The 72,089-nt window shown below is 45.8% G+C and overlaps 10 non-coding genes across 10 annotated transcripts; all 10 read right to left on the reverse strand.

Annotated features, from left to right (window-relative positions):
- Positions 1-33,127: 33,127 nt before the first annotated feature.
- trnad-guc lies at positions 33,128-33,199 on the reverse strand. The gene has a single exon. It is a non-coding gene; the product is annotated as a tRNA-Asp (tRNA).
- Positions 33,200-34,130: 931 nt separating this feature from the next.
- On the reverse strand, positions 34,131-34,202 carry trnad-guc. The gene has a single exon. It is a non-coding gene; the product is annotated as a tRNA-Asp (tRNA).
- Positions 34,203-36,079: 1,877 nt separating this feature from the next.
- trnan-guu lies at positions 36,080-36,151 on the reverse strand. Its single transcript has one exon. It is a non-coding gene; the product is annotated as a tRNA-Asn (tRNA).
- Positions 36,152-37,084: 933 nt separating this feature from the next.
- trnad-guc lies at positions 37,085-37,156 on the reverse strand. The gene has a single exon. It is a non-coding gene; the product is annotated as a tRNA-Asp (tRNA).
- Positions 37,157-38,084: 928 nt separating this feature from the next.
- trnad-guc lies at positions 38,085-38,156 on the reverse strand. The gene has a single exon. It is a non-coding gene; the product is annotated as a tRNA-Asp (tRNA).
- Positions 38,157-39,082: 926 nt separating this feature from the next.
- On the reverse strand, positions 39,083-39,154 carry trnad-guc. Its single transcript has one exon. It is a non-coding gene; the product is annotated as a tRNA-Asp (tRNA).
- Positions 39,155-41,031: 1,877 nt separating this feature from the next.
- trnad-auc lies at positions 41,032-41,103 on the reverse strand. The gene has a single exon. It is a non-coding gene; the product is annotated as a tRNA-Asp (tRNA).
- Positions 41,104-42,036: 933 nt separating this feature from the next.
- Positions 42,037-42,108, reverse strand: trnad-guc. The gene has a single exon. It is a non-coding gene; the product is annotated as a tRNA-Asp (tRNA).
- Positions 42,109-43,036: 928 nt separating this feature from the next.
- On the reverse strand, positions 43,037-43,108 carry trnad-guc. Its single transcript has one exon. It is a non-coding gene; the product is annotated as a tRNA-Asp (tRNA).
- A 930-nt stretch (positions 43,109-44,038) lies between these two features.
- On the reverse strand, positions 44,039-44,110 carry trnad-guc. Its single transcript has one exon. It is a non-coding gene; the product is annotated as a tRNA-Asp (tRNA).
- Between the last annotated feature and the right edge of the window lie 27,979 nt (positions 44,111-72,089).

Here is a 72,089-nt window from a genome sequence, read left to right on the forward strand (position 1 = left end):
ATGCTCTGCTCTTTGTCTTGTGTTTATTGGAAGATTGCGGATAACTGTTCAATTCATAGACTCGAAACACAGGGAGCCGTCTCTGGGCACTTCTCAGTTGTTTTGTTTATTCACTAATTTAATCATTAATGCAAACGGATATGTCACCGCCTTCTTGACCTGCTCTCTGAATTTGCATTGAGTGACCCCATAAATAAATGTGTTTGTGCAGCAATTTAAATCTGCCAGCACAAATCCCACTTGTTGTAATGTAAATTCTGAATACGTGAAGTAAACTAATCCTCTAATGGTGTAATATAAGAAATTTACCACATACAAAAACCACAGAAGTATAAAGCTGCCAGATATGGCGAAGAGCAAATCATAGACTTCCTTCTGCTCTGCATCTCTGGGTCACTGTGATTCCCTCCATTATTCTGACCCCTCAGCCCCTTCCGGACTCGATTGGCCACTAAAATGTGTCTGACCGTCAAAGCATTAAACAAGAGAATTAAAATGAATGGGAGGAATGGCATCAAAACCTTATGGAACCAATTATATCCCATCCATCTGAGATCAGTAAAAGTACTTGGCTTTTGTTTGCAGCCCCAAGGTACATTTTTGATGATCACTGCAGGCTCTTTTGTAAAGTAGTAGGGTAAGTTAATTGAGCACAGCAAAATGCTTGTTGTTGCTAGTACCAAAATTGCCGTTTTCTTGGTGCAATATTGTGTTTTCAACTTCTGGCAACATATAGCCACAAATCGATCGAAAGAAAAAGTGACGGTGAACCAAACGGAACACTCTATGGATGCAGTAACCATGGCAGCTTTAATACCACAAACAGGGGTGATGTCCAAGAAAGTCACTGGGAAATAATAATAACTGATTTTATTCAGTATGACCTGACTGATAATGACCAGTAGATCCGCCGTTGCCATAGCTACCAAGTAGCAAGTGGTGCAGGTTGAAAGGCCGCACTTCCCACGGGACAGGATCACAATTCCTAGTAAATCAACTGTAAGAGAGAAAATGGAGAAAAGACGAGAAATTATTGAACATTCTCTGTATCTGACCCTAACATTAGGGACATTAATTTCCATGATAAACTGTTATAATTGCATTTCAGAGCTCACCATTAAAAAATCTCATCCATAATCCTAACTCAACTCCACGGTGACCCTTCGAGGTTCAAAGGAGTCAATGCACGGATTGTTTCGACAACTACTCGAAGGAGGTTGACTGGTAATGTGAATATTTTAATGAGGATAGGCGTGTCTGATTTAATCTGTGTTACAGGTTTAATTCTGACTGGCTATGAATCACCATCAGACCTTCCGCCCCACACAAAGGGACACAAGATCGACAGCGGAATCATCAACCCAACCATCCCCCCACTACACCAAATATTGCCACCCACCTGAGATTGTACTCTCATCTGGACTGCACACTTACGATTGAACCCAATTCCATGATCACTGGCATCCCCAGTGGCAACATCGTGTGATGTTCCCAGATTCGGAACATTCCCAGGTGCAATATTCCCAAGAGTATAGCCTATCTTGTTTCGGAGGCACCCCAGGATTGGATCTGGATGGCACTTGCTCCAAATCCTCCAGACCGAAGGTCAGACTCAGTGTAACTTTGGCTGTTCACCATGATAGGTCCCGTTGCATTCAATTTTTTTAAAAATTAGAGTGCCCAATTCATTTTTTTTCCAATTAAGTGGCAATTTAGCGTATTAGATCACCCCATCGTGCACATCTTTGTGTTCTGGGGGTGAACCCACCCAAACACTGGGAGAATGTGCAAACTCCACACGGATAGGGTAAACCTACCTGAGGAACATAACCCCCATATCATTAACATCCCCTTCCCAGATTCTCTGGAATGGGATCCTGTCTCTCTCCGAATAGGGAATCTGATTTTCTGTACGGGGGTCAGACAACTTTGGGATCTGATCGGCAAGCTGTTCTTGAAGCAGTCAGCCGCCCAGCCCTTCTTATGATTGCGAAATTCCTGGCTCGGAATAAGGCTCCGTCTGCAGTCGAAATGCAAAGGTTTATGCCAGAATAACAGAGCTGGAAATGTGAGGATACATGGAAATGAGGAGGAAGCGCCAATTGCCAAGAAAGATGGCGGCGAATGGCTGATAAACCCGCGGAGTAGAGAGAGAAGAGGAGGAGACACGTCTGTTAATTGTGGGTCAATTACTGACGTCATCATACAAAACGTCAGCCCACATTCTATCCACTCCCAGCGATTAAGCGAACCATCTCCTATTACAAGCAGGCTGTCACAAAACATAAGAACTGTGGCTATAATCTCTATCTTTTAATCACAGTGTTGAATGGGACAGGCGGGGAATAAATCGTTTAATTGCAAAATAAAGTGGCATTAATAATTGAACCTCGGTGGAAGAGCGTGGTCGGTTGACGATAGATAGGGGAGAGTAGGATTGGTGATTCAGAATTCAAGTGAGAAGTGATTAGAAGCTCAGCATTCCGTCTGCATACTGAATAGATTCTGTGTGTGGCCCTCTCTCAGTGTGCAGGAGATGCGATGAGCTCACACAATACCGATGTAGAATTATAGTTCATTCAAACAAATCACTGTTTCACCTGGAATGACCCCGAAATGTGAAAAGGGGGGAAGTGAAGTGACCGGAGTTCTACTTCTTCTACTTGCACAGAAAGACAAAAATGAGCTGAAATTGTGTTAAATTGAAGAGTTAAAGCAAAACTAGGCAATAAGCGTTCATTCAGTGCAATTAGTAGAATGTAATACAACAGTTCCAGGGACATTTCTCTTGTGATGATATTATCAGTTGTTAGGCAAGAATGTAACATTGTAATTCTGTCTTGATAGTTTGAGAGTACACCATTTGGTCATGCAAAAGAGCCTTAGTTATTCTAAATTAGTCCGCAGACGAGAAGAGATGACTGAGTTAATTGAGTTGACCGACGCATATGCAATAGTTGACGAATGGATAATTAATCAAATATTTCAAATGAATGACGATCAGCCAATCGTTCTTCAGTTTGGAAATATGTAGAAAAACGCCATCTTGAAATATCTTGCCAACTCAATTAGTTACATCTATGTCATAATTTAACACATGTTCAAAACTGATATACATGACATCCCTTTAGGATCACACCTTCCGATACCTCAACCCTCGCTCCAACGCCCGTCATTAATTCCCGTCTAGATCAGAACACCTCAGAATCAGACTTATTTCAACATCATACCCCACTCAAGGTACTAGAACGGGCGGCAGGACGGGCGTCGGAGAGAAATAAACTGTTGATGGTGAACTTCGATGCATCTGGCAATAAAGATGGACCATGATGCGTTGAAGGAGGCTGATGAACTAAAAGTAAGCTAAGAATTCTCCCCAAGGGGTGAAACGTGTGCCAAGGGAATTGGGCTGCAAAAGTCCAGCATCCAGTAACCATCATGGAGCGGGAACTGCGATGAGAACGAATGATGAACTTTCGGAAGCATATGTTTGCAAGATAACATCCCTGGAACACATGGAATGGAGGTGGAGTAACTGGGAGATATCAGAAAATAAACTTTCCAGTGTTGCTCGTTCTGGGTGAGTGTGCTTAACACTCGATTTGGCTCTGTTTCGTACTTAGTTCTGGAGTCGCCAGGTATCGTTAAGATACCACCACAAGTTTCAAGGTCAAGTTCAAAGCAATAAAACCATACACCAATTAGTAAGTTCAAACAAATGAGTTTATTTTAATACAATTATAATCTACTCATGCACACGCTAAGATGACTAAACTATTCCTACCACTAAATAAACCAATACTTATCTTAAAGGGAACTGCCGGATATGGGGACAAGGCCTGTTGCTATGCACTGGTCCGCAGGCTTCAGGTTGGTACGGGTTAAAAAGGGGTCAGGAGTGTCTATCTCTGGTAGCGATCGTTGTGAGACACTTACTTGCTGGTGGCTACTGTCCCAAACCTCTCCTCTCTCTCGGTCAAAGTCTTCTTCGGTAAAAGCTGGTCGAGGTGGCTGGTCAAGAGAGGAGGGCTGGTCAAGAAGAACGAACAAAGTTTGGGACCTGTCTTTTATAGGCCCTAGGGCTTCGCGCCCTTTTAGGCGGACCCTCTATCGGCTGGGGATCGATTGGGTCTCTTCCCAATCGATTTGTTTGAATCCCCCCAATACTGAGGCTGTCCCTCGGCTACTGGGAGGGCCTCCAGGTGCTTTGTCTTCGAACCCCGCTGGTGCCGGGGTGTCTGGTATCCTATACAATGTTGCAATCACTTCCATATTTGTGTCCATTGTCCCTGGGATCGTTCCATTACCATGTTAACTGTCCCGGAGATTGCCTCGTTGGTATGTGGAATGTTCGTTTCGGTGCTGTCTGCTCTCTTAGCAGACAGAATACTCATTGGCTTGGTGCAGCCTGCTTGTGCTGTAAACTTTGTCCATTTTAACCTGCAAGCTTTGCGTTCCACCATTTTGTATTGAGGGAATGGCCAACTTCGGTGGCTACACTCCCTCCTTGTGATCCTCATGATAAATCATGAAGGATCACCCAAGTACGGTGTCTTTGGGTCCCCTGACCTCAGCTAGTTCCGCGGATTCTATCCTTTCCTCAATTATGGAAAAAATGTTTAACTAATAATTTCTGATTAGTGCTTGTCAAAGGGGACATGCATTACCAATTGGAATCGGGAACCTTTAGCTATCCTCAATAAACTACTCTCATCTCATATATAAACATTCTACAACATTATAAGTCCTTAAGCATTCACACAACAGCATCATTACATTTCATTCTCTGACTCGGCAGTCGAGTGCAGAGGTACATCATTGATAGAAAGAATCTCTTTATTTTACAAAGGCATCGAGTGTAAAAATAAATACTTCATTACATTTCCTGGGGTTCGAGCGACTGGTGGAATCCAAAAATAGGAGATCTCACTCTATACACTGTTGAGGCACGAGAGCGGAAGGCTCTGTTTCTCCATTTCCTCATCCTGAGGGTTTGGACTATAATACAGAGAACTGCAATCACCAAAAGTGATTCAATGACGTATGACAAGGAGTACCATGTCAGAAATCTGGTATACCAGGTCAGGGTACTGTTACCGTTGACTGGGCTGGGGGTAGTCTGGGTTTGGGAGAAGTTAGCAAACGTTGTACTGGGGGAAAGGGGGTTCACGTCCATGCGTAACCACACAGATGCCACAATAGCTAAAAACATAGCCATTGGAGTGCTCTTCATCTTCTCTGTCTCTTCTCTTCTCTTCTCTTTCCCTCCTGGGATCTTGCTGTGCTGTTGCTTCGGTTCCTCTCTCAAACGTCCAAAAGCTATGGAATCAAGCATATTATCTGTTAGTGTTCAGCTTATTATCTTGACTTTAAGTATATCTGTCCTCTTGTTCCAAATTTCCCTTTATGATGGTCACCTCCATGTGACTCCCTCGTTTTTAATTTCAAAAGTGGATTTAGGACCAGACATATACTTAACTACTAAACCAGTGCGAGCCGTCCCGCAGAGTGTTGCAATTTACCATCCCAAAATGTTCCTGGATGTCAATAGCATATGGAGTGGCGGCCGAAGGGCTACCTGAAACAAAAATGAAACCAAGCTTTAGAAATGAAAAAGTCGAATGAGTTGCGTGTGGGCCGTGACGGGTAAGATTTGAATGGGATCCCCGGGTAGGGCGTGCTGTGCTGTACCCGAGCTTTGCTGACCAAAGGGGTGGTCCTCAGACAGGGCGGGTCCTCAATGTCGTTTCTCCACTGCCTGAGCAACCTGAAACGAACTGGCAAAAATGTAGTCATTGTTGAATTGCAGCCTCTATTCCCAGAATAGAGGGGCACCTAAAAAAAAAAGTGGGAGCCAAGATGCTCCTAGTGGGGTGAAGGGTGAAGCGTTGAGCTGGGCTTCAGACATTTCAGCTGAGTCATGTTCTCAGAAATATCTGCGGACAAACTAACGTGCATGTGAGGTGGTCACAAGCTTTTCAGCTGAAAACCGAGTGGCCAATCTCCATATCAAACATTTAACAAACAAACATACAAGCATGCGTGCAGGTTCCATCAGAAAGGATAGCGCTTCTCTCAAGCGGTTCCTCTTTTTACATAATCTGGAGACCTCACTTCTCATCATTCTCTGCGAACAGGGTCGCAAAGGGGTTGCCGTGTCGGGAGTCAGACATCAAGTCATCCTCTTCTCCCGGATCCCATACCCTTGTTTGGATCAGGCATGCAATTTTGGCATTGTGTGACCGGGGGTCACTCTCATCATTGCGGACAAGTCTCCATGAATTGTCCCTGTGCCAAATCGTGGGGCCTAAATGTGAAGGAGCGTTGTCGGGGTCGTCAGTGTTGGGCGGTGGGTTTGGATGTGGGTCTGGATTTTTAATGTAAGTAATCTCCATGGGGTCACTGGAGTCGGGGTTGAAGTCGCTGAAGTGGGGGCTGTAGGGTGGAGTGCTGTGGCTGTCCTCAGTCTCACAGTCACTGTCTGCTGTGGCAGCTTGTGGGCGTTCCGGGGCGTGTACTAAAGTCGGTGGGTGGAGTCGAGGTCGAGTCCGATGAGGAACTGGTCTGTGAGGGAGAGAGTTGAAATGTGTCTCCTGTGGGCGGGGCGAGGTGTTCTGCTGTGTCTAGCAGGACATGGTGTGAGTGGTTTGACTGTGTTCCATAAGGCTTTAGCTGATTAATATGGAACCATGCAGTCTTACCGTTGGGGTACTTTATCCTATATACCGAGGCCGGAAAATTTTGGTGCCAAAAACGTGCTGGAGTTATATACAGATAACATCACTTGTTGCCCAACATGAAATTCTGTGGGGTGGACATTTTTGTTGGAACAGGCCTTGCTCTGTTTCCGCCTTTTACCCAATTTTACTGCGGCTGCTAGCTGAGCAGACCTAATTGTTTAACTGCTTTTTTGTGTGTGAGAGCCGTCACTTCTGGGCTGGTCATGTCGAGTCCTAAAAGGAATTCTGATCCTTTCATAGGGCGTCCGGTCATGGGTGTGTGTAGGGTGAAACCTGTAGATGATGAAACAGTACTTCTTATGAACGTAAGAGCGAATGGGAGCACTGAATCCCAAGTCGAATTGTTCTCCTGTGCCATTTTTCTGAGGGTCGATTTTAGAGTCCGAATCATGCGTTCCACTATCCCGCTTGACTGGGGGTGATACGCAATGTGAAAGTTCTGTTTGATTCCGAATATGGTCAGGACGTTCTTCATGACCCGTCCTGTAAAATGAGATCCCTGATCTGATTCTATACTTCTGGGGAGTCCCCATCTCGTATAGATGTGGTGGGTCAGGATCTTTGCAGTTGTCTTTGCTGTGTTGGTGCGGGAAGGGAATGCCTCTACCCATTTGGTAAAGGTATCTATGGCCAGCAGAACATATTTATAGCCATTCCTGCAAGGGGGCAATGGACCTATAAAATCGATCTGGAAGTTTGTCCAGGGGCCATTAACGGTGCGTGTGTGGCTGAGTTGTGCCTTCTTTGACTTCCTCTCCGGGTTATTCTGTGCACAAATTAAACAATTCTCTATATAGTGGGTAACATCTTGTCTTAAGTTGGGCCACCAACAGAGTTGTCTAAGGTGTGCTGTGGTAGGGTCGATCCCTTGGTGTCCATGACCATCATGGAATAAGGCAATCATTTGATTCCTGCCCTTTTCAGGAACCACATACAATTTGTCTTTTATAATCACACCCTCATGTGTGGTCAAAGCGTATTTGAATTTATCGTACTGGGCCACAAAGTTTCCTTTTAAAATCTCCCGTAGATTTTCGTCCTGATTCTGTGCCTGTACTAAATCCTCTATTTCTATCTGTGAGACCGGAACTGCACTCACAGGGACGCTAGCTGGTGCGCTAGCTGGGGGTGTCCAAAATGACCTCGCCTGGAACCTGCTTTAGCCAGTGCGTCGGCTTTCACATTTCCAGGGGGAGGGGGAGCGATCGATGGTGGCTTCTAACCTTAATGATGCCATACGTCCTATCCTTTGCCTTCTCTAGGATATGGCGGAGTAATGGGGCTGATGGAAGGGCTTCCCGTCCGCGGAGACAAAACCTCTTGACCTCCACAGGGGTAGAATATCTGTTCGGCTGTTACATACATATAAACTGTCCAAATAAATGTCTGCTGGGCTGGCGAATGTATCTGGGTGGTCCACTATGTATGCTCTGGCCGCGAGCTCAGCTGCCTGCGCGCCTAAGTGACCTGGGAGTTTTAGAGATATCCCCTATAAAGCGCGTCCCTGTGCATCCTCAACATAAATTCTGCATCCTGTAATGCCTTCGCGATCTAAAACTGTGGATGAACCTCCACATATATCTTTAAGGGGGCACACGTGTCTGTGTGCTGGGGGCTCTGGCTTGAATTCCCTATCTTCCTTAGCAATGAAGGGTTCTGTGTTGTGTAGGGGTGCTGCTATCTCGCATTCATGGGGTTGTCCTGGATACTGTAGGATGTCCGCTAAAAATGTGTGTGTCTTGGTTCGTTTAACTGTAATGTCCCGTCCTTGTAACAGAAGTGTCCACCTAAATGCTCTTATCTCACTGAACCGTCCTTGAGTCGACCGTCTAAAAGTAACTGTGTGGGGGGTGTTCGGTAAAAATGGTGATGCGATTGAGTCAAGTAATGTACAAAAAATACTGAACTGCCCAAAATACTGCTGGTAGCTGCCTCTCACAGACTGAAAATCCTTTTTCTACGGGGTCTAAATGTATGGAGGCATAAGCCGCTGGTCGTAGCTGCTCATGCTGTTCCTGAAGGAGTACGGCTGAGAGGGTCAGATCGGTGCTAGCTGCCACTATTGCATAGGGGGAGAGCGGGTCTGGAACTCCTAGCGCGGGTGCTGCGCTGAGGGTTTTCTTTAACTCTTCCACAGCCTCTGTATGCTGCGGAAGCCATTCCCATGGGGCTCCTTTCTTAAGGAGGTCTGAGAGTGGGGCTGCCTTGGTCGCAAAACCATCGATATTGTTCCGACAATACCCAACCAGTCTTGAAAATGACCAGAGGGCTGAAACATCTTGGGGAAGGGGAAATTTGACGATCGAGTCAATTCTTTTGAACTCGACCTCGCTTTTGCCGTGCGTGATGACTGTACCCAAATACATCACTTGATTCTCCAATATTTGGGCCTTTCTGGGGTTAACTTTACATCCAATACTTTGCAATAGTTCCAGGAGTTCGGACAGAAGCGTGATGTGTTCTGCCTTGGTGTCCGTCTGCAGTAATAGGTTGTCCACATACCGTAACAGACATTCGGGTCGGGAAAATTTTGCTAGTCCATTTGCCAGCTGGCGGTGGAAAATGGAGGGGGAGTTGTGGAACCTTGTGGGAGTCATGTCCACGTATACTGCTGTCCTTTAAATGTGAAGGCAAACTTGATTGACCAACAGCCGTTGCTAATGTCCAATACCATGAAATATTTGGAGTGGAGTCCCTGCTTGAGCATGGTCTCGGGACTTGTTTCTACCGTGGGGGCTACTGCTGGGGTAACTTTGTTGAGTTCCCGATAATCTATGGTCAGACTGCATGATCCGTCGGGCTTCCTCACTGGCCAAATAGAGGTATTTTTAGTTGAGGCTACTGTCCTAAGTACATCCTGCTCTAATAAGCTCTCTGTAACCTTTCCAATTTCTCCCTCTGCTCCTAGGAGAATTCGGTACTCTATCTGTGGTCTCGGGTCAGGTCCAGTACCTTGAACTTGTCCAGTCATCCTGCCACAGTCGTGCCGGTGACTGGCAAATGCTGCCCTGTGTCTATTCAAAACGGCACTAACCTGTTTGTCCGTGCTAGGTGTGGTCGGGTTAAAACAATAGTCGCCTACTGCGCTAATCCTCTTTGCATACTCTCCTACTGTGCGAGTTGCGGGTGCTCTGTCTGATTTTACCATTCGCCAGACACACTGATTTACTGGATAGAACGACAGGCTGTGGGCATTCATGAATTCAATGCCCAGTATGTGTTCTGCTGTGCAGGGCAGATTAACTAATACAACGGGGTGTCTGGTGGAGATATTCCCTAGTCGGATTGATACAGGGGCTGTAATGTGTCCTTGCTGCGAGTGACCTGTAAAGCCGCTGAGTGTAATTGAAGCTGTAGTGGGCCACGTGTCTGCCTGTGGTGTAGTGGAGGAATTAATGGTAGTGCGGGACCCTCCTGTGTCCCAAAGTAATTCTATGGGCTTCCCTCTAATTTTCACTGTGACCACCGGTCTTCCGGATTGGTCCCAGAGGGTGTCACAGACCCAAGTGGGGGGGCCCGAACACCGTCAGTCCGTTCCGTCCACATTGGTCTGTCCTGACTGCGTCCCTATACTATGGATTGGCTTTGCTTTGTTCCTGGTCAGAGTGCCTGTCTGCGGGCAGTTGCATTCCCTACCAAAATGCCCTAACTGTCCGAAGTTGTAACATTCCTGCGACTTCTGTTAGGGGTCGTTCTTTCCTTCATTTACCCATGCGGGGTTTTGGTGTGCCCTCACCGCCTGAATATTTGCTGCAACCTGAGCTTCTTCTGGAGTCTTTACTTTTACCTTGCCTTGGACAGATTGCTCCCAAGCGCGGGACAATCTTTTCAATACCCATTTTTCATTATTGGTCTCTTCTGAGGGGTCGTAATTGGAGCAGACATTCTGTCTTGCATCTGTGGCGTGGGAGATGACGGTGCTGGTCCATTTAACCATATTGTCTTGGGTTAAATGTGTGCGGTCTAAATCACCAAAAACGGCTGTGAAATGAAACCACAGACTTCCTGCGAATGCTGTGGGGTGCTCTGTCCTTTTCTGCCTACACTTATTTAGGCCTTCAACTGGGTCTCCTCTGTTGTACCCTTTCGTGTCTAAAATAGCTGTATGCATCTCTTCGAGGGTGCCTCCTCCAACGTTCTGTGGGTCGGGGAGGGCTGCAACAACTGATGAGTCTAAACTCAAAACTGTGAGCTTCACCTGCTATCGCTCATCCAGGCGTACATGGTCGCCTGCTGTAAAACTCTTGCGTAAATTGGTGGGGGTCTGCAGTGGGGAAGAATGGGGTGCTTTTCTCACACGCGTCCCTAAGTTGTGTTACGGTTAAGGGGGTGGCGTATGTGACCTCGGGTGCGCCTTCTGCGGTTGCTTTTCTTTGGGTGGTGACTGGGTTCATTGGTGAGAGTGCTATCTGATCTGTGGGGGTTGGGGCGCTTTCATTTTCTGTTGCGCTGCTAGCGCACATGTTCCCTGAACATAGCACTGCGCGGTTTCGCTTAATTCCTGCCAATCTGGGGAATTTTCTTTAACTGGGTTCCAAATGTCTCTTGGAACCCATTCTGCACAGAAAGCAGAGATTGCAACTGTGCAATCTGCTTCCTACATTTAGCATGATCCACTGTGCTTTGCCTTTGCTCAGTGGTGGCAGCATGGAGTGCTCTTAAAGCTGCCTTTAGGTCAGAGCATTGCCTTTGCAGTGCCTCTACCTGCTTCTCTGAATCTTCTCTTATTAGAACTGCACACTGCATATCCTGATAGGCTTTCTCATACTGGGCTTGGGAACTGCTCAGATGGGCTAGACAAGACTGATGTGCCCTCTTGGCATCATTGACCTCTCTATCCTTCTCTGCCAGTCGTTGCCTTAAACATAGATTCTCCTTTTCGATGTCCCTGACATCCACGTTGCTCATTCTATTCCTCTCTTCTTATTCTTTGCGGAGCATCCGAACAACCTCCTCTGTGCCTCGCAATTGTGCCAAGAAGGACACAATTGCCATCGGCTTGCATGCTTTTCCTAAAATCTTTTTATGAGTTTGAGACAGGTTCTCCCACCAAGTATGTCCTATACTCCCGGGACCTGTCTCCTCATTCACACAAAATTCACTCCAAAGGGGCCATCCTTTCCCTTTCAGGTACTTCCTGAGTTCCAGCTCCCACACTGACCTACTCTGCTACTGTTGGTCGCTGCGACCACAAACTGCTCTGGGTTCATGGGGCGTTCCATTGGCTGCTTAGCCATTTCTTTTTCTCTATGCTCTCTTTTTAATTTGGAACGAGGGATAATAAGGCAATGCTTATAAATACGGGTACGGCTTTCCCTATGTTCCGACTTATAAAACTCCCGACAGTTTGTTGCAACAAAAATCTCTCGGTTTAACCTTACAGCCCTGTTAGTTACGCATGCAAAAAAACACTTCCGAATTCTGAGTATTGATTTGAACTCCTTGAACACTTGTGGTTTTCCCTTTTCCCAATTGGATTTCAGATTCAAATTTCTGGGTTATCTCGGAGTCGGGGGGAGGGGGGCACTTCTAATCGAGTCCCGGCGGATTTCGCCACTAAATGTTGCTCGTTCTGGGTGAGTGTGCTTAACACTCGATTTGGCTCTGTTTCATTACTTAGCTCTGGAGTCGCCAGGTATCGTTAAGATACCGGCACAAGTTTCAAGGTCAAGTTCAAAGCAGTAAAACCATACACCAATTAGTAAGTTCAAACAAAAGAGTTTATTATAATAAAATTATAATATACTCATGCACACGCTAAGATGACTAAACTATTCCTACTACTAAATAAACCAATACTTATCTTAAAGGGAACTGCCGGATCAGGGGACAAGGCCTGTTGCTCTGCACTGGTCCGCAGACTTCAGGTTGGTACGGGTTAAAAAGGGGTCAGGAGTGTCCATCTCTGGTAGCGATCGTTGTGAGACACTTACTTGCTGGTGGCTGCTGTCCCAAACCTCTCCTGTCTCTCGGTCAAGGTCTTCTTCGGTAAAAGCTGGTCGAGGGGGCTGGTCAAGAGAGGAAGGCTGGTCAAGAAGAACGAACTAAGCTTGGGACCTGTATTTTATAGGTCCTAGGGCTTCACGCCCTTTTAGGCGGACCCTCTATCTGCTGGGGATCGATTGCGTCTCTTCCCAATTGATTTGTTTGAATCCCCCCAATACTGAGGCTGCCCCTAGGCTACTGGGCGGGCCTTCAGGTGCTTTGTCTTCGAACCCTGCTGGTGCCGGGTTGTCTGGTATCCTATACAATGTCGCAATCACTTTCCTATTTGTGTCCATTGTCCCTGGGATCGTTCCATTGCTTTGCTAACTATCCTGGAGATTGCCTCATTAGTATGCAGAATGTTCGTTTCGGTGCTGTCTGCTCTCTTAGCAGACAGAATACACAGTGGCTTGTTGCAGTCTGCTTGTGCTGCAAACGTTGTCCATTTTAACCTGCAAGGTTTGCGTTCCTCCATTTTGTATTGAGGAAATGCCCAACTTCGGTGGCTACACCAGCTAGTGGGAAACAATTAAATATATTGAAGGAAGCTTCGGAGTCAGTTAAGGTGTAGTCGGTCTGGGTGGAAAACTAATTCTATGAAATTGAAGTTGATAGGCCGAGAAAGGGATGCAAAGTGTCAGAGGAGAACCATGTAAAAGGGTCGTGTAAATTAGGAACAGTTGAATGGATTCTCCAGGTGCCCAGCATGGTGGCGCACCATTCGCTGGTGGCAAGAGTCTATCTTCCCAGTGCTTGTCGATGGAATTTACCATTGAACCCAACCAAAGCCGCTGGTAAACCCACAGACTGGGGAGTGTTGGCGGCGTGAAAAGCAAAGCCCAAAGGAATTCCGGCTAGTGTTGCTGAAATGTTTAGTACAAAGCATAATAAGGAACAGGCACGAACACATCCAGAAACAATCAAAAGATAGCAGAGTTGGCACAAATAAAGGCTCTCTCAGCTGGGTAGCTTGTGTGTATGATATACGTCCGCTTACACCCGAACTCCACAAATGTATAATTTTTAACCTTGTCCCCGTGAAGAAATCGGGATGCGGAAACTGGGAAGGTTAAAATTCCCAGACTCGAGCTGCTAAGGAAGGGACAATATCCACCAGAAATCAACCGGAAGTTAAATTAAACAATTTCTACTCAGATTGACTCGGTGGGAGACTGTGGGGGGAAAACGGCTTCATATTGCCTATCAGTCAAGACAGCATCAATTTCCACTAAAAGTTGGGGTTTAATGGACTCCAGCGCAGAGAGCAAGACGGACATGGGCAATAATGAAATTAGCTTTCTGGGATAGAGCTCCTCAGTCAGAAGGAAGGAAACCTTCCATGTTACGTGACAGTCGGGAGAGGATGAATCAGTGAATGGGCATTTAGAGATTGAAGAAGGGGAAGGGAATTCTGAGTGGAGAAACTTAAGTCTCAAATAATAGTAAACAAATCCAAACCAGAAACTCAATATATTTAAAGCAGATATTTGACACAGTAATCAAAGACAATATTGAATAAGTGCAAAGAAAGAGAGCTCAGTTAGCACAATGTCAGAGTTCGGCAAGATAACTGATTCAAAAATATAACAGAACACAACTAGAAACTCTCAATGTGATAAAGAGCAATCAACAAAATGTCTGAAATAAAGTTTATACCTGGCTAACGGCATTGAATTATTTGAATAAATATCAGAAACTGCAAATAACATTAGTAAGGTCTTTTATATTAGTGGAAACACTGATTTTCTAAAGGTTTGCGCTCGCTCCAGCATCGTGGCTAATGTCGGAGCAAGTGAAGGTATGGGACAAGGGGCAGAATGGCCAGCAAGCTAGCTAAATAAATGAAACAGAAAGCAGGAAGGTCTTAATGAGATTTACTCAGATTGGTGGAAAGCGCAAAGTGGCTGTCCACAAGAATCAGTGCAGGATTATTGGTTTTTACAATTTACATGATTAATGGAGAACCTGAATAAGAAAACAAGTTAAAATGCATCGACGAGTCCATATTTGCGGTAAAGTGGAAAGAGAGGAAGAAGAAAACAAACCCGGATAATTTATTCACAACAGAGAGTTAACTAACAAAGTGAACAATTCATTAATAAATGTATTTCTCTAAGCTAAGCTTCCAGGGTTGAGATTTGATCGCAACAATCAATTTCGCAAATACTCCTTGGAAAATAAGTGTCTGAATGGGATTGTGGAGTTTATTTAGGGGTCCAGTAGATGATCATTTACAACAGTAGGTTACACAGGATAACAAGGCGCACAACATCCAAACAAAGCATTGGAGACCATCTCTAGAGGGATATAAGTGAAAGGAAGACCACAAAAAGAATTGGAATGGTGCAACAGACTTGCCGGGCTATTCACAAGTCAGGAGCAAGATTATATTTGTTTGTCTTGAAGCGCTTTAATAGAAATAAGAGAAATATCGAATCTACTGCCTTTTGCAATCCTTATGAAAGAAAACTTGAACAAACATCAAATATATTCCTCTATTCACTCAGCGAATTCGTAAAACATAGAGGCAGCTCCAAGGAACTGAGGGCTCACTCACCAAATATTTTAATTTAAGAATTGATTCAACTTATCCCACTTTCGTTGACCCACGGCTAGTTGAATTTAACGTTGACAGTCACTCAGAGTTCTACGTGCATTTATAGGATTCAGATATTCCAGTCTGCTGAGTAACATTCACTCCGTACAATTTTACATTCACAGAGACTCACAGTAATACATAATTACTCTGATTAGCCATTCAACTCTACATAGGGTGCTACAACAAATATAATACCACACTGACAGATACTCCGAGTAATATATGGTCACTGAGGCCAATTCGTAGTTAAGCATACTCATTTAAATTATCTTGGCCATAAACGTTTCTAGCACTAATTTGGATGACAGATTGCGGTGCTGTAATGGATTGTTTAAATTAATTATTTACATTGACCATAAGACTTCAACTGAGTCGTTTATTTAGATCAACACATGCAGGAAAATCGGTGAATGCCCTACTTAACAAAATGTTATGATTGATCCAGTGTCTGTATATCTGAGAGACCGAGATCAGTACGTAACGTTATGAGTTCGAAAATAACAACAGAAAATATCTTACACGCAGAATTATACAACTTCAATGGTTATACTATCTTACCAGGAACACCTATCAGAGCAACGATCAAGTAGAATATTTTCTCTGTCATATGAATTGGAGGAAGCATCTTCAGTATGAAGTGTTGTGTCCTTTCCTTCTGTAAGCAATCGCTGCATTACACTCTGAAGTGATACATCCCCAAAGCCTTTCATAGAGAGCCTGTGGGACTACGTCAGTCATAATGAGATTGCAACATTTTCCACTTAAATAAAATGTTATGAACAAGTATACTCCCACAGTGTATGAAATCCCTGCTGTGAAAAATAACATTTGCTGCTGCCATAGATTGAGCAAGCTACAAAGGCAGACAATTACTTTCACAATAACTAACAGATATATTTAGCAGCTGTATTCTCTCAGATATGGCGCTGTCCAGAAAACCACCATCATTCCCGACTTTAAACCTCATTTTATTCCAATGATGACCTTCGCTAGTCAATGACCAATCGTGAAGTGAATGATCATTAATATACTCTTTCGCAGGTCTGTTCGACAACACTCTCGGACATATTGGCTCTCATAAATGTGAGAACCCAGTTAATGATAAAGTGGGATGATTTTCACTGTAGATTGCAGCATTCAGATAATAAGGTTTCTAAAACCCACTCAATTATATACAGATTCCACGAATGAAACGGTTAAAATGTATTACCTGAGCAGAGGGACCTGCAGAAATTATTAACAATTAAACGTGTATTCTTCAAGCATAATTTCAATCAAGTATATAAATCCATGTCAGCAATTAAATGTTCTCAAGACATAATGGTCTTAGCCAGGTAACTTGGCCACGTTCTTTAGAAGGTCAGATTCACACAGGATTACACAGAAACAGTTTGTTAGGCAGAACCATTTCTTCTCAGAAACCTCCAGGCAACTTTTTTGAATATGGACGATGGTTACAGCCATGAACAAGGTTATGATAATGGAGATTGTACATCAAAAAAACATGGACAGGCGATAAGAGGGTCTGGAAGACATCAGGAGTCCATGCGTGAGCCCCAAACTCTCCTTGAGCTGACCATGCAGTCACATGTTTCCTAATAGCCAATTTCATTGGATCCAATACTCAATGTATGAAATTGATAATTATAATGATTGGATAATATCCAGCCGAGGTGGGTTGTTAACTATTTGTAAAATGTATAAAGAATGATGTTTTATTTTGTTCTGCGGAGAGATGGTTGGTTTTGACCAAAGGTTTACTCCCCACCACCTTAATCAATAAATCTTTTAACCTTTGGAGTAGACCGAATGTGGAGTAATTCTTCCAAGATTCGTTCCCGCTATCAAAACTAATAAGCATATCAAATTGATACAATTGTTCAAATTAATACAACAGATAACAGAATGTTTATCTGATATACACATTCCACCCAAAATGATTAAGCCAACAATTATTGCTCCTGAAACGCACATGGACCTTTCAATCAATGCAAGTTTTCCAATTTATATACATTATCTAATACATTAAGCACCTCAAACCGATACAGATCATTGAATCAATGCGGACAGTTCTACCATTGCAGGCTCTCCAACTGACACCGACCTGCCAACAGATTCAACCCCTCTAACTGACATCGAACCTCCAACTAATAGTCCATAAATACCAAAACTAACTCTTGCACATGCATAGTTTCTGATGTCCGAGTAGATGACTATCTGAAACTACTGAAACAATCCAAAATAGTATATCAGCTGATGCTAACAATGGCCTCAGATTAGTCTTGAAATCAATGTAAGGCCTACAACTCATAGATACGTTCAAACTTTATAGATGGAGGGACTAATTTAGGCTTTGGAACAATGCTGGATTACTTAATCCTCAACGTGTGTTTCCCTATCTTCTCTGTGGCGCCGAGGAAACTCAGTTGAATCAAATAATCTCGGTAGCTGAGTGTGGCAAAGCAGCAGCGTGACCGACGCAAACAGGGCCCAGTCTCCATTCTTATGCCGCACATTGTTTCCAAACTGCAAAGTTTTATATCGAAAAGTATAAACGGTCCAGAACCTCCTTCCGTGTTCTATAATGACCAGAGTGACGGACCATTGTATTTATCTCTGTTTACAGACTTGCTGGGTATTTTCTGTTTGCTGAAAATATTCAGAACTTCGACATCTATTGCGTACCGGATTTATTTTTTTGGTGTTTTTAAGTAGACGTTAACTCTGAGGGGAATAAGCACTGACCTACTTGTACCATGTTTATTCAATAAAATACAGATAAGCTTTATTATCTAAGGAAACGCCACGGGACTTTGCTTGTCGACAGTTCCTCAGTCCTTAGATTTAAAGACACCCTCCCAGAGGCTGATCCACGCCATCCCACCCAGCCCAATTACCTGGGGCAAGGATCCAGTATCTGCCTACTTTCTTCCTCACCTCAACAAATTTTTCTTTCACTGCCAAACTTTCTCGGTTTTTGGTTACTTCCCCCGTACCCAAAACGACAATGCTTCTTCATCAGTCTCAACATCATTCCCGATATGTTTCCTTCCCAGTTACATTCCTCTCCCACACCACATTCTTTCTATTCACCCTTTCATGCCCCATTCTCCTTCTCCCCTCTTCCCCAGAAGCAACGTTAATAACATCTGATTCAATCAACAGAACTAAAGTTACATTAGAGACACTATTGGGCTGACAGTATTATCAGGTACAGTCAACACAACTAAAATTATATCATCTTCTATTGCGATGACAGTAATGCCAGATACAGTCAACGCAATTAAAGTTGTATTGGAGAGGCTGCTGTGAATAGAATAATGTCAGGTACAGTCCACATACATAAAACTATATTAGGGACACTATTGTGACGAGAGAGCACCGTTAATGCAATAATGCTGGACAAGCTTCATTATCAATAGTGCTGAATGTGATCATAGTCAGCAATGTTGCTTTCGGGTCCGTGCAATTATAGTACGTTCCGCTGCAGCAATCTTCAAACGATTTAATAATTGAAACGGCATAATAGTGTTGCCAACAGTAATATTCGGAACGGATCATCGGGATGAAACGGGTAAGTAAGCTTATTCTGGTCACCCACCTTCGCGCTGGTTCATCATATGATATTTGATCATGGCGGCAATATTTGCAAACTTACTGCCAAACCATAAGCATGAACGTTATGTTGTAGTCACCGTCAACCATTATCACAATACAAATCGAATTTAAAAATTAGGTGATAAATAAGTTGAAGTTTTCATCGGTGCACCTAAGGTCCCAAAAGCAACTATGCTGCAGGGAAAAGAACCCCCCACAAGACGTGCAGAGAATTCATCGCCTTTGGAATCACAACCGCTCCTTGCCTTAATGATAATTATTTCGCAGATATAGACAATTTCCCCATTATGTTTGTTCCGATGTTGTTAGCTATTCGGATGCAGCGTCGTCGAGGAGCAGTACAGTTTGCAAGATGTTTCGAGAATAATTGTTATTTAGGAGCTGTTGGCCTCTACTCACGTGTTCTACCATGACCGACAATGATATCGAAAATAAAACAAAGAGAAAAGCACATCGTGGCAGAAGTTTAAAAAATATAAAGTCGTATGGGATTCGGGTGTGCTAGCTAGATGGATGAATAATTGGCTTGGGAACAGGAAACAGAGCGTAGCAGTGGAAGGACTTTTTCAGAATGGAGACCTGTAACTGGTGGTGTTCCACAAGGATCAGTAATCGGGCCACTGGTGTCTGGAATATATATAAATGATCTGGAGGAAAAATTAGAAAGTCTGATCAGCAAGTTTGCAGATGATACTAAGATAGGTGAGGTTGCAGATAGTAAAGGGGACTTTCGGAGAATAAAGAAGACTATAGATTGATTGGCGAGTTGGGCAGAAGGAGTTCAATCCGGGCAAATGTGAGGTGATGCATTTGGAAGATAAAATTCAGGTGTGAATTATGCAGTAAATGACAGAACCCTTAGGAGCATTGACATACAAAGGAATCTGAGCATTCATAGTTCCATGAAAGTAGCAATGGAGCTGGATAAGGTGGCCAAGAATGCAAACCTTCATCGGCTGGGGCATCGAGTACAATAGTTGGCAGGTCATGTTACAGACGTCTAAAACTTTAGTTCAGCCACATTTGGAATAATGCCTGCAGTTCTAGTCGCCACTACCAGAATGACGTGGATGCTTTGGAGAGAATGCAAAGAATGCTGACCAGGTTGTTGCCTCGTCTGGAGTGTGAAGTTCTGGAGTTGAATAAACACGGATTGATTTCGTTGGAAACACAGAGGCTGAAGGGAGACCTGATTGAGGTCTACAGAATTGCGAGAGGTGCAGACTGGGTGAATAGTCAGAAGCTTATTCCAAGGGTGTAAGACTCAATTACTAGGGGGCACAGGTTCAAAGTTAGAGCGGTAGATTTAGAGGAAATGTGCAGGGAATGATTTTCACGCAGTGGCTGGTGGGTTCATGGAATGTGTTGTCAGTGAGTGTGGTGTAGGCAACGTTTAAGATGCATTGTGGTAGACCCATGAACGGGTGGGGAATTGTGGGATACAAATCATTTGGGCAATATATAGTAGGTCTAAATCAGAAATCTGGATAGGTGCAGGCGTGTTAGCCCGAAAGGCCTATTCCTTTGCTGTGATGCGCATTGTTCTTCGTTCACAAGGCTGAACACGACCTTGACGAGTCTGCTTTATCAAGTGTGGAGCAGTGAGGCCGAACCTCGGTTAAAAAAAAAACTGCATTACAGTGTCGACAGTAGAATGTATAGCAAGAATGTGATGGCACAAGAAAGGGTACAGAGGAGATTCACCGGTCTGTTGCCTGAGCCGGTTAGGCTACTGTTGTACTCCTTAACGTAAAGACCCCGTTTTTGTTTTGCTTGGTTTGTGTAAAAAAATAGGGTTGGGGTGGAGAGAAAGCCCCCCCCCCCCGACTGCGATGTGTTATGAAAAAATATATCATGTATAATATCCAATAAAAACATTTAAAAAAAAATAATCTCCAGATAAAGAATTTTGAGAGCCAACCAATTCCGAATTGCTCATGATTAATTTCCAACCAGTGGTCATTAGTTTCAACTAATGGAAGCAATCTGTTCTGATTCTTCCTTTTCCCGCTCAACTTAACTCCCTGGTAAAACTGGGTAAATACACTATACTGGTGTCATTGCGCAATCTAGAAGAGTTCAAGAATGTGCAGTTTAAACTGGAGTTCCAGAATTTTCTTTAGAAGTACAAAAAAAATCACATAATCATATCATAACTACATACCTTCTACTTGTACACAACAGTTGTCTCCTTACTCATATGTCGGGATGTGAAACATCGATTTATATATCAGTCATCATGTGGTGCATTGTAAAATTCAGCGGGAAGTGCGATACAGACATTTCCACGATGAACGTTAGGTCTTGGAATACTATAGTGTGAGGAAGTGTGATATGTTGCCCGCCATGGAACTAAATGTGAGATGAATAATGATCAAAACCATCGTAACCGCTAAAGAAATGTCAATTAGGTGTTCCTTTGTTAAAGCTGATTTTTAAGCTCTGTAGAGCCTAAAATTCCTCTGTAGGGCGGAATTGAACCAGTGTCACAGACTTTGTGGCGCAGCATTGCTTACCACTGTGCCACCGTACCGCCCCTTTTTGATCGACTTTACGTTTAATTTCCTAAATTCTCTCTTACTTTTTCCTGAACATTCTTCCTTTATAAATAGATACCGGTTTTTTAAAAAATATATTAAATGTTTCATTTAATCTTTGCTGATTCTTCGCTTTTGTCTTCATTTGTAACTCATTTCTACATTTCAATTTTGGCAACTCTGTCTTCTTAGCTTTGTGTCTGTATTTTTGTTTGCATTTAAGTCAATGGTTTCCCAGACAGTGACATTCCATCACTGGCGCCGAGAGGATACTTTATTGTGAGATCATTAGATGTCCTCCTCATTGTATCTTACCAGCTTCAAATAGTCTTTTCTCTGAAGTTTTTAGAATGGGGATTCAGAGGCGTAGTCGTATTCTCGCTGGGTCTTTGGAGACCGGGGTTCGAATTTCGATGGTGAAATCTGATTGCAATGAAATATATGGAATTTAAAGTCGATTGATAACTTTGAAGCTGGTCCACTTATATAGCCTGTAGTTTATGCTGTCCTGAATGCGATTCCAGATCCACACCAGTGCTGCAAATAACTTATAAATGGCCGAACAAGGGCCTTGGGGTTGGTCAATTAATGCTGGCTCAGTCAGCGGCGCCAATATCCCCGCAATGAATTTTTAAAAAGCAACCTCTGAACGGATTCGAAAGGCAAACTTTGGCACTGATCTTCTAAAAACTTTGATTCAAATCGCCCAAAATAACTGCAGTAATTTTTGAAGACTCCATTTTGTTTAATTTAACCTACATTCCATGAAGCAGTTATTGTAGTGGGATTGAAAGCCAGTGACTTTCTTTCCTTGTTATTTGTTATCTCCACACAAACTGAGTTGAATTCGAGATATCCCAATGTCGCTTCTACATTGTGGAACTAGTCGCTTATCAGCAGAGCTATCATATTTTCCTTTCCGTTCCTTCCATATTTCGGAAATATTTAAGAATATTTAATCCCCAATCGTGATCTTTGTGAAATTGCATTTATATAGTGAAGATCATATCGTACCTGTTCATTTTTATCAGCAATGGTAATTGTAAATGAGGAAAATGGCCAACATTGAGCCGAAAGGCATGGTAGGAAAGATGGTCAACACTCTCTATAATGCGTCATGGGAGAAGAAATCAATGACTAACTTTAAAGAAGCTACAAGAAAAATGCAGTTCTTTGCCAAATGGATTTGGAACACAGAGGACAGGCTCAGATGACATTTAGTATAACGTCCTTGTTTTTGGATAAGCTCGAATGAAGGATAAGCTCGAATGACGTCTGGAGGTGGAAGGATTGTTTAACTTAACCAGTATAAAATACGGTACCACAGAGATTTTACCAAAGATTTTTTTTTTAATAAATGTTTTTATTGAGTTTTCATGTTTTATATATGACAAGTTACAAATTGTTAGAGAGAAAAAAAAGACACAAAAATTTAACATGTATATTTACAGGTAAGCATCTTTATAACAACAATTGTGGCCGCACCCTTTAGCCAGCATACATATTCTACATTCCCCAATATGGCTGAGGCACATGTTTATAGGCATTTATTTATAGTTTGGTTTTGGGCCTTAGCTTGCCATCAAACCCACATAACGAACTCGTAACCGCCCCCCCCCCCTACCTTCCCCAGATTCCCGTCCATTTTCCCCCGATTCTTGGCCACCCGGCTATTCTTCCTTTTGTACTTTGGCCACAAACAGGTTCCGGAGCAGTTACATGAATGGCTCCCACGTTCTATGGAAGCCGTCGTCTGACCCTCGGATGGCAAATTTGATATTCTCCATTTGGAGAGATTCCGAGAGGTCGGACAGCCAGTCTGCAGCTCTGGGCGGTGCTGCTGACCGCCAGCCAAACAGGATTCTATGGCGGGCGATCAGGGAGGCAAAGGCAAGGGCGTCCGCCCTCCTCCCCAGGAATAGATCTGGCTGGTCTGAAACCCCGAAGACCGCCACTATCGGGCATGGCTCCACCCTCACTCCCAAGATTTTACCAAAGATAACCTGGGATCACCACCGTATGTGCAGACCTGACTTTCAAAGTTCACCAGTTCGTGCCCCTCCAAGAAACTGGCCAAGCTTTTTCTAATGGTAAGTATCATTCAGGCTGTGCGGCTTGAAGCTTATATAACTGCTTGCAGAAACACATATCTGTAGTCTTGGTAAAGTCTTAGAGAAATGATAAAGCTGTGTTTAAAGTTAAATCACCCTAACCGTGATTGTTTAATGGTGTCTGCATTCGTCAGTTGCAGCCAGCAGAGATTGGCACCTCAGATTGGATACGTCTAACTTTAGATGTAGTTGGTGATCCGCTTCTGAGTCAAAAATCTCAACTATCCAGACTGTGCCAGAATTAAGAACGCAGTTGCCCCACGTGACGGCCAAGATCAGGTGGGTGAAGAGGGCATAAGAAAAGGTGCTGGGTAGGCGATTAGTTCTGAGGGCGTGCTCGAATGACAGATGTTGAAGTCAAAATTATTAGAGTTAAAAGGTTAAAGTGACTAACGATTAACAGACAAAGAAAGCTCCAATAATCAACCGTAGGGGGTCTTCTGCAAATTGCAAATGCGTCGGCGAGATGAGATCAAACGGACAGTTAGTGACAAGATTATGTGGAAAGAAGTTTCAAAGGATGAAAGATAGATACTTATTCTCTTCCTCTCTGTCAGAAACCGGTGTTGGACCACCAAAATGTCAATTACTGTGTTGTTTAACTCACCTGAGAAATGTCTGGATCTCGCCCGGAATGGGAAAAACACACGGAATTTACACTTTTATCTAGATAGACATCTATCCAGATAGATAGTTTTTGGGGGAAAGAAGAGGAGGCGGTGACATAGTGGCTTGTCGCTGGAAGAGTAATCCAGAGCACTCGGATAATGATCTGGGTATCCGGGTACGATCCCACCACGGCAGTTAATGGAATTTAGACTCAAGAAAATATCTGGAATTAACAGTTTAATGATGATAATGAAACCATTGTCGATTGTCTTTAAAACATATCTGGTTCGCTAATGTACTTTAGCAAAGTAAATCTGCCGTGATAATCTGTTCTAACCTACATGTGACTCCGGACCCACAGCAATGTGGTTGACTCTGAAATAGCCGAGCCACTCCTACGACACTCCTCCTTACTAATTTCTGGCGTCTTGTGCCAAAGTTGAGAGAGTTGTGTCACAGAATTCAAGTCTGACGTAGTCATACTCACAGAATCATACCTGAGAGACAATATCCCAGGCACCACTGTCACCATTCCTGGGTATGTCCTGTCTCACCGGCAGAACAGATCCAGCAGAGATGGCGGCACAATGGTTTACAGTCGGGAGGGAGTAGCCCTGGGAGTCGTCGACGTCGACTCTGGACCCCATGATGCCTGATGGCTTCAGGTTAAACATGGGCAACGAAACCTCCTGCTAATTACCACGTACCGGCCACCATCGGCTGATGAATCAGTGTTGAACACAACTTGGAGGAAGCACTGAGGGTGGCAGAGAGCAGAATATGCTCTGTGTAGGGGACTTCAATATCCATCACCAAGAGTGACTCGGTAGAACCACCACAGACTGAGCTGGCCTCATTCTAACGGATATATCTGCTAGACTAGGACTGCAGCAACTGCTGAGGGAACCAACAAGAGGGAAAATCATACTTGTCCTCATCAATCTGTCTTTTGCAGATGCATCTGTCCATGACAGTATCGGTAGAAGTGACCACCGCACAGTCCTTCTTGGTTACATATTCCCGTCTTCACACTGTGGATACCACAATGTCATAAGCTCCATCTCCAGCTCATTCAACTTGAAGAGAATTTTCCTGTGTCCCAACCTCTTTCTACAGATGTAGTTGCGGAGGATCACATTGGTTTCTACCAGCAGCTTATTGCTGCAGCGACGACACATTATGTTCACTTCAATTCTTGTTTCATTAACTAAATGAGGTGACAAGTTTAAACATATCACCCAATGTTACTTTGTAATAGTAACACGGGGCTGACGGGGCAGAGAAACCCACCCCACACATATATATATATATATATGCACACAACTGTGATCGCTTTCTTTAGTCAATCCAGACTTTTCCAAACTATCATTTTGTTTTGTTGAATTACCACTTTCAAAGTGTTGTCTGTAATTTATCAGACACTTCGACCAGATTATTGGTAAAGTGTACCAGGCGCCCTTATTTGTGAGATGTGCAAAGGACTGGCACAGGTTCATATTTTAACCAAATTGTTTTTCAAACCCAAAAAACAGTTACCCCCCCTTCCCCACTCCACCCCCGCCCAAAATTATCCAAACGATAATATGCCCAGGATTCTATCGAGTCTTCTCTTCTGTCTCTGCATCCAATCTTCGCTCGGGAGGGTCTTTGTGTGTGTTGTCCTTCGCCCACTCTTTGCACCTTTCTGTAGGTTTCTCTGGCTCTCAGCCAAAGAGGTCACTGGGCGGTGCCGGAACACCCAATAGAGATGCTGATTGCAAACATGCAGGACACCAGAAACTCCCCCAGAGGTCCACCTTGTAGTATATTATCTGCACGTAACCTCGACGCGTATATCCTGACCTAGGTGCAAAAAAGTGTGGGTTCATCTGGGTAATCCACAACAAGAAATCGATTTGAAAGAGACCGAAAACCGTCCGCTATTGCCCCGGATGTCTGTCTCTGCCCAGTGTACTCGTGTTTATCTGTTTGACTTCACATCAGGCCTGCCTGTGGTTCCGATCGTGGCTTTACTTTGAAGTGTTCAATACTGTATCGGCCTAAGACTCAGGTTGTTGGTCATTGCACTACCGTCCTTCCTATTGATCTAGTGATATCAGCGAATGGGATCGCACAAGTCTGGACCAGTCCCCAGACGAGCAAGTACCATAATCTCAGGCAAACAATCCTTATCCCTAAGCCAACAAATATACATTATGCAGAAATAAAAAATAATACAAAATTAGACTGCTCAGATATCAGAATGAACTGTAGTAATACAGATTCATACAAAAACAGATCAATGCAAAAAATCTTTTGGAAGAGAGTCCTTAATGTGTCCATTCATCCTGGCGCTGGATCATGGTTTCCACATCCAGGCGCCATATTTCCTTCACCAGGGCATGGTAATTCGATCTTCCGCTTGTGAGTACTTTCTTCTGTAGGCCTCCGTCCACGTGACCAATCCAGGCTGAAGAATTCCAATCAGCACACCAAGCGTTCGTAATAACTTCTGAAAAGAGATCATGGTAGCGTCTGTTATTATTCCCGATATCTGATTCCACCTTCCCCTACACCCTCCCACCGGATGCTGGTTCAAGCTCTTTACTGACCCCCCTTTTCTATAATATACAACGGTATTTTCTCATATCTTTATTCAAGAATCTGAGTTTGCCAGAAATATGTGGACGATGCAAAATACTGCTAATACCACAATGTAGAGTTGCATAAGCGGAAGTCGCGTGTGCGAGAAGAGAAGAAGGCAGAGGTTCACAGACCTCGGAAGAGTGAAGAGTGGTATGTTTATCTGAGGTCATGTTGGTTGCTCATGGTTTGCAAATCTACAATATTGTAATGCGACGTGCCGGTCATTGATACTAATCACATTTGGATGATGGTACTACAAGCAGAAGCTCGTGGAGGGTTATACCGACCTCCCAAAGTCATAGTGAAAGGCAGTGAACCTATATAAAAAATCAAGAGAAACCTGCCCCCAGGGGAAGATGTTCTTTAACTGAGCAGAACCAGTGGCTGCTGCCCTCTCACAAGATTTCGCAAAGCGAGATAAATGTAGGGGGGGGGGGGAGGTGTGTATCAAGGGAAAGAAAACAAGGGACCTGATCAGGGGTAAACGAATACTCGACATTTTATTTACAATAAGGGATGGTAAAGTACCTATATTCTTCCAGAGGTGGTCATTTTAAAGTGGGTGGGCTCTGGCCACCTGGGACCTCCTCTTCCACTGTCTCCCGATCTGAGAGCCGTACCCCTGTGCCAAACGTCATTGAGCGTACGTGGCTTGATCATAACTCATTACTTTTTAGTTGGGGACATTAGATGGGGTTTTGTGTCTGGGATCTGTGGGGATCAAACTTGTAGCAAGAAGCCGGAGGCAGGGGTTGGGGGCCACAGCTTCAATGCTCTCCAGCGATGCATGGTATTAGTGGCAGTTGTTTTGGGAGCCAAATGCGGTTCACATGGTGCCATACAGCTTTCCAGGAGTCCATCCGTACCCGCTAAACAGATGGGCTCGCCTTATCTACCAGAATAGACATCTCGGGGATCGGAATGTTTGTAGCTGGAAACGTTGAAGCATTAACTTCTGCCTGAGCACATAGGCAATGGGGTTCAACTTGTCACATGGTTATTTTTTCCCCCATTTTGACATCCGCTGTCAGTTGAGCAGCCTCAACGTTGCTCAGCGTGTGCTTTGACTCTGATCTCATGGCTTAGGCAAGCGAGCTCGCGATCGGAGAATTCCAGCCCGACCAGGTGGTCGATCCCTCTGGCAGACTGCCCTGACATGAGTATATGGAGAGTGAACCTGGTGAAACCGGAAACTGAGTTCCGTATGTGACGAGGACAAATGGTTGGACTTTGTTCCAAGTATGTCTTTTCTGCTGGACTGTTTTATGGATCACGTTTTTGAAGCTGCAGTTTACGCTTTCCACCATCCGACTAACATGAAGATATTACTCTATGTGGAACTTTCGGTTGATTCCAAATAATCTCATTACCCGTTACCTCACATGGGCCGTGAAATGAGGGCCTTGGTCCGAATCTATACAAAGAGCGAGTCACCCAACGAGTGAAGAGTTGCTGAAATAGGATATCTGCCATGGCTTTGGCCGTATTGGCTCAAGTGGGGAAGTCTTCTATCCACTGAGTAAAAGTGTCGATGACAACCGGGATTTGTTTGTAACCTCCCGTGCCGGGCGGCAGGAAACCGATATAATCAATCCGCAGATTTGTCCATGGGCCTTCTGCGGGCCGGGTGTGCCTCAGTTCTCCCTGACGGGCACATCTGTTGGAATTGCTGTGGGTGCAGACAATGCAGTTTTCGACACAATATCACATGTCTTTATCTATGTCTGGTCACCAGCATAGTCGTTTAATTTTGTACATCCGTGACTCCTGACCCTTGATAGTCCTGGACATTATAGTATAGTAAGCAATTTGTTTGCTCTCTCTGGTTGGTACCAAGTACGAGCCGTCCATTAAATAGAAGCCCGTAATTTATCGTAATGCTATCACGCCACTTGTCTTAGGAGGCGGACCGTGCTCCTTCCTGAATCAGTTTCAGGTCCTGGTCGCTGTTCTGAGGCTGTTTAATGTCTTAAACCTTAGTCTGACTCATAGTCACGGCTTTGACCCGTTCAGTAATTGGAGGTTATGATGTTTCCCCCTCCGTGCGTCCCGCTTGGCCAATTAATCTGCCTTTACATTCTCAATTGCAGAAGTTAAATGGTGGGCCTTAACTTTAATGATACCGTGCTCACGACCTTGGGCAGTCTGAAAAATAAATTTAAGCAGGAGTGCAGACCGTAATGGTTTCCTGTTTGTCAGACGAATCTCCTAGCTTCCCACAGTGGAAGGAAGTGAATTAATCTGTTGCAGGCATGCATGTTCTCCCAGTGTATGTCTGCTGGTGTGTGGAGCAGGTCAAGGTTACTGACCACATGGGCTGCGGCCGCCAGCTGTGCAGACTGGGCACTCATCTGGAGCAATCTTTACAACCTTTTTTGAACAAGGACCTAACATAAGACCATAAGACCATAAGACATAGGAGTGGAAGTAAGGCCATTCGGCCCATCGAGTCCACTCCGCCATTCAATCATGGCTGATGGGCATTTCAACTCCACCGACCAGCATTCTCCCCGTAGCCCTTAATTCCTCGTGACATCAAGAATTTATCTATCTCTGCCTTGAAGCCATTTAGCGTCCCGGCCTCCACTGCACTCCGCGGCAATGAATTCCACAGGCCCACCACTCTCTGGCTGAAGAAATGTCTCCGCATTTCTGTTCTGAATTTACCCCCTCTAATTCTAAGGCTGTGCCCACGGGTCCTCGTCTCCTCGCCTAACGGAAATAGTTTCTTTGCGTCCACCCTTTCTAAGCCATGTATTATCTTGTAAGTTTCTATTAGATCTCCCCATAACCTTCTAAATTCCAATGAATACAATCCCAGGATCCTCAGCCGTTCATCATATGTTAGACCCGCCATTCCAGGGATCATCCGTGTGAATCTCCGCTGGACACGCTCCAGTGCCAGTATGTCCTTCCTGAGATGTGGGACCCAAAACCGGACACAGTACTCCAAATGGGGCCTAACCAGAGCCTTATAAAGGCTCAGTAGCACATCGCTGCTTTTATATTCCAACCCTGTTGAGATAAATGACAATATTGCATTCGCTTTCTTAATCACAGATTCAACCTGCATGTTTACCTTTAGAGGAACTGGCAAAAATCGACTGGAAGCAGACCCTAGTGGGGAAGACAGCAGAGCAAAAATGGCAGGAGTTTGTATGCATAATTGAGAACACTGTACAGAGGTTCCGTACCTAAGAAAAGAAAGATTATCCGGGGAGGGATTAGACAGCCATGGCTGACAAAGAAGGTCAGGAAATGTATCAAAGAAAAAGAGAGATCCTATAAAGTGGCCAAAAGCACTAGGAAATCAGAAGATTGGGAAGGCTACAAAAACAAACAGAGGTTAACAAAGAGACAAATAAGGAAGGAGAGGATCAAATATGAAGGCAGGCTAGCCAGTAATATAAGAAATGATAGTAAAAGTTTCTTTCAATATATAAGAAACAAACGACAGGCCAAAATAGACATTGGGCCAATTCAAACTGATTCCGGAAGGCTAGTGATGGTAGACGAGGAAATGGCTGGAGAACTTAATAAGTACTTTGCGTCTGTCTTCACAGTGGAAGACATGAGTAATATCCCAAAAATTATAGAGGGTCAGGGGGCTGAGTTGAGTATGGTTGCCATTACAAATGAGATGGTGCTAAAAAACCTAAAAGGTCTTAAAATTGACAAATCTCCTGGCCCCGATGGGCTACACCCTAGAGTTCTGAGAGAGGTGGCTAAAGAAATAGCGGAAGCGTTGGTTGAGATCTTTCAAAAATCACTGGAGTCAGGGAAAGTCCGGAACGATTGCAAGATCGCTGTTGTAACCCCCTTGTTCAAGAAAGGATCAAGACAAAAGATGGAAAATTATAGGCCAATTAGCCTAACCTCGACATTCCTCGACTAGCACTCCCAGATCCCTTTGTACTTTGGCATTATGAATTTTCTCACCGTTTAGAAAGACCTCACATTTTCTCACGTTGAATTGCATCAGCCATTTCCTGCACCACTCTCCCAAACTGTCTAGATCCTTCTGCAGCCTCCCCAATTCCTCAGCACTACCTGCCTGACCACCTAACTTTGTATCATCGGCAAATTTTGCTAGAATGCCCCCAGTCCCTTCATCCAGATCATTAATATATATGGTGAACAGCTGCGGCCCCAACACTGAACCCTGTGGGACACCGCTGGTCACCGGCTGCCATTCCGAAAAAGAACCTTTTATCCCAACTCTCTGCCTTCTGTCTGACAGCCAATCCTCAACCCATGCCAGTAGCTCACCTCGAACACCATGGGCCCTCATCTTACTCAGCAGCCTCCTGTGTGGCACCTTATCAAAGGCCTTTTGGAAATCCAGATAGACCACATCCACTGGGTTTCCCTGGTCTAACCGGGAATGTACAGAATATCAAAAGAGCAGAAATCGGGAAGATTTGTTGGGCTAAAGAAGGTTTTAGAGAAAGGGAAGGGCGATGTCATGAAACGATGTGGGCGCAAGGACCGTGATTTTAAAGGATGCATTTTCGGGATAGGAGGCAGTGTAGATCAGGAAACACGGGGCTGATTGGTGAACTGGGCGTGGTTCAGGTGAAGTTCAAGGCAGCAGGACTCTGGATGAGCACAGGTATATTTAGGGTGGAAGATGGGAGGCCGGCCAGGCGAACACTGGAAACATCAAGTCCACAATGGACAATGGCGCGGATGAGGGTTTCAGCTTCAGGTGAACTGAGTCAGGGTCAGAGTTGAAAGATGTTTAGGATGCGGAAATACAATGTACTCAACTGATAACATTCTGTCCGTCTGTCTAATATCTCAATAAGAAGTCTTACAACACCAGGTTAAAGTCCAACAGGTTTGTTTCAGACACTAGCTTTCGGAGCATTGCTCATTCCACAGGTGAACGAAGAGGTGTGTTCCAGAAACATATACATTGACAAAGTCAAAGATGCAAGACGGTACTTTGAATGCGAGCATTTGCAGGTAATTAGGTTTGGTGTTACGAAGTTGTGAGACTTCTTACTGTGCTCACCTCAGTCGAACGCCCGCACTTCCACATCATGTCTAATATCATGCAATTCAGTCAGGGATATGGGCGCGTAATGGATACATTAATGTCATTGCTTAATATTAGGATTACTACTGTATTTGTATCTCTAGAATATAATATCAGGGCGGAACATTCCACAATTCATCCTGATTAGAGGCGTGACAGGATGTTTCGATATCTCCGAGAATATAATCATGCTGCACAGAATTGCTTTTGCGATCCCTCAGCACCCATTCCTGAAAAACCGAGAACAATTTGGAAAGCCTGTCAATAAAAGGAAACGTCTCCCCGTGGTCTCCCGCGTGACAGGCGGGGATACTAACCACTATACTAACGAGGAACAGCTTTTTCTCTGGAAGTTCAGAAGATTTGTTGGGCTGCAGAACCTTTCAGAGAAAAGGGAAGGACGATGTCATGGAAGGATTTGGGCGGATGAACAGGGATTTCAAAACATGCGTTTTCGGCACTGGGGCCACTCTAGATCAGCAAACACGGGGTTGATTGGTGAACTGGGCGTGGTTCAGGTGAAGTTCAAGGCAGCAGGACTCTGGATGAGCACAGGTATATTTAGGGTGGAAGATGGGAGGCCGGCCAGGCGAACACTGGAATCATCAAGTCCACAATGGACAACGGCGCGGATGAGGGTTTCAGCTTCAGGTGAACTGAGTCAGGGTCAGAGTTGAAAGATGTTTAGGATGCGGAAATACAATGTACTCAACTGATAACATTCTGTCCGTCTGTCTAATATCACAACAAGAAGTCTTACAACACCAGGTTAAAGTCCAACAGGTTTGTTTCAAACACTAGCTTTCGGAGCATTGCTCAATCCTCAGGTGAACGAAGAGGTGTGTTCCAGAAACATATACATTGACAAAGTCAAAGATGCAAGACGGTACTTTGAATGCGAGCATTTGCAGGTAATTAGGTCTGGTGTTACGAAGTTGTGAGACTTCTTACTGTGCTCACCTCAGTCGAACGCCCGCACTTCCACATCATGTCTAATATCATGCAATTCAGTCAGGGATATGGGCTCGTAATGGATACATTATTGTCATTGCTTAATATTGGGATTACTACTGTATTTGTATCTCTAGAATATAATATCAGGGCGGAACATTCCACAATTCATCCTGATTAGAGGCGTGACATGATGTTTCGATATCTCCGAGAATATAATCATGCTGCACAGATTTGCTTTTGCGATCCCTCAGCACCCAATCCTGAAAAACCGAGTTCAATTTGGAAAGCCTGTTACTAAAAGGAAACGTCTCCCCGTCGGGGAATTGAACCCCGGTCTCCCGCGTGACAGGCGGGGATACTAACCACTATACTAACGGGGAACAGCTGCTTCTTTGGAAGTTCAGAAGATTTGTTGTGCTGCAGAACCTTTCCGAGAAAAGGGAAGGACGATGTCATGGAAGGATTTGGGCGGATGAATAGGGATTTCATAACATGCGTTTTCGGCACAGGAGCCACTCTAGATCAGGAAACACAGCGGTGATTGCTGAACTGGATTTGGTTCAAATGAGTTCCAGGCAGCAGGAGGCAGCATGAGCACAGGTATATTTCGGTTGGAAGATGGGAGGCCGATCAGGGGAGCACTGGAAGTGGTCAAGTCCACAATGTACAATGTCGTGGATGAGGCTCTCAGCTGTATGTCTGCTGAGGCAGGGTCGGAGTTGGACCATGTTTCGGATGTAGAAATACAATCTATTCAACTGATAACATTCTGTCAGGCCGTCTAATATCACAATAAGACGTCATAGAACACCAGGTTAAAGTCCAACAGGTTTGGTTCAAATAGGAGCTTTCGGAGCACTGCTCCTTCCTCAGGAGAATGAAGACATGTGTTCCGGAAACATATATATATATAGTCAAAGTCAAAGATGCAAGACGATACTTTGAATGCGAGCATTTGTAGGTAATTAAGTCTGGTGTTACGAAGTTGTGAGACTTCTTACTGTGCTCATCCAGTCGAACGCCCGCACCTCCACATCATGTCTAATATCATGCAATGTAGTCAGGGATATTGGCGAGTAATGGATACAGTGTCAATCATTGCTTAATATAATTATTATTACTGTATTTGTATCTCTGGAATTTTATATCAGGGCTGAACATTCCACAATTCACCCTGATCAGAAGAGTTACATAATGTTTCAAAACTCCGAGAATATAATCATGCTGCACCGACTTGCTTTTGCAATCCCTCAGCACTCAATCCTGAAAAACCGAGAAGAAATTTGAATGCCTGTTAATAGATGGATACTTCTCCCCGTCGGGGAATCGAACCCCGGTCTCCCGCGTGACAGGCGGGGATACTAACCACTATACTAACGAGGAACAGCTGCTCAACTGTTAATACTGATCATTCAACAATAGAATTTCCGCCATTCAATAAATTATGTTCAATTATGTAAATGTCCGTCGTACATCCCAGATGAGTATTGGAACACCGAAAGTTCACTGAGTGGTAATTTCCTGCATTCCGCCCTGTTTCACTCCGAGATACCTGAAGGGAACCCGCAGCCCCTCCTCTCTCAGTTTGGGTCAATTTCCTGAATGGATTGGACCATTCCTTCATTTTCAGATGATTATGTTTAGATCTGAAGTGAAACTGGATTTTTCAACATTCGAGAGAATTGTTCCGTCCTTAATCCGCACCAATGTATTATACCACTTGTTTGACCACCTCAATGCTGGAATTTTTAATTTTTATATCGTACATGTTTACCAGTATTGATTCAGTTTTCCATGTGGAGACCAGCTGCATGTCTGTGAAGTGGACCTGTTAACAGGAATTGAATTTGTATCTCTCAGACAAAGCAGCAACAAGACATTGGGTATTTTACAAGAACATCATCACAAACCGGAGAAGGAGACCATTCGGCCCACCCAGACAGCACCAACCTGTGAAAGAACACGATACCTCGGCTCACTCCAAGCAACCTCCGCGGACCTGCACATCTTTGGACTGTGGGAGGAATGCTACGTAGACACGGTAAAAAGGTGCAAATTGTGCACAGACATCACTAGCGGGAATAAAACCCGGCCCCTGGCGCAGTGGGGCAGTGGTGCTAATGACTTCGCAACCGTGACGCGCCGAATTGTGGCCGAATGAATTAAAGCTGGCGCTGAGCCACAGACAGAGATATTCGTCCGGCTGACCAAAACTTGGTCAAAGAGGTAGATTTCAAGGCCCATCTTAATGAGGAGAGCGAGTGAGATAAATAGCGAGGTTTAGGAAAGGTGTCCAGAACTTTAGACCGTAGATTAAAGCTGGGAATGTACAGAATATCAAAAGAGCAGAAATCGGGAAGATTTGTTGGGCTGAAGGAGGTTTTAGAGAAAGGGAAGGGCGATGTCATGAGAAGATGTGGGCGCAAGGTCCGGGATTTTAAAGGATGCATTTTCGGGATAGGAGGCAGTGTAGATCAGAAAACACGGGGCTGATTGGTGAACTGGGCGTGGTTCAGGTGAAGTTCAAGGCAGCAGGACTCTGGATGAGCACAGGTATATTTAGGGTGGAAGATGGGAGGCCGGCCAGGCGAACACTGGAATCATCAAGTCCACAATGGACAACGGCACGGATGAGGGTTTCAGCTTCAGGTGAACTGAGTCAGGGTCAGAGTTGAAAGATGTTTTGGATGCGGAAATACAATGTACTCAACTGATAACATTCTGTCCGTCTGTCTAATATCTCAATAGGAAGTCTTACAACACCAGGTTAAAGTCCAACAGGTTTGTTTCAAACACTAGCTTTCGGAGCATTGCTCATACCACAGGTGAACGAAGAGGTGTGTTCCAGAAACATATACATTGACAAAGTCAAAGATGCAAGACGGTACTTTGAATGCGAGCATTTGCAGGTAATTAGGTCTGGTGTTACGAAGTTGTGAGACTTCTTACTGTGCTCACCTCAGTCGAACGCCCGCACTTCCACATCATGTCTAATATCATGTAATTCAGTCAGGGATATGGGCGCGTAATGGATACATTAATGTCATTGCTTAATATTGGGATTACTACTGTATTTGTATGTCTAGAATATAATATCAGGGCGGAACATTGCACAATTCATCCTGATTAGAGGCGTGACATGATGTTTCGATATCTCCGAGAATATAATCATGCTGCACAGACTTGCTTTTGCAATCCCTCAGCACTCAATCCTGAAAAACCGAGATCAATTTGGAAAGCCTGTTACTAAAAGGAAACGTCTCCCCGTCGGGGAATTGAACCCTGGTCTCCCGCGTAACAGGCGGGGATACTAACCACTATACTAACGAGGAACAGCTGCTTCTTTGGAAGTTCAGAAGATTTGTTGTGCTGCTGAACCTTTCAGAGAAAAGGGAAGGACGATGTCATGGAAGGATTTGGGCGGATGAATAGGGATTTCATAACATGCGTTTTCGGCACTGGAGCCACTCTAGATCAGGAAACACAGCGGTGATTGCTGAACTGGATTTGGTTCAAATGAGTTCCAGGCAGCAGGAGGCAGCATGAGCACAGGTATATTTCGGTTGGAAGATGGGAGGCCGATCAGGGGAGCACTGGAAGTGGTCAAGTCCACAATGTCCAATGTCGTGGATGAGGCTCTCAGCTGTGTGTCTGCTGAGGCAGGGTCGGAGTTGGACCATGTTTCGGATGTAGAAATACAATCTATTAAACTGATAACATTCTGTCAGGCCGTCTAATATCACAATAAGACGTCATACAACACCAGGTTAAAGTCCAACAGGTTTGGTTCAAATAGGAGCTTTCGGAGCACTGCTCCTTCCTCAGGAGAATGAAGAGGTGTGTTCCGGAAACATATATATATATATAGACAAAGTCAAAGATGCAAGACGATACTTTGAATGCGAGCATTTGTAGGTAATTAAGTCTGGTGTTACGAAGTTGTGAGACTTCTTACTGTGCTCATCCAGTCGAACGCCCGCACCTCCACATCATGTCTAATATCATGCAATGTAGTCAGGGATATTGGCGAGTAATGGATACAGTGTCAATCAATGCTTAATATGATTATTATTACTGTATTTGTATCTCTGGAATATTATATCAGGGCTGAACATTCCACAATTCACCCTGATCAGAAGAGTTACATAATGTTTCAAAACTCCGAGAATATAATCATGCTGCACAGACTTGCATTTGCAATCCCTCAGCACTCAATCCTGAAAACCCGAGATCAATTTGGAAAGCCTGTTACTAAAAGGAAACGTCTCCCCGTCGGGGAATTGAACCCCGGTGTCCCGCGTGACAGGCGGGGATACTAACCACTATACTAACGAGGAACAGCTGCTTCTTTGGAAGTTCAGAAGATTTGTTGTGCTGCTGAACCTTTCAGAGAAAAGGACGATGTCATGGAAGGATTTGGGCGGATGAATAGGGATTTCATAACATGCGTTTTCGGCACAGGAGCCACTCTAGATCAGGAAACACAGCGGTGATTGCTGAACTGGATTTGGTTCAAATGAGTTCCAGGCAGCAGGAGGCAGCATGAGCACAGGTATATTTCGGTTGGAAGATGGGAGGCCGATCAGGGGAGCACTGGAAGTGGTCAAGTCCACAATGTCCAATGTCGTGGATGAGGCTCTCAGCTGTGTGTCTGCTGAGGCAGGGTCGGAGTTGGACCATGTTTCGGATGTAGAAATACAATCTATTAAACTGATAACATTCTGTCAGGCCGTCTAATATCACAATAAGACGTCATACAACACCAGGTTAAAGTCCAACAGGTTTGGTTCAAATAGGAGCTTTCGGAGCACTGCTCCTTCCTCAGGAGAATGAAGAGGTGTGTTCCGGAAACATATATATATATATAGACAAAGTCAAAGATGCAAGACGATACTTTGAATGCGAGCATTTGTAGGTAATTAAGTCTGGTGTTACGAAGTTGTGAGACTTCTTACTGTGCTCATCCAGTCGAACGCCCGCACCTCCACATCATGTCTAATATCATGCAATGTAGTCAGGGATATTGGCGAGTCATGGATACAGTGTCAATCAATGCTTAATATGATTATTATTACTGTATTTGTATCTCTGGAATATTATATCAGGGCTGAACATTCCACAATTCACCCTGATCAGAAGAGTTACATAATGTTTCAAAACTCCGAGAATATAATCATGCTGCACAGACTTGCATTTGCAATCCCTCAGCACTCAATCCTGAAAAACCGAGATCAATTTGGAAAGCCTGTTACTAAAAGGAAACGTCTCCCCGTCGGGGAATTGAACCCCGGTTTCCCGCGTGACAGGCGGGGATACTAACCACTATACTAACGAGGAACAGCTGCTTCTTTGGAAGTTCAGAAGATTTGTTGTGCTGCTGAACCTTTCAGAGAAAAGGACGATGTCATGGAAGGATTTGGGCGGATGAATAGGGATTTCATAACATGCGTTTTCGGCACAGGAGCCACTCTAGATCAGGAAACACAGCGGTGATTGCTGAACTGGATTTGGTTCAAATGAGTTCCAGGCAGCAGGAGGCAGCATGAGCACAGGTATATTTCGGTTGGAAGATGGGAGGCCGATCAGGGGAGCACTGGAAGTGGTCAAGTCCACAATGTACAATGTCGTGCATGAGGCTCTCAGCTGTATGTCTGCTGAGGCAGGGTCGGAGTTGGACTATGTTTCGGATGTAGAAATACAATCTATTCAACTGATAACATTCTGTCAGGCCGTCTAATATCACAATAAGACGTCATAGAACACCAGGTTAAAGTCCAACAGGTTTGGTTCAAATAGGAGCTTTCGGAGCACTGCTCCTTCCTCAGGAGAATGAAGACGTGTGTTCCGGAAACATATATATATATAGTCAAAGTCAAAGATGCAAGACGATACTTTGAATGCGAGCATTTGTAGGTAATTAAGTCTGGTGTTACGAAGTTGTGAGACTTCTTACTGTGCTCATCCAGTCGAACGCCCGCACCTCCACATCATGTCTAATATCATGCAATGTAGTCAGGGATATTGGCGAGTAATGGATACAGTGTCAATCATTGCTTAATATGATTATTATTACTGTATTTGTATCTCTGGAATTTTATATCAGGGCTGAACATTCCACAATTCACCCTGATCAGAAGAGTTACATAATGTTTCAAAACTCCGAGAATATAATCATGCTGCACAGACTTGCTTTTGCAATCCCTCAGCACTCAATCCTGAAAAACCGAGAAGAAATTTGAATGCCTGTTAATAGATGGAAACTTCTCCCCGTCGGGGAATCGAACCCCGGTCTCCCGCGTGACAGGCGGGGATACTAACCACTATACTAACGAGGAACAGCTGCTCAACTGTTAATACTGATCATTCAACAATAGAATTTCCGCCATTCAATAAATTATGTTCAATTATGTAAATGTCCGTCGTACATCCCAGATGAGTATTGGAACACCGAAAGTTCACGGAGTGGTAATTTCCTGCATTCCGCCCTGTTTCACTCCGAGATACCTGAAGGGAACCCGCAGCCCCTCCTCTCTCAGTTTGGGTCAATTTCCTGAATGGATTGGACCATTCCTTCATTTTCAGATGATTATGTTTAGATCTGAAGTGAAACTGGATTTTTCAACATTCGAGAGAATTGTTCCGTCCTTAATCCGCACCAATGTATTATACCACTTGTTTGACCACCTCAATGCTGGAATTTTTAATTTTTATATCGTACATGTTTACCAGTATTGATTCAGTTTTCCATGTGGAGACCAGCTGCATGTCTGTGAAGTGGACCTGTTAACAGGAATTGAATTTGTATCTCTCAGACAAAGCAGCAACAAGACATTGGGTATTTTACAAGAACATCATCACAAACCGGAGAAGGAGACCATTCGGCCCACCCAGACAGCACCAACCTGTGAAAGAACACGATACCTCGGCTCACTCCAAGCAACCTCCGCGGACCTGCACATCTTTGGACTGTGGGAGGAATGCTACGTAGACACGGTAAAAAGGTGCAAACTGTACACAGACATCACAAGCGGGAATAAAACCCGGCCCCTGGCGCAGTGGGGCAGTGGTGCTAATCACTCCGCAACCGTGACGCGCCAAATTGTGGCCGAATGAATTAAAGCTGGCGCTGAGCCACAGAAGGAGATATTCGTTCGGCTGACCAAAACATGGTCAAAGAGGTAGATTTAAAGGCCCATCTTAATGAGGAGAGCGAGTGAGATAAATAGCGAGGTTTAGGAAAGGTGTCCAGAACTTTAGACCGTAGATTAAAGCCGGGAATGTACAGAATATCAAAAGAGCAGAAATCGGGAAGATTTGTTGGGCTGAAGAAGGTTTTAGAGAAAGGGAAGGGCGATGTCATGAGAAGATGTGGGCGCAAGGTCCGGGATTTTAAGGGATGCATTTTCGGGAAAGGAGGCAGTGCAGATCAGAAAACACGGGGCTGATTGGTGAACTGGGCGTGGTTCAGGTGAAGTTCAAGGCAGCAGGACTCTGGATGAGCACAGGTATATTTAGGGTGGAAGATGGGAGGCCGGCCAGGCGATCACTGGAATCATCAAGTCCACAATGGACAACGGCGCGGATGAGGGTTTCAGCTTCAGGTGAACTGAGTCAGGGTCAGAGTTGAAAGATGTTTTGGATGCGGAAATACAATGTCCTCAACTGATAACATTCTGTCCGTCTGTCTAAGATCTCAATAAAAAGTCTTACAACACCAGGTTAAAGTCCAACAGGTTTGTTTCAAACACTAGCTTTCGGAGCATTGCTCATTCCACAGGTGAACGAAGAGGTGTGTTTCAGAAACATATACATTGACAAAGTCAAAGATGCAAGACGGTACTTTGAATGCGAGCATTTGCAGGTAATTAGGTCTGGTGTTACGAAGTTGTGAGACTTCTTACTGTGCTCACCTCAGTCGAACGCCCGCACTGCCACATCATGTCTAATATCATGTAATTCAGTCAGGGATATGGGGGCGTAATGGATACATTAATGTCATTGCTTAATATTGGGATTACTACTGTATTTGTATCTCTAGAATATAATATCAGGGCGGAACATTCCACAATTCATCCTGATTAGAGGCGTGACATGATGTTTCGATATCTCCGAGAATATAATCATGCTGCACAGATTTGCTTTTGCGATCCCTCAGCACCCAATCCTGAAAAACCGAGTTCAATTTGGAAAGCCTGTTACTAAAAGGAATCGTCTCCCCGTCGGGGAATTGAACCCCGGTCTCCCGCGTGATAGGCGGGGATACTAACCACTATACAAACGAGGAACAGCTGCTGCTTTGGAAGTTCAGAAGATTTGTTGTGCTGCAGAACCTTTCCGAGAAAAGGGAAGGACGATGTCATGGAAGGATTTGGGCGGATGAATAGGGATTTCATAACATGCGTTTTCGGCACAGGAGCCACTCTAGATCAGGAAACACAGCGGTGATTGCTGAACTGGATTTGGTTCAAATGAGTTCCAGGCAGCAGGAGGCAGCATGAGCACAGGTATATTTCGGTTGGAAGATAGGAGGCCGATCAGGGGAGCACTGGAAGTGGTCAAGTCCACAATGTACAATGTCGTGGATGAGGCTCTCAGCTGTATGTCTGCTGAGGCAGGGTCGGAGTTGGACCATGTTTCGGATGTAGAAATACAATCTATTCAACTGATAACATTCTGTCAGGCCGTCTAATATCACAATAAGACGTCATAGAACACCAGGTTAAAGTCCAACAGGTTTGGTTCAAATAGGAGCTTTCGGAGCACTGCTCCTTCCTCAGGAGAATGAAGAGGTGTGTTCCGGAAACATATATATATATATAGACAAAGTCAAAGATGCAAGACGATACTTTGAATGCGAGCATTTGTAGGTAATTAAGTCTGGTGTTACGAAGTTGTGAGACTTCTTACTGTGCTCATCCAGTCGAACGCCCGCACCTCCACATCATGTCTAATATCATGCAATGTAGTCAGGGATATTGGCGAGTCATGGATACAGTGTCAATCAATGCTTAATATGATTATTATTACTGTATTTGTATCTCTGGAATATTATATCAGGGCTGAACATTCCACAATTCACCCTGATCAGAAGAGTTACATAATGTTTCAAAACTCCGAGAATATAATCATGCTGCACAGACTTGCATTTGCAATCCCTCAGCACTCAATCCTGAAAAACCGAGATCAATTTGGAAAGCCTGTTACTAAAAGGAAACGTCTCCCCGTCGGGGAATTGAACCCCGGTTTCCCGCGTGACAGGCGGGGATACTAACCACTATACTAACGAGGAACAGCTGCTTCTTTGGAAGTTCAGAAGATTTGTTGTGCTGCTGAACCTTTCAGAGAAAAGGACGATGTCATGGAAGGATTTGGGCGGATGAATAGGGATTTCATAACATGCGTTTTCGGCACAGGAGCCACTCTAGATCAGGAAACACAGCGGTGATTGCTGAACTGGATTTGGTTCAAATGAGTTCCAGGCAGCAGGAGGCAGCATGAGCACAGGTATATTTCGGTTGGAAGATGGGAGGCCGATCAGGGGAGCACTGGAAGTGGTCAAGTCCACAATGTCCAATGTCGTGGATGAGGCTCTCAGCTGTGTGTCTGCTGAGGCAGGGTCGGAGTTGGACCATGTTTCGGATGTAGAAATACAATCTATTAAACTGATAACATTCTGTCAGGCCGTCTAATATCACAATAAGACGTCATACAACACCAGGTTAAAGTCCAACAGGTTTGGTTCAAATAGGAGCTTTCGGAGCACTGCTCCTTCCTCAGGAGAATGAAGAGGTGTGTTCCGGAAACATATATATATATATAGACAAAGTCAAAGATGCAAGACGATACTTTGAATGCGAGCATTTGTAGGTAATTAAGTCTGGTGTTACGAAGTTGTGAGACTTCTTACTGTGCTCATCCAGTCGAACGCCCGCACCTCCACATCATGTCTAATATCATGCAATGTAGTCAGGGATATTGGCGAGTCATGGATACAGTGTCAATCAATGCTTAATATGATTATTATTACTGTATTTGTATCTCTGGAATATTATATCAGGGCTGAACATTCCACAATTCACCCTGATCAGAAGAGTTACATAATGTTTCAAAACTGCGAGAATATAATCATGCTGCACAGACTTGCATTTGCAATCCCTCAGCACTCAATCCTGAAAAACCGAGATCAATTTGGAAAGCCTGTTACTGAAAGGAAACGTCTCCCCGTCGGGGAATTGAACCCCGGTTTCCCGCGTGACAGGCGGGGATACTAACCACTATACTAACGAGGAACAGCTGCTTCTTTGGAAGTTCAGAAGATTTGTTGTGCTGCTGAACCTTTCAGAGAAAAGGACGATGTCATGGAAGGATTTGGGCGGATGAATAGGGATTTCATAACATGCGTTTTCGGCACAGGAGCCACTCTCGATCAGGAAACACAGCGGTGATTGCTGAACTGGATTTGGTTCAAATGAGTTCCAGGCAGCAGGAGGCAGCATGAGCACAGGTATATTTCGGTTGGAAGATGGGAGGCCGATCAGGGGAGCACTGGAAGTGGTCAAGTCCACAATGTACAATGTCGTGCATGAGGCTCTCAGCTGTATGTCTGCTGAGGCAGGGTCGGAGTTGGACTATGTTTCGGATGTAGAAATACAATCTATTCAACTGATAACATTCTGTCAGGCCGTCTAATATCACAATAAGACGTCATAGAACACCAGGTTAAAGTCCAACAGGTTTGGTTCAAATAGGAGCTTTCGGAGCACTGCTCCTTCCTCAGGAGAATGAAGACGTGTGTTCCGGAAACATATATATATATATAGTACAAAGTCAAAGATGCAAGACGATACTTTGAATGCGAGCATTTGTAGGTAATTAAGTCTGGTTTTACGAAGTTGTGAGACTTCTTACTGTGCTCATCCAGTCGAACGCCCGCACCTCCACATCATGTCTAATATCATGCAATGTAGTCAGGGATATTGGCGAGTAATGGATACAGTGTCAATCATTGCTTAATATGATTATTATTACTGTATTTGTATCTCTGGAATATTATATCAGGGCTGAACATTCCACAATTCACCCTGATCAGAAGAGTTACATAATGTTTCAAAACTCCGAGAATATAATCATGCTGCACAGACTTGCTTTTGCAATCCCTCAGCACTCAATCCTGAAAAACCGAGAAGAAATTTGAATGTCCTGTTAATAGATGGAAACTTCTCCCCGTCGGGGAATCGAACCCCGGTCTCCCGCGTGACAGGCGGGGATACTAACCACTATACTAACGAGGAACAGCTGCTCAACTGTTAATACTGATCATTCAACAATAGAATTTCCGCCATTCAATAAATTATGTTCAATTATGTAAATGTCCGTCGTACATCCCAGATGAGTATTGGAACACCGAAAGTTCACGGAGTGGTAATTTCCTGCATTCCGCCCTGTTTCACTCCGAGATACCTGAAGGGAACCCGCAGCCCCTCCTCTCTCAGTTTGGGTCAATTTCCTGAATGGATTGGACCATTCCTTCATTTTCAGATGATTATGTTTAGATCTGAAGTGAAACTGGATTTTTCAACATTCGAGAGAATTGTTCCGTCCTTAATCCGCACCAATGTATTATACCACTTGTTTGACCACCTCAATGCTGGAATTTTTAATTTTTATATCGTACATGTTTACCAGTATTGATTCAGTTTTCCATGTGGAGACCAGCTGCATGTCTGTGAAGTGGACCTGTTAACAGGAATTGAATTTGTATCTCTCAGACAAAGCAGCAACAAGACATTGGGTATTTTACAAGAACATCATCACAAACCGGAGAAGGAGACCATTCGGCCCACCCAGACAGCACCAACCTGTGAAAGAACACGATACCTCGGCTCACTCCAAGCAACCTCCGCGGACCTGCACATCTTTGGACTGTGGGAGGAATGCTACGTAGACACGGTAAAAAGGTGCAAACTGTACACAGACATCACAAGCGGGAATAAAACCCGGCCCCTGGCGCAGTGGGGCAGTGGTGCTAATCACTCCGCAACCGTGACGCGCCAAATTGTGGCCGAATGAATTAAAGCTGGCGCTGAGCCACAGAAGGAGATATTCGTTCGGCTGACCAAAACTTGGTCAAAGAGGTAGATTTCAAGGTCCATCTTAATGAGGAGAGCGAGTGAGATAAATAGCGAGGTTTAGGAAAGGTGTCCAGAACTTTAGACCGTAGATTAAAGCCGGGAATGTACAGAATATCAAAAGAGCAGAAATCGGGAAGATTTGTTGGGCTGAAGAAGGTTTTAGAGAAAGGGAAGGGCGATGTCATGAAAAGATGTGGGCGCAAGGACCGGGATTTTAAAGGATGCATTTTCGGGATAGGAGGCAGTGTAGATCAGCAAACACGGGGTTGATTAGTGAACTGGGCGTGGTTCAGGTGAAGTTCAAGGCAGCAGGACTCTGGATGAGCACAGGTATATTTAGGGTGGAAGATGGGAGGCCGGCCAGGCGAACACTGGAATCATCAAGTCCACAATGGACAACGGCGCGGATGAGGGTTTCAGCTTCAGGTGAACTGAGTCAGGGTCAGAGTTGAAAGATGTTTAGGATGCGGAAATACAATGTACTCAACTGATAACATTCTGTCCGTCTGTCTAATATCACAACAAGAAGTCTTACAACACCAGGTTAAAGTCCAACAGGTTTGTTTCAAACACTAGCTTTCGGAGCATTGCTCATTCCTCAGGTGAACGAAGAGGTGTGTTCCAGAAACATATATATTGACAAGGTCAAAGATGCAAGACGGTACTTTGAATGCGAGCATTTGCAGGTAATTAGGTCTGGTGTTACGAAGTTGTGAGACTTCTTACTGTGCTCACCTCAGTCGAACGCCCGCACTTCCACATCATGTCTAATATCATGCAATTCAGTCAGGGATATTGGCGCGTAATGGATACATTAATGTCATTGCTTAATATTAGGATTACTACTGTATTTGTATCTCTCGAATATTATATCAGGGCGGAACATTCCACAATTCATCCTGATTAGAGGCGGGACATGATGTTTCGATAACTCCGAGAATATAATCATGCTGCACAGATTTGCTTTTGCGATCCCTCAGCACCCAATCCTGAAAATCCGAGTTCAATTTGGAAAGCCTGTTAATAAAAGGAAACGTCTCCCCGTCGGGGAATTGAACACCGGTCTCCCGCGTGACAGGCGGGGATACTAACCATTATACTAACGAGGAACAGCTGCTTCTCTGGAAGTTCAGAAGATTTGTTGAAGATTTGTTCAGAGAAAAGGGAAGGACGATGTCATGGAAGGATTTGGGCGGATGAATAGGGATTTCATAACATGCGTTTTCGGCACAGGAGCCACTCTAGATCAGGAAACACAGCGTTAATTGGTGAACTGGATTTGGTTCAAATGAGTTCCAGGCAGCAGGAGGCAGCATGAGCACAGGTATATTTCGGTTGGAAGATGGGAGGCCGATCAGGGGAGCACTGGAAGTGGTCAAGTCCACAATGCACAAAGGCGTGGATGAGGGTCTCAGCTGTATGTCTGTTGAGGCAGGGTCGGAGTTGAACCATGTTTCGGATGTAGAAATACAACCTATTCAACTGATAACATTCTGTCAGGCCGTCTAATATCACAATAAGACGTCAAACAACACCAGGTTAAAGTCCAACAGGTTTGGTTCAAATAGGAGTTTTCGGAGCACTGCTCCTTCCTCAGGAGAAAGAAGAGGTGTGTTCCGGAAACATATATATATATATAGACAAAGTCAAAGATGCAAGACAATACTTTGAATGCGAGCATTTGTAGGTAATTAAGTCTGGTGTTACGAAGTTGTGAGACTGCTTACTATGCTCATCCAGTCGAACGCCCGAACCTCCACATCATGTCAAATATCATGCAATGTAGTCAGGGATATTGGCGAGTAATGGATACAGTGTCAATCATTGCTTAATATGATTATTATTACTGTATTTGTATCTCTGGAATATTATATCAGGGCTGAACATTCCACAATTCACCCTGCTCAGAAGAGTTACATAATGTTTCAAAACTCCGAGAATATAATCATGCTGCACAGACTTTCTTTTGCAATCCCTCAGCACTCAATCCTGAAAAAACGAGAAGAAATTTGAATGCCTGTTAATAGAAGGAAACTTCTCCCCGTCGGGGAATCGAACCCCTGTCTCCCGCGTGGATACTAACCACTATACTAACGAGGAGCAGCTGCTCAACTGTTAATACTGATCATTCAACAATAGAATTTCCGCCATTCAATAAATTATGTTCAATTATGTAAATGTCCGTCGTACATCCCAGATGAGTATTGGAACACCGAAAATTCACTGAGTGGTAATTTCCTGCATTCCGCCCTGTTTCACTCCCATATACCAGAAGGGAACCCGCAGCCCCTCCTCTCTCAGTTTGGGTCAATTTCCTGAATGGATTGGACCACTCCTTCATTTTCAGATGATTATGTTTAGATCTGAAGTGAAACTGGATTATTCAACATTCGAGAGAATTGTTCCGTCCTTAATCCGCACCAATGTATTATACCTCTTGTTTGACCACCTCAATGCTGGAATTGTTAATTTATATATCGTACATGTTTACCAGTATTGAGTCAGTTTTCCATGTGGAGACCAGATGCATGTCTGTGAAGTGGGCCTGTTAACAGGAATTGAATTTGTATCTCTCTGACAAAGCAGCAGCAAGACATTGGGTATTTCACAAGAACATCATCACAAACCGTAGAAGGAGACCATTCGGCCCACCCAGACAGCACCAACCTGTGAAAGAACACGATACCTCGGCTCACTCCAAGCAACCTCCGCGGACCTGCACATCTTTGGACTGTGGGAGGAATGCTACGTCGACACGGTAAGAAGGTGCAAACTGTACACAGACATCACAAGCGGGAATAAAACCCTACCCCTGGCGCAGTGGGGCAGTGGTGCTAATCACTCCGCAACCGTGACGCGCCTAATTGTGGCCGAATGAAATAAAGCTGGCGCTGAGCCACAGAAGGAGATATTCGTTCGGCTGACCAAAACTTGGTCAAAGAGGTAGATTTCAAGGCCCATCTTAATGAGGAGAGCGAGTGAGATAAATTGCGAGGTTTAGGAAAGGTGTCCAGAACTTTAGACCGTAGATTAAAGCCGGGAATGTACAGAATATCAAAAGAGCAGAAATCGGGAAGATTTGTTGGGCTGAAGAAGGTTTTAGAGAAAGGGAAGGGCGATGTCATGAAAGGATGTGGGCGCAAGGACCGGGATTTTAAAGGATGCATTTTCGGGATAGGAGGCAGTGTACATCAGCAAACACGGGGCTGATTGGTGAACTGGGCGTGGTTCAGGTGAAGTTCAAGGCAGCAGGAGTCTGGATGAGCACAAGTATATTTAGGGTGGAAGATGGGAGGCCGGCCAGGCGAACACTGGAATCATCAAGTCCACAATGGACAACGGCGCGGATGAGGGTTTCAGCTGCAGGTGAACTGAGTCAGGGTCAGAGTTGAAAGATGTTTAGGATGCGGAAATACAATGTACGCAACTGATAACATTCTGTCCGTCTGTCTAATATCACAAAAAGACCATAAGACCATAAGACATAGGAGTAGAAGTAAGGCCATTCGGCCCATCGAGTCCACTCCGCCATTCAATCATGGCTGATGGGCGTCTCAACCCCACCTACCAGCATTCTCCCCGTAGCCCTTAATTCCTCGCGACATCAAGAATTTATCTATCTCTCTCCTGAAGCCATTTAGCGTCCCGGCCTCCACTGCACTCCGCGGCAATGAAATCCACAGACCCACCACTCTCTGGCTGAAGAAATATATCCGCATTTCTGTTCTGAATTTACCCCCTCTAATTCTAAGGCTGTGCCCACGGGTCCTCGTCTCCTCGCCTAACGGAAACAGTTTCTTTGCGTCCACCCTTTCTAAGCCATGTATTATCTTGTACGTTTCTATTTGATCTTCCCTTAACCTTCTAAACTCCAATGAATACAATCCCAGGATCCTCAGCCGTTCATCATATGTTAGACCCGCCATTCCAGGGATCATCCGTGTGAATCTCCGCTGGACACGCTCCAGTGCCAGTATGTCCTTCCTGAGATGTGGGGCCCAAAACTGGACACAGTACTCCAAATGGGGCCTAACCAGAGCCTTATAAAGGCTCAGTAGCATATCGCTGCTTTTATATTCCAACCCTCTTGAGGTAAATGACAACATTGCATTCGCTTTCTTAATCACAGATTCAACCTGCATGTTTACCTTTAGGGAATCCTCGACTAGCACTCCCAGATCCCTTTGTACTTTGGCATTATGAATTTTCTCACCGTTTATAAAGTAGTCTATGCTTGGATTCTTTTTTCCAAAGTGCAAGACCTCACATTTTCTCACGTTGAATTGCATCAGCCATTTCCCGCACTACTCTCCCAAACTGTCTAGATCCTTCTGCAGCCTCCCCACTTCCTCAGCACTACCTGCCTGACCACCTAACTTCGTATCATCGGCAAACTCCGCTAGAATGCCCCCAGTCCCTTCATCCAGATCATTAATATATATGGTGAACAGCTGTGGCCCCAACACTGAACCCTGTGGGACACCGCTGGACACCGGCTGCCATTCCGAAAAAGAAACTTTTATCCCAACTCTCTTCCTTCTGTCAGACAACCAATCCTCAACCCATGCCAGCAGCTCACCTCGAACACCATGGGCCCTCACCTTACTCAGCAGCCTCCTGTGTGGCACCTTATCAAAGGCCTTTTGGAAATCCAGATAGACCACATCCACTGGGTTCCCTGGTCTAACCTACTTGTCACCTCCTCAAAGAATTCTAACAGGTTCGTCAGGCACGACCTCCCCTTACTAAATCCATGTTGACTTGTTCTAATCCGACCCTGCTCTTCCAAGAAATTAGAAATCTCATCCTTAACGATCGATTCTAGAATTTTACCAACAACCGAGGTTAGGCTAATTGGCCTATAATTTTCCATCTTTTGTCTTGATCCTTTCTTGAACATGGGGGTTACAACAGCGATCTTCCAATCGCCCGGGACTTTCCCTGACTCCAGTGATTTTTGACCCCTTCATGGAAGGGCAATGTCATGAAAGGATTTGGGCGTAAGGATAGGGATTTTAAAACATGCATTTTCGGGACAGGATGCAGTGTAGATCAGTAAACCACGGGGCTGATTGGTGAACTGGACGTGGTTCACGTGAAATTCCAGGCAGCAGGAGTCTGGATGAGCACAGGCATATTTAGGGTGGAAGATGGGACGCCGGCCAAGGGAACACTGGAATCGTCAAGTCCACAATGAACAAAGGCGTGGATGAGGGTTTCAGCTGCAGGTGAGCTGAGGCAGGGTTGGAGTCAAACGATGTTGAGAATGTGGAAATACAATGTACTCAACTGATAGCATTCTGTCAGTCTGTCTAATATCACAATAATTAGTCTTACAACACCAGGTTAAAGTCCAAGAGGTATGTTTCAAACACTACCTTTTGGAGCGCTGCTCCTTCCTCACGTGAGCGAAGAGGTATGTTCCAGAAACATATATATGGACTAAGTCAAAGATGCAAGACCATACTTTGAATGCGATCATTTGCAGCTAATTAAGTCTGGTGTTACGACTTTGTGAGACTTCTTACTGTGCTCCCCAGTCGAACGCCCTCACCTCCACATCATGTCTAATATCATGCAGTTTAGTCAGGGATATTGGGGCGTAATGGATACAGTGTCAGTCATTGCTTATTATTAAGATTATTACTGTATCTGTGGCTCTAGAATATGACATCAGTGTGGAACATTCCACAATTCACTGTGATCAGAAGCGGTACATCATGTTTCAATAACTCAGAGAATATAATCATACTGCACAGTGTTGCTTTTCCGATCCCTCAGCACTCAACCCTGAAAAACCGAGTTCAAATTGGAAAGCTTGTTAATAAATCAAAACTTTTCCCCGTCGGGGAATTGAACTTCGGTCTCACGCGTGACAGGAAAGGATACTAACCACTATACTGTGACCATTAAACGTCCCAGATGAGAATGGGAACACAGTCAGTTCACTGAGAGGAGATTTCCTGTAATCGCCCAATCTAATTCAGAGATAATCCCGCAGCTCCCCCAATATCACAGTTTGTGACTATTTCCTTGATGGATTGGACCAGTCTTTCATTTTCAGACGGTTGTGTTTAGATCTGAAGTAAAACTCGATTTTCCCCCCAATTTTACCAATTAAGACTTTAATTGTTAGAGATGATTTCACATAATTAAATACAGTTTACGGAATTGGAAATCGAATTCGAATTAGATATTTGTAAATAAAACATTTATTTATTTACCATATCTAAACTCAAAACTCGGACAGCTCTCGGAAATCTCCGATTAATCTATTTTACCCTTGTTGCATTTGCTGTCACAGAGAGATGAAAAGTTCACTTTGTTTCTCTTCGACGACTCTCACACTTACCTCTCAGAGGGAAGATGTGGAAATGCCGGCGTTGGACTGGGGTGAGCACAGTAAGAAGTCTTACAACAGCAGGTAAAAGTCCAACAGGTTTGTTTCAAATCACTAGCTTTCAGAGCACTGCTCCTTCCCCAGGTGAAAAAAGAGCTGCGTTCCAGAAACATATATATCTAGAGACAAAATTAAAGATGCAATATGATACTTCGAATGCAAGTCTTTGCTGGTAATTATTTACAGGTCCAGAAGGAACAACTGGAGAGTGGGATAATCACAGGTTAAAGAGCTGTGAATTGTCTCAAGCCACGACAGTTTCACAGAGACATGGCTTCACTGGACTGCGCCACACAAGCTGTCAGCTTCTCAATACACCGGATGGGCTGCATGGAAACGCGAAGGGTGGAGGATTTTGCCGAGAACTTCACCTGAACCAAGTCCATTTCACCAATCAATCCCGCCTGGTGCTTGTACATAGCGACCCTGGCGAACTACTACTTCTCGCACCTGGAATACCTGATGTGAAGTGCCACCCATATTGTCTTCCACGGGAGTTCACTTCTGATATCACTGTGGTCTACATCCCACCCCAGGCGGAAGTGCAAGATTGATTATGTTTGGATTGTTCTCGTTGGAGATCAGAAGAATGAGGTGCGTTCTCATGGACACTTATAAAATTCTAACAGGGCTAGATAGGGTAAATACAGGAAGGATGTTCCCGATGGTGGGTGTGTCCAGAACCAGGGATCAACATCTGAGGATACAGTGTAAATCATTTCGGGCAGAGATGAGGAGACATTTCTTCACCCATAGTGTGGTGAGCGTGTGGAATTCATTACCAGAGGAAGTACTTGATGCTAAAACATTGAATATATTGAAGAGGCGGCTAGATATTGCATTTGGGTGAATGGGCCAAGATGCCTCCTCCTGCTCCTGTGTAACTATGAAGAAGGCACATGGTGAATTGTACATTTTTAAAAATTCCTTCATGGGATGTGAGTGTTATTGGCCATCGCTGCGTGCATTTAATGGTCAACCACATGGCTGTGGGTCTGGAGTCACATGGAGTCCAGACCAGTCAGGACAACATATTTCTATTTCATGGTCATCTTTGAAGTTTTAAGGACTGGTGGAAGTGGGCGCAGGAGCAGCAAGCTGCTCTTCTGCGCTGTTTTGCGGAGCTGAAGTCTGAGTTGCTGGACTCCCTGAATGCGACTACCAACAAGCTGCTTGAGACCCAGACAGCCCAGGGGGTGGCCATTCAGGAGTTGCAGCGGCAGGCCGCTGAGCGGGAGGAGGAGGCCGTGGTCCTCGTGGGGAAGGTGGAGTTGTACGAGGCACTTCACAAAAAGTGGCAAGACTGCTTGGAGGAGCTGGGCTTTCGCACAAGGCAAAATCATTTGAGGATCCTGGGCCTGGCGGAGGGGCTGGAGAGGTCGGATCTTCAGTCTTATGTGACCATGATGCTGAGCTTGTTGATGGGAGCGGGGTCCTTCCATTTGCCCCTGAAGCTGGAGGGAGCCCACAGAGTGCTGGCCAAGAGGCCCAAGACGAAAGGACCCCCGCGGTGCTGGTGCGGTTCCATCAATTCAGTGACTGGGAGTGCGTGCTGCACTGGGAGAAGAAAGAGAGGAGCAGCAAGTGTGAGAATTCGGTAGTGAGAATCTACCAGGACTGGAGTGCAGAGGTGTCTAAGCGGCGGGCCAGGTTTAACCGGACAAAGGCGGTGCTGCATGTCAAGAAGGTCAAATTTGGAATGCTGCAGCCTGAGCGTCTGTGGGTGACATATAAGAACAGACACCACTACTTCGAGTCCCCGGAGGAGGCGTGGGCCTTTGTACAGGTGGAGAAGCTGGACTTGAACTAGGGTCTGGGGGCTGCGGGGACCGGTCATTGCTGTTTTTGCTGTTGCTGTTTTTGTAATTTTGACATGTGTTTTCTATGCTGGTTTTTGCTCTGTTTCCGGGCGGGTCTGTTGGATATGGTTTTGTGTTATGTGGGGAATGTTGGGGGTGTCTGTTTTTTATTTTCTCTTCTGTACGGGGCTGGGGGATGGGGTGGAGCTGAAATTTGGGGAGCTGCGTCAGAAGGGTGGGGTGGGGCAGTGTGAAAGCATGGGCTTTCCTCTGTTTTCCCGAGCTGCGGGGCAGGGGTCTGGAGCTGGCGGTGGGGGCATGGCCTCTACTGTTTTTCCCCCGTGTTGAAGCGGTGCCAAGGAGGTGTGGCAGGAGGGGGGATGACCCCATGTCGGGAGGAGCCGGGGTTGGCGGGGGCTGTCGGGGTCAGCAGCTGACTCACGGAAGTACCATGGAGGGTGCGTCACGGCTAGGAGGGGTCCTAGTCTGGGGGTGTTGGGGGGGGGGGGGAGGGAATACCGGGTTGCTCCTGGAAGGGCCAGGAGAGAGCTGGTGTGGGCCGGGGGGTGGGGGGGTAGACGGGAGGCTGTATCATCATGGGGGACAGGTCGGGCAGGGTGTGCTGGGCAGGGTGTGCTGGCCTGGGACGACCAGTCGATGAGCAATGGCTCGGCGGCGGGGGGGGGGGGGGGGGGTGGCGGGGTGCCCTCTGATCCGGCTGATCATCTGGAACGTGAGGGGGCTGAATGGGTTGATTAAGAGGGCTAGGGTATTTTCTCATTTGAAGGGCTGAAGGCGGACGTGGCTATGCTCCAGGAGAGCCACTTGAAGGTGTTGGACCAGGTTCATCTGAGAAAGGAATGGATGGGACAGGTTTTCCACTCAGGATTAGACGCGAAGAACTGGGGTGTGGCGATTCTGGTTGGGAAGAGGGTGGTGTTCGAGGCGTCTGAGGTGGTGGAGGACAAGGATGGCAGATATATTATGGTGAAGGGTGGGCTGCAGGGAGAGAAGGTGGTACTGCTTAACGTGTATGCCCCGAATTGGGATGATGGTGGCTTTATGAGGCACATGTTGGGCCGCATTCCGGACCTGGAGGCAGGGGGGGCCTGATCATGGGGGGAGACTTTAACACGGTGCTAGATCCCCCACTGGACTGGTCCAGTTCAAGTATGGGTAGGAGGCCGGCGGCGGCCAAGGTGCAGAGGGGGTTTATGGAGCAGATTGGAGGGGAAGGGTTGTGGATCCCTGGAGCTTTGGGAGGCCGAGGGCGTGGGAGTATTCTTTTTTCTCCCATGTGCATAGGGTTTACTCCCGAATAGATTTTTTCGTCCTGAGCAGGGGATTGATCCCGAAGGTGCAGGATGGCGAGTGTTCGGCCATAGCAATTTCAGACAATGCTCCGCACTGGGTCGACCTGGAGGTGGGGGAGGCGCGGGACCAGCGCCCGCTGTGGTGCCTGGATGTGGGGATGCTGGCTGAGGAGGAGGTGTGGAGGAGGGTCCGGGGAAGTATTGAGGGGTATCTTGAGACCAACGACACGGGGGAAGTCCGGGTGGGGTTGGTCTGGGAGGCTCTGAAAGCAGTGACCAGGGGGCAGCTGATTTCCATCCGGGCCCATAGGGAAAGGAGGGAGAGGAGGGCGAGGGAGAGACCGGTGGGGGAGCTCCTGGACGTGGACAGGAGGTACGCGGAGGCCCCGGAGGAGGGGTTTCTGGGGGAATGGCGTAGTTTGCAGGCCATGTTCGACTTGTTGACCACCAGAAAGGTGGAGACACAGTGGAGGAGGGCACAACACGCGGTATATGAGTATGGGGAGAAGGTGAGCAGGATGTTGGCGCGTCAGCACCGCTGGCGAGATGCGGCTAGGGAAATTGGTGGAGTGACGGATAAGGGTGGAAATGTGGTACAGAAGGGGGCAGAGGTGAACGGGGTCTTTTGGGACTTTTACGAGGAACTGAACCGGTCGGAGGCACCGGCGGGGGGAGGGGGGGATGGAGAGCTTCATGAACAGGCTACGTTTCCCAAAGGTGCAGGAGGAGCTGGTGGAGGGGCTGGGGGTGCCGATAGAGTTGGAGGAGATACTCAGGGGGATTGGTCAAATGCAGTCAGGTAAGGCGCCGGGGCCGGATGGGTTCCCGGTGGAATTTTATAAAAAGTATCTGGTGGGGCCCCTGTTGGTGCGAGCCTTCAATGAGGCATGGGAGGTGGGGCTTTGCCCCCGACGATGTCACGGGCGCTGATTTCTTTGATCCTGAAGCTGGATAAGGACCCACTGCAGTGTGGATCATACAGGCCAATCTCGTTCCTCAATGTTGATGCTACGTTGCTGGCGAAGATCCTGGCCACCAGGATAGAGGACTGTGTGCCAGGGGTGATACACGAGGATTAGACAGGATTTGTGAAGGGAAGACAGCTTAACACGAGTGTGCGGAGATTGTTAAATGTTATTGTGATGCCGGTGGTGGAGGGGGAGGCGGAGATGGTTGTGGCGCTGGATGCAGAGAGGGTGTTTGGTGGAGTTGGGTGGGGGTACCTATGGGAGGTGCTGGAGCGGTTCGGACTCGGGGAGGGGTTCATTAAATGGGTGGGGTTGCTCTGCGAGGCCCCGATGGCGACTGTTGTTACCAATGGAAGGAGATCAGAGTACATCAGGCTCTACCTTGGGACCAGGCAGGGGTGCCCCCTGTCCCCCTTGCTTTTTGCACTGGCGATAGAACCTCTGGCTTTGGCGCTGAGGGAGTCGGGGAGGTGGAGGGGCCTGGTGTGGGGTGGGGAATAACATAGGGTATTGCTGTATGCGGACGACCTGCTGTTGTATGTGGCGGACCCGGAGGGAGGAATGCCGGGGGTGATGGAGCTGTTGGCTGAGTTTGGGAGCTTTTCGGGCTATAGCTCAAATCTGGGCAAGAGTGAGGTAATCAGGAGGAGGGAATTGGGAGGCTCCCATTTAAGAGGGCAGTGAAGAGTTTCAGATACCTGGGGGTGCAGGTGGCCAGGAGTTGGGGGACTCTCCATAAGCTTAATTTTACCAGGCTTGTGGAGCAGATGGAGGAGGAATTCAAAAGGTGGGACATGGTGCCGCTATCGCTGGCGGGTAGAGTGCAGCCCATCAAAATGACGGTTCTCCTGAGGTTCTTGGTTCTCCTGAGGTTCTTGTTCCTTTTTCAGTGTTTGACCATCTTTATCCCTTGGGCGTTTTTTAGGAGGGTGACTAGCAGCATCATGAGCTTTGCTTGGGTGCATGGGACCCCGAGGGTGAAGAGAGTCTTCTTGGAGCGGGGTAGAGATGGTGGGCGGCTGGCGTTACCCAATCTCTTGGGGTATTATTGGGCGGCCAATGTGTCGATGGTGCGCAACTGGGTGATGGAGGTGGGGGCAGCATGGAAACAGTTGGAGATGGCGTCCTGTGGCGGCACAAGCCTGGGGGCCCTGGTAACGGCGCTGTGGCCGCTCCCTCCTATGAGGGATACCACGAGTCCGGTGGTGGCAGCTATCCTCAAGATTTGGGGACAGTGGAGGCGACATAGGGGAGAAGTGGGGGGCTCTATGGCGGCTCCGTTAAGGGATAACCATTGGTTCATCCCGGGGAACATTGATGGGGGTTCCAGGGTTGGCACAGAGCGGGCATCAGACAGCTGAGGGACCTGGTCATTGATGGGAGGTTTGCGAGCCTGGGGGAGTTGGAGGAGAAATTTGGGCTCCTCCGGGGAAAATGTTCAGGTATCTGCAGGTAAAGGCGTTTGCTCGGCGGCAGGTGGAGGGATTCCCTTTGCTTCCCGTGAGGGGGGAGAGTGACAGGGTGCTTCCGGGGCTCTGGGTCGGAGATGGGAAGATATCTGATATCTACAAGGTAATGCAGGAGGTGGAGGAGGCGTCAGTAGAGCAGCTAACGGCTAAGTGGGAGTGGGAACTGGGGGAACAGATCGAAGATGGGACATGGGCTGATGCCCTGGAGTGGGTTAACTCTTCCTCCTCAGGTGTGTCAGGTGTTCGGGGAGTCCAGCGAAACATGTCCATATGTTCTGGGCATGCCCGGTACTGGAGGAGTTCTGGAAGGGGGTGGCGAAGATGGTGCCAAGGGTGGTAGGATCAAGGGTCAAGCCAGGCTGGGGACTCGCAATTTATGGGGTTAGGGAGGAGCCTGGAGTGCAGGAGGCGAAAGAGGCCGGTGTTCTGGCCTTTGCGTCCCTCGTAGTCCGGCAGAGGATCTTGCTCCAGTGGAAGGATGTGAGACCCCCAAGCATGGAGACCTGGATCAATGACATGGCGGGATTTCTCAAGCTGGAGAAGGTCAAATTTGCCCTGAGAGGATCGGTACAAGGGTTCTTTAGGCGGTGGCAACCTTTCATCGACTTTCTGGCTCAGCGATAGGGTACTGGGTCAGCAGCAGCAGCAACCCGGGGGGGGAGGGTAAAGGGGGTGGGGGACGTTGACTATGTTTGCTTATTTAATGTTAATTTAAGTTATTTTTAAGTTCTCTTGGTGTATACTGGGTTTGGGGGGGGGGGCGAGATACATGCGTTGATATGGTCTTGGGGGTTTTGCAGTTTTTATGGTGTTTTATTGTTGCTTTTCATTATTTGGTGTTATATTTTCTGTAAAAAATTTCAAGAAAAATTATTTTTTTTAAACAATCTTTGGAGTTTTAATTCCAGAATGTTTTACTGAATTCAAATTTCATAATCTGCCATGGTGATATTTGAACTAGGGTCCCCAGAGCATGACTCCAGGTTCTGGGGTACTCAGAAATGCCACTGCCTCCCCAGATCGTGAATATATTAGTGAAACAGAATACCCAGAGGCCTTGTTCATCATGGCAGGGGACTTCAACCAGACCAACCTCAAGAACATACTGCCAAAATTCTACCAACACATTACTTGTCCCACCAGGGGTGCCAACATCCTTGACCACTGCTGCAAAAACATCAAGAATGCCTACCGATAAATCCCCTGACCAGACTTCGGAAAATCGGTTCACCAGGTTCTGCACCTTTTCCCAGCATAAAACAGAAACTTAAGTGGATGATTCCGGCTAAGAAAGTCATACAATGACGGTCTTAGGCAACAGAAGATCTGATATGTGACTTCACTCCCTACTGAAGGCCAGGTCTGAGGCTTTCAAGAATGGCGACCTGACCTATACAAGAAATCTAAATGCGACCTCCACGAAGCCATCAGGGATGCCAAGAGACAATACCAAATTAAGCTAGGGTCATAGACTAATGACAAGCTCACTCGTGTGGCAAGGCTTAAACAACATAACGAGCTACAAAGCAAAGCTGAATAGAATCTCCAGCAGCAGCGTACCCCTCCTCAATTAACTCAATCACACCTACCAAGAGCATCTCGACAACAAGGAATCCTATTTCAGACTCTTGTTCATTGACTGAAGCTCTGCTTTCAACACTATAATCCCGGCCAAGCTCATAACAAAACTCAAAAACCTCAGACCTCACTCTTCCCTCTGCAATTGGATCCTTGGCGTCCTGACGCATCGACCACAATCAGTGAAGATAAACAGCAATACCTCTTCAATGATAGTCCTCAATACTGGGGCGCTGCAAGGCTACCTACTTAGCTCCTTCCTATATTCCCTATACACACACCACTGTGTGACAGAATGTAGCTCCAACTCCATCCACATGTATGCTGATGACACAACCATAGATCTCGAACAATGAAGAGTCAGAGTACCGGAGGGAGATAAAGAACTTAATAACGACAATGTTCTCTCCTTCAACATCAGCAAAACTAAGGGGCTGGTCATTGACTTCAGGAAGTGAAGTATCGTACACATATCTATCTGTATTAATGGTGCCGATGTGGATATGCTTAACAGCTTCAAATTCCTAAGTGTACACGTCACCAACAGTCCGTCCTGGTCCACCCACATTGATGCTAAGACCAAGAAAGCCTATGCTTCCTCGGAAAATTCGGGATGCCCACATTGACTCTCACCAATTTTTACGACAGAGAATCGTGGCCACAGCCCATTCCTCACGTGATACCACACCCCATCCATTGACTCTGTCTACATCTCCTGCTGAACTGATCTCTCCATGCATCATCTCTACTGAGTAATACTACACTCCATATGTTTCACCGGATGACAATGACTATGTATTTGCATTGTATATTTATCTATGTCCTATGCTTTTACATGTATGGTACGATCTTTCTGTACACAGAACAATAATTTTCACTGTGCTTTGGTACACGTGACAACAATTTGTATCGAAGTCCAAACCTGGATTGTGGACTCAACACCAGGCAGATCAGAATCCAATTCCTCTCTCCAAAGATACTCCACCTACTGCCTCTCAAATGCTTTCAAAATGTCTTTCTGCCTTATTTTGTTCCACGCACCAATGACCTCATGGCCACAAACTGAAAAACAAATTACCTCTGCAGAGTGCAAAACACATTAACTCCCCAGGGACTACCCCAGCCAAATCATAATCCATTAGCCTCAAGTAAAAGACACATTCAATTGTCTATTTCACCTTCTGGCTGTTAAAAACACCCAGCTCCTATTGCAGTCAAAGACATTCAAACCCCATGGTACTAACCCTTAAATTGCAATATTCCAATATTCAAATACTCCAATATTCCTAACATCTTCCAGTCGTCACAGTAGTCTACGTTTAACAATCTCTAATAGTACAAGAGAGTAATGAATTCATTCTGGACCCTTCAATCTCCGGTGTATGTGAAAGAAACGTTCAATGACTCCTTGACTCACTGTTTATCGCATGCAATGCCTTAGTTACAGAAACTGCAATGGGCAGAGGATCATATCAGCAGAGGTAGACCGTGTGGATCTTCAAACCTGCTCACTGCCTTCGATGTGTCGGAGTGCGGGGTTCAAACTTCTGATTGAAGAAATGTTTTCTCATTATTCTAAACTGCAGAAAGTATAAAGTCATTTCACTCAATGTGTCCTCTGAACCCTGGAAGAAAACGTGGGATCAGGCCGATATTTTAACATTTAACGCAATCTCAACAAGAGGTATTCCTCCGCAAGATAAAGACTCCAAAACGGCACGTGTTCATTTATTTCCAATCCCTTGGAACGAAGGTTGTCGAGGAGAGTCAGGGAAGGTGCGGGGAGGTGGGGGGGGGGGGGGGGGGATGTCAATCAATGGATCATCGGGGTTTTGCAATCTTAACAATTTATTGGGAATGCAAAATCAGCAATATTGTCCAATATAAACAGATCTGGTCAAAGCACAAAATTCTTACAGCAGAAATTTCAATTAAAACCGAATTGTTCAGTAAAAGGCAGAAGCAGCAAATACAACAATCTGAAGTAAACACTGAAATATCTGAACTTCCATAAGCTCAGTGTCTTCCTGGCACTATCAGAGGCTGATGTTTCTCCCGATTTTCCATGTGAAATCAACAGTTTGACTTTGGTGTTTTTAACACAGACGGTGTAATGGAGCAGTCAATCAGGCAGTGGGACTGTATTGTTGCACAACATTTGAGAGAATTGTTTAAGTCCTTAACCGCAGCAAGGGGAAACACCTCGGGTGGGATTCTCTGATCCTGAGGCTAAGTATTGATGCCGTTGTAAACGCCACCGCATTTCTCAACGGCGACAACATGCCCTCAGCAGCAGCGATTTTGACCCCTACAGGGGGCCAGCATGGCACTGGAGCTACCCACGCCGCTCCAGTTGCTGATCAGATGGGCGCCACGGGTCTGCGCATACAAAGAACAAAGACAATTACAGTACAGGAACAGGTCCTTCGACCTGTCTCCTATTTTCCAAGGTCTACTTCCCTCTGTTGCCGTCCGTTCATATACCTGTCTAGATGCCTCTTAAATGATGCTATCGTGCCCGCCTCTACCACCTCCGCTGGTAAAGCGTTCCAGGCACATCTCTGCATAAAAAACGTTCCACGCACATCTCTCTTAAACTTTCCCCCTCTCACCTTGAAATCGTGTCCCCTTGTAACTGACACCCCCACTCTTGGAAAAAGCTTGTTGCTATCCACGCTGTCCACACCTCTCATAATTTTGTATACCTCAATCAGGTCCCCCCTCAACCTCCGTCTTTCCAACGAAAACAATCCTAATCTACTCAACCTTTCTTCATAGTTAGCACCCTCCATACCAGGCAACATCCTGGTGAACCTCCTCTGCACCCTCTCCAAAGCATCCACATCCTTCTGGTAATGTGGTAACCAGAACTGCACGCAGTATTCCAAATGTGGCCTAACCAAAGTCCTATACAACTGTAACATCACCTGCCTACTCTTGTACTCAATGCCCCATCCGATGAAGGCAAGCATGCTGTGTGCCTTCTTGACTACTCTATTAACCTGTGTTGCCACCTTCAGGGTACAATGGACCTGAACTCCCAGATCTCTCTGTACATCAATTTTCCCCAGGACCCTTCCATTGACCACATAGTCCGCTCTTGAATTTGATCTTTCAAAATGCATCACCTCGCATTTGCCTGGATTGAACTTCATCTGCCATTTCTCTGCCCAACTCTCCAATCTATCTATATTTTGTTGTATTCTCTGACAGTCCTCCTCGCTATCTGCAACTCCACCAATCTTAGTATCATCTGCAAACTTGCTAATCAGACCACCTATACCTTCCTCCAGGTCATTTATGTAGATCACAAACAACAGTGGTCCGAGCACCGATCCCTGTGGAACACCAGTAGTCACCCTTCTCCATTTTGAGACACTCCCTTCCAACACTACTCTCTGTCTCCTGTTGCCCAGCCAGTTCTTTATCCATCTAGCTAGTACACCCTGAACCCCATACGACTTCACTTTTGCTATCAACCTGCCATGGGAAACCTTATTAAACGCCTTATGAAAGTCCATGTATATGACATCTACAGCCCTTCCCTCATCAATTAACTTTGTCACTTCCTCAAATAATTCTATTAGGTTTGTAAGACATGACCTTCCTTGCACAAAACAATGCTGCCTATCACTGATAAGTCTATTTTCTTCCAGATGTGAATAGATCCTATCCCTCAGTATCTTCTCCAACAGTTTGCTTACCACTGACGTCAAGCTCACAGGTCTGTAATTCCCTGTATTTTCCCTGCTATCCTTCTTAAACAAAGGGACATTAGCAATTCTCCAGTCCTCCGGGACCTCACCCGTGCTCAAGGATGCTGCAAAGATATCTGTTAAGGCCCCAGCTATTTCGACCTTTACTTCCCTCAGTAACCTGGGATAGATCCCATCTGGTCCTGGGGACATGTCCACCTTAATGTCTTTTAGAATACCCAAAACATCCCCTTTCCGTATGACAACTTGACCTAGAGTATTTAAACATCCATCCCTAGCCTAAATATCCATCTTGTCCCTCTCCTTTGTGAATACCGATGCAAAGTACTCATTAAGAATCTCACCCATTTCCTCTGAGTCCACTCATAAATTCCCTCTCTTGTCTTTGAGTGGGCCAATCCTTTCCCTAATTACCCTAGTTACCTAGTTACCCATACAGAGTGGATCCCTTCTCCACACCGGCCCGATGCAACATGGCATATGGTTACAGGGCCGGCGCGGAACAGAAGAGGCCCCCAGCCTGAAAGGCCGGCCTGCCGATTGGTAGGCCCTGATCATGGGCCAGCCACAGCGGAGGACCAGGCCATCCCCGGATGCATGCACGCCGAGGTCCCGCCGGGTAAGACAATGACATCATGTGGATGGTGCAGGCAGGACTCGGATTTTTTATGTGGCTGCTGGGTGGAGAACCTGGTGTTGTAAGACTACTTATTGTCCGGTGAGGCAGGGGTGAGCCATCTCTCTGTTAAACAGAGCACAGAGCAGTCTCTTACTTCCCTCTGAGAATCTGAGAGAAATCTAAGAAAAACAGAATGAACTTTTCGGGTCACTGTAACAGCAAATATAACAAGGATAAAATAGATTGATGGGAGATTTCTAAGAGACATTTGAGTTTATGGTCAGTTTAGGTAAGGTATATAAATGATTGCATTATTTGCACAAATCTAATTCTAATTGGATTTCCAATTCCGTGAGTTCTCTTTAATTACAATGAATCATCTCAAACAAGTACGGTCTCACTTGGTAAAATTGGGAAGAAAAATCCGAGTTTTACTTCAGATATATACATAATCATCGGAAAATGAAGGAGTGGTCCAATCCATTCAGGAATTAGCCACAAACTGTGAGATTGGAGGGGCTGCGGGTTTCCTTCAGTTATCTTGGAGTGTGACAGGGCGGATTACAGGATATCTCTCAGTTTACTGACAGTGTTCCAATTCCCATCTGGGATTTATGACGGTCATTAACATAATTCAGCAGATTTTACTGAGTTGTAGAAGTTAGATTGTTGACTGATCACTACTAAAGTCTTTTCCTCGTTAGTATAGTGGTTAGTATCCCCGCCTGTCACTGTTTAAAAAAGGAGGTAGGCAGAAAGCAGGAAATTATAGGCCAGTGAGCTTAACTTCGGTAGTAGGGAAGATGCTGGAATCTATCAGCAAGGAAGAAATTGCGAGGCATCTGGATAGAAATTGTCCCATTGGGCAGACGCAGCATGGGTTCGTAAAAGGCAGGTCATGCCTAACTAATTTAGTGGAATGTTTTGAGGACATTACCAGTGCAGTAGATAACGGGGAGCCGATGGATGTGGTATATCTGGATTTCCAGAAAGCCTTTGACAAGGTGCCACACAAAAGGTTGCTGCATAAGATAAAGATGCATGTCATTAAGGGTAAAGTAGTAGCATGGATAGAGGATTGGTTAATTAATAGAAAGCAAAGAGTTGGGATAAATGGGTGTTTCTCTGGTTGGCAATCAGTAGCTAGTGGTGTCCCTCAGGGATCCGTGTTGGGCCCACAATTGTTCACAATTTACATAGATGATTTGGAGTTGGGGACCAAGGGCAATGTGTCCAAGTTTGCAGATGACACTAAGGTGAATGATAAAGCGAAAAGTGCAGAGGATACTGGAAGTCTGCAGAGGGATTTGGATAGGTTAAGTGAATGGGCTCGGGTCTGGCAGATGGAATACAATGTTGACGAATGTGAGGTTATCCATTTTGGTAGGAATAACAGCAAATGGGATTATTATTTAAACGATAAAATATTAAAGCATGCCGCTGTTCAGAGAGACTTGGGTGTGCTAGTGCATGAGTCACAGAAGGTTGGTTTACAAGTGCAACAGGTGATTAAGAAGGGAAATGGAATTTTGTCCTTCATTGCTAGAGGGATGGAGTTTAAGACTAGGGAGGTTATGTTGCAATTGTATAAGTTGTTAGTGCGGCCACACCTGGAGTATTGTGTTCAGTTTTGGTCTCCTTACTTGAGAAAGGACATACTGGCGCTGGAGGGTGTGCAGAGGAGATTCACTCGGTTAATCCCAGAGCTGAAGGGGTTGGATTATGAGGAGAGGTTGAGTAGACTGGGTCTGTACTCGTTGGAATTTAGAAGTATGAGGGGGGATCTTATAGAAACATTTAAAATTATGAAGGGAATAGATAGGATAGATGCGGGCAGATTGTTTCCACTGGCGGGTGACAGCAGAACTAGGGGACATAGCCTCAAAATAAGGGGAAGTAGATTTAGGACTGAGTTTAGGAGGAACTTCTTCACCCAAAGGGTTGTGAATCTATGGAATTCCTTGCCCAGTGAAGCAGTTGAGGCTCCTTCATTACATGTTTTTAAGGTAAAGATAGATAGTTTTTTGAAGAATAAAGGGATTAAGGGTTATGGTGTTCGGGCCGGAAAGTGGAGCTGAGTCCACAAAAGATCAGCCATGATCTAATTGAATGGTGGAGCAGGCTCGAGGGGTCAGATGGCCTACTCCTGCTCCTAGTTCTTATGTTCTTATGTTCTGTCATGCGGGAGACTGGGGTTCAATTCCCGACGGGGAGACGTTTCCTTTTATTAACAGGCTTTCCAATTTGAACTCGGTTTTCCAGGACACAGAGTGCATAGGCAAAAAGGGCCGAATGTCTGTGCTACATGATTATATTATGGGAGTAATTGAAACATTATGTACCGCTAATTATCACAGTGAATTGTGGAATGTTCTGCACTGATATAATGTTTCAGAGATACAGATACATGAACAATCCTAATATTAAACAATGACTGACACTATATCCATTTCACTCCCAATATCTCTGATTTTAGACAGACTGACAGAATGTTCTCAGGTGTATTCACTGTCCTTCCATATCCTTAACATTGTCCAAATCAGACCCCGGCTGAGCCCATCTGCTGCTGAAACCCTCACCCACCAGTATTCATCTGGTCGGCCTCCCACCTTCCACTCGAAATATACATGTGCTCATCCAGACTCCTGCTGCCTGGAACTTCACCTGAACCAAGTCCATTTCACCAATCAGCTTTGTGTTTCTGAACTACACTGGCTGCTGGCCCGGCAATGCCACCATTTTAAAATCCCCATCCTTACGTTCAAATCCCTCCATGACATCGTCCTTCCCTTTTTCTGTAAATGTCCTTCAGCCAAACAAATCTTCCACAATTCTGCTCTTTTGACATCTTGTACTTTCCCGATTTTAATCTCTGGTCTAACATTCTGGACTCCCTTCAAACCTCACCACTTATCTCACTCCCGCTCCTCTTTAACATGGTTCTTAAAATCTATCGCATTGAGCAAGCTTTTGTCACCTGACCTAATATCTCCTGTGGCTCGGTGTCAGTTTTATTTTATTGGCCACAATTAGTGACATCACGGTGGCGCAGTGGTTAGCACTGTTGCCTCACAGTGCCAGGGTCCGGATTTCATTCGGGCTTGAGGCTTCTGTGTGCAGTTTGCACTTTCTCACCCTATCTCCGTGGGATTCCTCCCTCAGTCCAAAGATGTGCAGGTTCGGTGGGGTTACACGGAGTGAGTCCAGGTAGCGGGTTCTTTCAGAATGTCAGTGCATTCGATGGGCCGAATGGCCTCCTTCTGCGTTGTATGCTAATCTTTTCCCAAAATACCTGATAACTTATTATTCCTTTGTCAAAAGCCTGAGACATATTCACCTAGCTTTTGTCAGTGATGTGGTATAAGGGTGAGCAGAGCTGCCTTCCAGGCAGTTGAAGCAGGGTTGATTCGCCGTGAATGTTTTTGAAGTTAATGCAGACCATTCGGCGTTTCACTGTCTCCCTGTCTTTGACCTGAGGATAAGAGGTTAGTTGTTTCCATCTTGTTGAGCTTATCAGATACGCCTGAGACACTGATGGTGACCTGACTCTTGACACATTTGCTTTCACACGTGCAGGGCAGGGCCCATACGAAAGGTGAACAGAATTCTCCTTCCCTGACTGGTAGGATCCAACCGGTTAGCTGTTTAACAAAATGGCTTCATCGAAATTGAACCCGGCCATAGCGGTGAAATCAGCGAATGCTAACCACTAGACCGCAGCGAGCAGATTCGAAGATTTATTAAAATTTGGAAATTCAGTTGAACTGACAGCATGTCAACTGAACAAACCTTTGATTTCGTCTCATAGATACAAATGCAATCCCTGAGTCTCTTATTAACAGGTCCACCTCACACACATGCAGCTGGTCGCCACACCGAAAACTGACTGAAAAATAAATTAAACATTCCAGCATTGAGGTGGTGAAACACGAGGGGCGGGACCCTCTCAGCCAGGCTGGGCCGGAGAATCACCATTGGCGCTGGCGCGTTTAGCGCGGCGCCGGTCGACGGCCGCTCTACGGAGCCCACCCGGCGATTCTCCACCCGGGATGAGCCCAGCGGCCACACAAAAAATCCTATTCCCGCCTGCACCATCCACATGTGGTCTTACCTGGCGGGACCTCGGCGTGCATACATCCGGGGACGGCCTTGCCCTCCGCTGTGAATGGTGCCAAGGAGGCCCAGCCAACCACAACCACATGTTCTGGTCTTGCCCCAGTCTTGCGGGGTACTGGACAGCCTTCTTTGAGACGATGTCCAAAGTGGTGGGGATGAGTGTGGAGCCATGCCCGAAAGTGGCGGTCTTCAGGGTATCAGACCAGCCAGATCTATTCCTGGGGAGGAGGGCGGAGGCCCTTGCCTTTGCCTCCTTGATCACTCGCTGTAGAATCCTGACTGGCTGGTGGTCAGCAGCACCACCCAAAGCTGCAGACTGGCTGTCTGACCTCTCAGAATCTCCTCAAATGGAGAAAATCAAATTTGCACAGAACGTGGGAGCCATTCACCCAATTGTTCCGGGACCTGTTTGTGGCCAACGAACAAGCAGAAGAATATCCAGGTAGCCAAGAATCAAGGAAAAGTAGCCGCGGCAGGTGAGGGATGGATTGACCCGGGGTGGGGGGGGGGGGGGTATGCGGGGGTTAATAGCTGTTAAACCTAAGTGAAAAGAAAGGCGAACCACAGGAGAAGGGGAGGGGGGAGGAGGTGGAGGAGGGAGGAGACAGGGAATAATAGAGGGGAGCCAGTGAGGTGGGGGGAGTCAAGGAAATGACAGCCAGAAGGAGGGCACGGAAACAATAACAAACTTGGCATATACAGGAGCAGAAAACAAGGAAACTCCAGGAGATAGACGGGATGACCGGCTGAAGCGGAGGTGATCTCCAGACAACAATGGCAGCGAAAACCATCCGGGAGAAGCTAGAGATAACACCAACACCAGATCCATTCGTGTATTGCCCCCTGTAATTGTTCTGTATTTGTTTCCCCGGCACTGAAATATATATGTACCCCCCCGTTTCTCCTCCCCCCCCACAACAGATGTTTACTTATGTGCTGAAACAATACTGCCAATTGTACAGAGCTGTTGTTGTTGAGCGAGCACATAATACCCTACCAGTTATTTTATTTAAACTTTTTTTTTGTTGTTGTTTGTCTTGTTTTTTGTACGCGTTCCATTCTCTTCTATGTCTTTAGATATATTTATGTATTCTACTTTGTGTACATAACGGTAAATCCGCTCTATTCAAAAAGCCAATAACAAACATTTTTTTTTTTTTAATATGTGGTTGTGGAGCCCACCTCTTTACTCACCTGATGAAGGAGCAGTGCTCTGAAAGCTAGTGATTCGAAACAAACCTGTTGCACTTTAACCTGGTCTTGTAAGACTTCTTACTCTGCCCACTCTAGACCAACGCCAGAATCTCCACATCATGACTGCTATAAGTATCAGTGAAACAGAATGCCTGGAGGCCTTGCTCATTGCGGCCCAGCATCCTCAAGAGTGTAGAGCCAAAATACTACCAACACAACTCTTGTCCCACCAACATTTCCAACGTCCTGGACCACTGCTGCACAAACATCAGAAATGCTTACTGATCAATCCCCCGTCCGCACATCATAAAATCAGACCATAAGACGGTGCTCCTTCTACTGGCATAAAAGCAGAAAGTTAAGCCAGAGAATTCGGTTAAGAAGGTCGTGCAATTCTGTTCCAAGGTAACAGAAGAGCTCATGCATGACTGCATGAGTCAGTGGAGTGATCCATAGTCAAGAACTCAGAAGCCAACATAAACGAGTATGTCACCACCGTCACAGACCTCACCTGAAGGTTGCGTGCCAAACAAGGTAGGAAGCATGTTCCCCAACCGGAAACAAAAGTTTAATTGGGAAGGCCAGATCCGGGGCGTTTAAGACAGGTGACCCTGAGCTCTAAATTAAATCCAGGTATGACGTCCGCAAAACCATCTGCGATGACAAGAGACAAGACCAGACTAAGCTAGAGTCACAGACTAATGATACTGCCAGTCGTCGGTTGTGTGAAGGCTTAAACAATGTAACGGGCTACAAAACAAAGCCTAGTAGAACCACCCCAACAGCCACTTTACGCCCATCCCCTCACCCCCCCACCTTACCCCACCGCCTTACCACCCCCTCGCTTTACCCACCCACCTTACCCCCAGCTTTACCCCCCCACCTTACTGCCCGACTTTACCTACCCACCTTACCCACTGCCTTACTTCCCCATGCCTTAACCCTTGCCTTCCCCTCCACCTTGCCCCTCCAACCATTCCACCCCCGCTCCGCCTTACCAACTCCAACCTTACCACCCCCAGCCTTACCCGCCACCAAGGCCTTACCCTCACCTTATGCCCATATGCCCACCTTACCCCCCCACCTTACCCTCCTGTCTTACTCCCCCACTTTACCCCACCCCGCCTTACCACACCACCTTACTACCCCTGCCTTACTACCCCCACCTTACCCACCCCACCTTACCACCCTCTGCCTTACCCCCCCGCCTTACCCCACCACCTTACGCCCTCCCCACCTTACCCCCCCTCCCCCACTTTAACCCACTGCCTTACTCCTCCCGCCTTACATCCCCATTAGCCGCCCGGCCTTACCAACCGATGCCCCCTGGCTCACCATCTTGACGTACCCCCAGCCTTAGCACAACCCACCCCACCTTATTCCACTGCTTTACCACCCCCGACCTCGCCTTACCCGCCCCCACAGCCTTACCCCCATCTTACTCCGCCAGCCTTACCCTCCTGCCTTGCCACCCCCCCCCCCATCTTACCACACTGCCTTAACACACCCACCCTGCCTTACCACCCCCACCCCCACGGCCTTACCCATCCCTACCTTCCCCGCTGCCTTACTCCCCCACCTTACCACTGCACCGTCATACCACACCCTCGCCTTACCACCCCCTGAATTACCACCCCCACCCCACATTACCAACATCTGGCTTATCATCTCCCCGCCTTACCTGCCCACACGGTCTTCCCCCCCCCCCCCCCCCCGTCTTACCACCCCAACTTACCCTGCTGCCTTACATGCGTGCCTTGCCCCCTGGTCTTACCCCCTCCCCACCTTACCCCTCAACCTTTCCACCCACACCCTGCTTTACCCCCCCCTGCCTTACCACCCCCACCCCACCTTACCCGCCTCACAGGCTTAACCCCCTCCCCCCCCCCATTTTTCCACTGCAGCCTTTTGTACCTTTAAAACCTCTGATACGATCGACCAGTTTACTTACTAAAAGTTTTACCCAGGTGTCTTTATTTATGAGATGAACAAAGAGCAAACAGCTTCACAATTTAACACAATTTTATTCACCATTTTATTACTCAAGAGAATATGTCTCAGACTCACAGCTGAGCTTTGTGTTTTACCCACATTGTCCTCTGAAACTCCCTTTGTCTGACCAGCCATCAGTTCATTAAGGAGTCTGATGGCTTCTTTTGTCTGTCCTGCAAAGTTGATTATCTGTGTCTGGAAGTCTGTTACATATTCAGAGAGTGGGTAATCAAAGTCCATATCGCAATAACAGGCTTATGTTTCGACTTGAGTGCTTTTGCAGCCAGTATGGATTCCAGCCAGGGTTTCATGAGGCAATTTCTCTTCCTGGTCCATGTGCATCCCGTCAGCCTGCCTTCGGTATCACAAGCCTTATCCCTCCGCTTTACCCTCCCGACTTACCACTGCCTTATCCCACCCCGACTTACCACCCCACCCCACACCAGACCCTGCCTTACCACCCCCACCTTACCACCTCACGCCATACCACCCAACTGCCTTACCCACACCCATGACCTTATCCTGACATGCCCCCGCCTTACACCTTGCATTACCCCCCCCGCCTTACTCCCCACTTTACCCACTCCCAGCCTAACCCCCTGTTTTACACCCACACCTTAACCCCCGCCTTACTCACCATCCCGCCTCATCCTCCTGCACCTTACCCACTGCCTAACTCCCCCGCCTTACCCCTGCCTCATAGAATTTTTTTTTTTTGATAGAATTTACAGTGCAGAAGGAGGCCATTCGGCCCATCGAGTCTGCACCAGCTCTTGGAAAGAGTACCCTACCCAAGGACAACGTACCCACCCTATCCCCATAACCCAGTAACCCCACCCAACACTAAGGGCAATTTTGGACACTGACAATTTAGCATGGCCAATCCACCTAACCTGCACATTTTTGAATCGTGGGAGGAAAGCGAAGCACCCGGAGGAAACCCACACAGACACGGGGAGAACATGCAGACTCCGCACGGACAGTGACCCAAGCCGGGAATCGAACCAGGGACCCTGGAGCTCTGAAGCAACCGTGCTAACCACTGTTCTACAGTGCCACCCGTTCATTATCAAGCTTTCTGAGGCATCAACAAACTCACAGTGGAGAGAGGCCATTCACCTGCTCTGTATGTGGGAAAGGATTCTCTCTGTCATCCTATCTACTAACGCACCAGCGTATTCACACTCGGGAGAGTTTGTTCATCTGTTCCTTGTGTGGGTAGGGATTTAACCGCTTACCCAGGTTCCTGAAACATCAGCGCCTTCACTCTGCCGAGAGTCCAGACACTGCTTTATCTGTGGCAAGGGATTTAATTGGCCATCTAAAACTACTGACACACGAGCGAGTTCACACTGGGGAGAGGCCATTCATCTGCTCCAGAGGGAAAGGATTTTTTCCCATGAGGATGTGATAAGCTGTTTTGTTTATGAAATAGTTAATGCTGAGGAAAACTGCAACAAAATCTTGGGATCTGAAATAAACATATTGATAAAATAAGGAATTCCTGAAAACTCGCTGGAGACCTTCCTTTACCTGGAGAGCAAAGGACAGTTGCGTAATTGTTGCAGCAGCGAAAAGTATCTTGTGAGCTCTCCATGTGCTACTTTCGCACAGATTTTAACTTTTTTATTTTAGGTACATTAGGTACATTTTCCTATGTTATAGATTCTATCTCAATACAAGTTGTTCCTAATGTTGACTTAAAGTGGAAGACAAAAACACTATCAAAACTTCATAGGATAATCACCATTGTCATTCTAAACTGGAGACTGAATCCTGATATTCCAGTTTCAAGTAGGAGAGAACAACGTTTTCCACCAATCTCTGATTTAACAGCACGTTTCCAGTCTGCCTGACTCAGGTTGTGCAACCACAGTTGTAAAGGAGCCGAGCTTTGAAACACGATGATTACAAAGCTGAAATCAGAGGGTTAGAGTTCCAGGGAGTTTGGGTTTTTCTCTGCACAGCCTGACCT

This window comes from Scyliorhinus canicula, chromosome 6 (genome assembly GCF_902713615.1).
Source record: "Scyliorhinus canicula chromosome 6, sScyCan1.1, whole genome shotgun sequence".
Lineage (NCBI taxonomy): Eukaryota > Metazoa > Chordata > Chondrichthyes > Carcharhiniformes > Scyliorhinidae > Scyliorhinus > Scyliorhinus canicula.